The sequence below is a fragment of the Labeo rohita genome, chromosome 9 (assembly GCF_022985175.1).
Source record: "Labeo rohita strain BAU-BD-2019 chromosome 9, IGBB_LRoh.1.0, whole genome shotgun sequence".
NCBI classification, from domain to species: Eukaryota; Metazoa; Chordata; class Actinopteri; order Cypriniformes; family Cyprinidae; genus Labeo; species Labeo rohita.
In genome coordinates, this window is record NC_066877.1 from 21,826,112 (window position 1) to 21,898,200 (window position 72,089).

At 37.3% G+C, this 72,089-nt stretch overlaps 4 protein-coding genes across 7 annotated transcripts; 1 reads left to right on the forward strand and 3 right to left on the reverse strand.

Annotated features, from left to right (window-relative positions):
* Window positions 1-1,984: 1,984 nt before the first annotated feature.
* ankrd44 (ankyrin repeat domain 44) lies at window positions 1,985-32,968 on the reverse strand. 3 transcript variants are annotated; one of them, XM_051119212.1, is made up of 28 exons: window positions 32,207-32,968; window positions 22,556-22,639; window positions 20,568-20,646; window positions 19,576-19,646; window positions 19,150-19,350; window positions 18,223-18,310; window positions 17,603-17,745; window positions 16,520-16,732; window positions 16,356-16,434; window positions 16,163-16,277; window positions 15,993-16,075; window positions 14,627-14,744; window positions 14,116-14,184; window positions 13,458-13,598; window positions 10,862-10,927; window positions 10,467-10,578; window positions 10,107-10,178; window positions 9,295-9,496; window positions 9,129-9,216; window positions 8,222-8,339; window positions 7,926-8,145; window positions 7,727-7,814; window positions 7,561-7,644; window positions 6,696-6,841; window positions 6,493-6,575; window positions 6,295-6,374; window positions 5,178-5,269; window positions 1,985-4,819 (listed from the first exon to the last, which is right to left on the reverse strand). In XM_051119212.1, the coding sequence occupies exons 1-28, from the start codon at window positions 32,231-32,233 to the stop codon at window positions 4,593-4,595; spliced, it is 3,189 nt and encodes a 1,062-aa protein (XP_050975169.1). In that variant the 5' UTR covers window positions 32,234-32,968; the 3' UTR covers window positions 1,985-4,592. The 3 variants fall into 3 exon arrangements, with proteins under 3 accessions (XP_050975169.1, XP_050975170.1, XP_050975171.1); XM_051119213.1 differs by having other exon boundaries at window positions 14,627-14,690; window positions 32,207-32,963; XM_051119214.1 differs by having other exon boundaries at window positions 1,985-4,722; window positions 32,207-32,960.
* Window positions 32,969-36,544: 3,576 nt separating this feature from the next.
* On the reverse strand, window positions 36,545-48,908 carry sf3b1 (splicing factor 3b, subunit 1). Its single transcript, XM_051118486.1, is given in 26 exon segments — window positions 36,545-37,125; window positions 37,487-37,703; window positions 37,786-38,058; window positions 38,149-38,280; window positions 38,367-38,487; window positions 40,223-40,334; window positions 40,425-40,607; window positions 40,689-40,910; window positions 41,000-41,125; window positions 41,339-41,485; window positions 41,602-41,747; window positions 41,853-42,123; window positions 42,241-42,327; window positions 42,423-42,602; window positions 42,681-42,782; window positions 43,306-43,503; window positions 43,610-43,731; window positions 43,817-44,029; window positions 44,129-44,366; window positions 44,488-44,676; window positions 44,763-44,842; window positions 46,785-46,899; window positions 47,707-47,808; window positions 47,911-48,024; window positions 48,026-48,084; window positions 48,857-48,908. Coding segments are annotated over 26 exon segments (3,936 nt in total). The 5' UTR covers window positions 48,885-48,908; the 3' UTR covers window positions 36,545-36,966.
* A 1,765-nt stretch (window positions 48,909-50,673) lies between these two features.
* coq10b (coenzyme Q10B) lies at window positions 50,674-59,909 on the forward strand. The gene is made up of 5 exons (XM_051118487.1): window positions 50,674-50,839; window positions 53,096-53,248; window positions 55,691-55,883; window positions 55,999-56,100; window positions 58,402-59,909. The coding sequence occupies exons 1-5, from the start codon at window positions 50,739-50,741 to the stop codon at window positions 58,567-58,569; spliced, it is 717 nt and encodes a 238-aa protein (XP_050974444.1). The 5' UTR covers window positions 50,674-50,738; the 3' UTR covers window positions 58,570-59,909.
* A 2,814-nt stretch (window positions 59,910-62,723) lies between these two features.
* On the reverse strand, window positions 62,724-71,717 carry hspd1 (heat shock 60 protein 1). 2 transcript variants are annotated; one of them, XM_051119572.1, is made up of 11 exons: window positions 71,562-71,717; window positions 68,791-68,966; window positions 68,359-68,694; window positions 68,175-68,270; window positions 67,994-68,087; window positions 67,743-67,911; window positions 67,330-67,429; window positions 65,729-65,974; window positions 65,474-65,648; window positions 65,211-65,389; window positions 62,724-63,579 (listed from the first exon to the last, which is right to left on the reverse strand). In XM_051119572.1, the coding sequence occupies exons 2-11, from the start codon at window positions 68,962-68,964 to the stop codon at window positions 63,421-63,423; spliced, it is 1,728 nt and encodes a 575-aa protein (XP_050975529.1). In that variant the 5' UTR covers window positions 68,965-68,966; window positions 71,562-71,717; the 3' UTR covers window positions 62,724-63,420. The 2 variants fall into 2 exon arrangements, with proteins under 2 accessions (XP_050975529.1, XP_050975530.1); XM_051119573.1 differs by having other exon boundaries at window positions 71,456-71,660.
* Window positions 71,718-72,089: the final 372 nt, after the last annotated feature.

Genomic DNA, 72,089 nt, shown 5'->3' on the forward strand with positions numbered 1-72,089 from the left:
GATGGAAACATTTTGGAAGCGTCAAACTAATCACAACCCACATACAACTATGTTACAACAACACACAAAAACCTGTTTGGCACTTTCCACAAATAGCTAACCATGCTTTTCCCACTATTTAGATAAATTAATATGATTAATCATTTTAAGCAAGATTTTGGCATAAGAATGAATGAATGTTTCAGCAAATCATATACCACAGCTTTCTAATGTAATGGTGTTTTCACAACGCGTCATCAGTCGGCCATATTGGTGGCACTGAACATAAACAATGCCACTGAACTGAACGGAACTTGCAAATTTTGCTGATTATTGCTGCTGAGGACCAGTGTTGGGGAAAGTTACTTTTAAAAGTAATGTATTACAATCTTGCATTACTCCCTGAAAAAGTAACTAATTACGTTACTTAGTTACTTTTAATGGAAAGTAATGCATTATGTTACTTTTGCGTTACTTTTTAAAATCTGGGCAGGACTTGCTTCTTTGTTTTTAATATAAAACAATTCTAATGTAAAAAATGAATTCACCTCAGGCTGAAAGAAAAGTATATTTATGCAGGAGATCACTCTTCGGCTATAAAAAAAATTAAGCACATATGTTAGTTTATCTAAAGTGATTTTTGCTTATTAGTATAGCTGAACTGCATCATAGAAAGGTCGGCAGCAAAGACACTGGTTAATAAAATGGGATTAAATACATAAAGGATATTTATTTAAAACATTTAATTTTTGCAGGGTTGAAGTTTGCATTTCACTGTTTTTATTCATCTTGAGGAATACTGAATCTGTTTTTTGTGAGTGAGATTAATTAATGCATGTTCACATTTAGTCTACAATACAGTAACATCATGTTTACTCCCAATTTCCCAACAGGAGACTTGTCAGTCAATAAAGGGGGAAAAAATAACTCAGATGTTTTCTGAGAAATTCAAAAGTAATGTGTTACTTTACTAGTTACTTGAAAAAAGTAATATTATTACATAACTTGAGTTACTTGTAATGCATTACCCCCAACACTGCTGCAAACTGTCTGAGGAAATAAGGCATTTGTGGTTGGCCAAACTAAACCAGGATTTTCTTGACAACATTTGTGTTTGCTCTTATCATTTACAGTCAGGTAGGTGAAATATTAGGCTAACTTAATTATTAGTATCTTAATTATTACTGCTTGTACGTATCTTTACCACCTATTAACTTTAGTTGTTCAAAATATTGCGCCTTTTCCTGCTTACTAAGTTCTTCTGTATATGATTTAGCAGCTTCCACACGTTTTTTTCCGTGTTTTAGACAGCATACATCAGCACAAAAACGTATTCATTACATTAACCGTGCAATCCACGCTGTTGTTGATATCCAGAATCGCCACTATGGCCGCGCATCCGGGTAACTGACCAAATCGTGACATAAGTGCAAACCCTCTATTTTAAAACCGTCAAACTCACCAAGAACTTCACGTGTTTAGGCCAAAATGTGAGCCAGAAAGTCCTCTTCCTGAAGGTACTCTTTTGTTTATTCCTCATCTTACAAAATGATGGTAAATTTGATCTGTTTTATGTATATAAACACATTTGTAAACGGTCGTCGCTTTGCAACTGGACAAGTACTACGTTTACCATATTAGCATATCGACCTGTGATTGGTCGTCATTTTCTGCATTGCGACACTTTAAATTTTTACTAGTTTCCTCTATTTAACTTACAATAATAAAATACTACAAAAATAAAATCCTTAGAATCCATTAAAAAGGTATGCAACCAGGTGGACAGGTAACAAGCTATATTCTACAAAATAAATAAATAGTTTATAAAAATGAATACATTTTTGTCTAAATAAAGCTTTTTGTCCACATACAGTATCAGTACTTAAGAGTCCATACACTAAATGAAATATTTTTTTTTTAAATCATATAATGTTAACATTATAAAGTCATGTGGAATCATGCCTGTGATTTTCAAATGGACAAGAAAACAGACTGTACACAAAACTCTGTTAAAACATTTTATATAATAGTCATACAATTTATATAAAAGAAACTTGAGCTGACAAAGAACCTTCAACATCGGAATGAAGGAGGAAACCATAATCTAGATTGTCACACATTTCAAAGCTTTTTTTTTTCTGTTATAACACTGTTTGACTCATTCCTCTGCATCCTTCCACTCACAATCCATCTAGTTTATGAAGAAAATCAACCGTGTGCTTCTGTTATAAGACAGTTGTGTGCAATTCTTGCTCTGGTGATGATAATGTCCATGAGCTGATATGTACAAAGACTGTTTTCTACTGTAAATCACACACTCATAGGCACAAACATCAGGACTTGGTTAAAAAAAACATCGGCCGGTGTGGCCCAGACTTATCTTCACATCTTCAGACTTTCATTACACTCCAATACAAACATACAAACATATACTGATGTAATCTAACAAACTCTGAAAATCCAGAACAAGGCACTGGACACGGTGGAGAAACTGGCACATTGTGGACAAAGGCAAACAGACAAACGGTGGTTTACATTTTCATTTTGAATTTGTTTTGGAAAGTTTCGAACTGGCAATATATTAAAAAACCATCTTCGCTGAAAGCTCTTTTGAAGCAAAATAGAATCAAAGCAAAGGAACACTCTTGCTAACATCCCCCAAAAGCATGTTTAGAAAACTGTTTTTTTAAAAAAAAAGAATCGATATTCAACCAGTGCAAATTATTAAAAGGATGTCACAAGGAAAGAAAAAAAGAAGACAGCCCTGGTGAGAAAAAACAGCATATGTTGTTAGGTATATTTTGATGCTGGGATACTTTGCTGGTTTATGCTGGACCATCTTAAACCAGCATCAAAACATACCTACCAGCATATGCTGTTTTTTTCACCAGGGAGGGAACGTTATTATAGTCCTAGATTAATTTTTTAAATCAATAGTTCACCCCATACTCACAATTCTGTCATTATTTACTTCCTCTCACGTTACTTCAAACCCCTATGCTGTTTTTCTGTTCATGGGACACAAAAGAAAAAGCCTTTTGAAGCAAAACAAAAGTTTTGTGTGAGGAAAAGACTAAATTATCAATATTCACTGATAAACTTCCCTTCAGTGAGCTGTTGACTGCTGGGACTGGAGTTCAGAGTTACTGAATCTGGTTCTTTTTGAAGACATTCAGTTCTAGAGTTCAAATCACTGACACAATGATTCAGAACCAACAGCTCACTAAGGGGAAAAATTAATTTAATTTTGGCCTCTATCTCATATAAAGCTTTTGTATGATTTCAGAAGGCTTGGAATACAGTATGTAGCTCTTTTAGAGGTATTTCTTTGTCATTTTTGGAGCTCGACAGAACTGTTGGTGTATGCTAAGAGCCACATAAAGATTCTTCAATAATTTACTTCTGTGTTCCACAAACATTAGTAGAATTATAATCTAGGGGTGAGCTATTGCTTTAAACACCCATTTATTCCCATACATAAGTGCATACAATTGTAGTACCATTGTTAACTAAATGTTAATAAATATCGGCTTGAGAACATCCTGGTTCACATAACATAACATGCCATGCCCTGTCACTACAATCTAAATTCAACCTGAATAGAAGTATTATTTGAACACTGTCTCTGTCTGAGAAGGAATCGAGTGAAAGCATCACTCTCCAAAAGCGTCAGATGTAAGTTTAGACCATCAAGGCCTAGAAATCTACTTATCTCAAAGGAATAAAAATGCTTGTTTTCACAATATAAATCTCCAAGTGCCTTCTATTCGAAACATGTCAAATACAAGGTGTAAAGTACAACGGATATACGATTGGGAAATGTAGAACTTGCATTGAATTTTTTATCACATTACACTGGGTTTCATGGACTTTCAGTCTAACTTGTCTTAAGGCTGAAATACAATACACAACTTTTCAAATCTGAACAGACATCATACACTTGCTAATGCTTACAGAGCAAAACTGGGCATCATACAGTACATTAAACGACTGAGGATCACACACTATTAGACTTTCAAGTCGTTACGAACACAACAAATGTTTGAGTTGCTGCTAGAGGATGCACAACAATACGTAAAATCTGTCAACTCATATCAAAAGTACAGCTCTAGCTTTTGGCAACTATGTTCACTTGTCCAGAATGTAAGTCTGGGAGAAAGTTGTGTAGTGTACTCCAGCCTTTACTTACTAAAATAAATACTGGGGTTGGTAACAGTAACGCCAATTCCCCTTTTGGTCGAACAATGTGATTTCTTGTTTCCTGATTGGTCTAACAGTGACAGCATGGGTGAAATGAGGGCGATTTCCACAGGTTTTTTGCTTTCAAAAGACACACCACACTGCACATCATCCTTCAAGTGTGAGAACTTAAGTCAGTCAACATTTGGCAATCTATCATCAATCAACCTGTGTTAAAGTGATTAAAATGGCTTTCGAAAAAATCTCCTGTGCAAACAAGTGTGGCAGAACAAAAGCGTACCAAGTGTGCTATATGTCATAATCTCTTGTTATAGAGGCTGTGCTCCATAATCAAAAATCTGTACAACTTCTGTAAGTTTTATGACAATATGTGCTTTGAAAACTATGACCGGCACCTCTAAAGAAAGCCGGGGTCAAAATGTCTCTGAGTCCGAGTCGTTTTCTGTGGTCGTGCCCTCGCTGGAGGGGTCCCTTGGACTTCGGGGACTCTTGGCCTGGCGGGGCAGAGATTTCAGCAGGGCGCCTGGGGAAGGGGCTCCAGAGCTGCAAGGGGAGGAGAAAGGCATCATGGTAGCCAGAATGAGAGCCAGGCAGTCAGCCACTTCCCTGCTGGGAGCGCAAGCCAGAGCAGGGGTGAGACCTGCGGGGAAAGACAGCCAAAGAGCGAGAGAGACAGGAAAAGGGGACAGGAAAGCAGAAAGAGGTAAAAGGAGGGACGGAGCAGTTGAAGAAAAGGACAGAGATGGGGAGGTGATGGACGAAAAGCGGCATTCCATTAGTGCCCCGCTAGATACGCAGCCAAACACGCGGTTGGGGGCAAAAGGGGACACGCATGACACTGTCAAAGCTTTGAACACACAGCCACTGCTTTGGCAAAAGCCTCTATGCCACTAACAAAAGAAGAATGATATAGAGACAGATAGATAGAGAGATGCACATACACTGACAATCTATGCGTAAATCGAATCTGCAAAGATTTTAGTTACAGGAAGACGCACCATTCTCATCTAGTACTTGAACACTGGCCCCACGAGAGAGCAGCTCTTGCACTGTCTGCTTCATCCCGCTGCGAGCAGCCAAATGGAGAGGTCTGAGGAAGTGAAGGAGAAACAAGTGAGCATCAGTTGCTTGTTAAATAATGTACAAGAGCACAGCGCTAGCAAAGTCAAGGTCATAGGTTCAAATCCCAGGGAATCCCACTTCCAGAACGAAAATTTTCGGATAATTTACTGACCCCCATGTCATCCAATATGTCCATGTCTTTCTTCGGTTGCAAAGAAATTAAGTTTTCTGAGGAAAACATTCCAGGATTTTTCTCTATATAATGGACTTCAATGGTGAAGGTAGAAGATCCAAATTTCAGTTTCAATGCAGCTTCAAAGGCCTCTACACGATTCCTGCCAAGGAATAAGGGTCTTATCTAACAAACCGATTGGTAATTTTCTTTAAAAAATACAAATTTCTATACTTTTTTAACCACAAATGCTCATCTTGCACTAGCTCTACAATGCACATGCGCATCTGTACGCATTGCGTAATCACGTTGGGAAAAGTCACACGCGGTTAGTTTTTTCCTCCACATTCAAAATCATCCAACATTGTTGTTTTACCTTTTTTTGTAAAGGGTGTTTGACATTCTTTGCATGTTCCCTTTGTAAACACTGGGTCGTTACTTCCGTCTACAACACACGTGCGTGATTACATAAAGCGTGAGATCAAGCTAGTGCAAGACAAGCATTTGTGGTTAAAAGGTGTATTTGTTTTTTTCTTAGAAATGACTGACTGTTTTGCTTGATAAGACTCTTATTCCTCAACTGGGATCATGTAGAGCCCTTTGAAGCTGCATTGGAACTGCAGTTTGGACCTTCAACCCACTGAAGTCCACTGTATGGAGAAAAATCCTGGAATGTTTTCCTCAAATACCTTAATTTCGTTTTAAAGAAATAAAGACATGAACATCTTAGAGGACATGGGGGTGAATAAATCAGAATCAGAAAATTTTAATTCTGGAAGTAAACTACTCCTTTAAATGCAGTGCAATGCAGTTTTTTTTATAAAAGCATCTGCTAAATGGATAAATGCAATACATATACTGTAATGTGAAGGGGAACTCACGTTTGCAGTGCAGCGTTTGTAGCGACGACGGCAGAGTCTGGAAGTTTTCCAAGAATAAGCAATGCACATTCCTCCATTCCCTGAATAGAGAGCAAGCAGTCTTTAGAAGACTTCAGGTAACAGATTAATAATGCATTCAAAAGTACTTTTTGCAATTATCGAGACTGATGACCATGGCATGCAATTGGCTATACTTACATTACTGCAGGCTAGATGCAGTGCTGTATTGCCCTTCTGGTCAGTCAGACTAAGGTTCACATTGGCACTAGTAAGTAGAGCTTCTGTTTAAAACACATGCCACATTTTGCATAAGTGCATTTAGTTGAGTCTTTTTTCATACTTCAATTATACAAATGAGTATGGGCATAATGCAAAAGGGATGAAAAAATGTAAATACTTACCTACAACCTCGACTTTTCCTTTCTCTGCTGCCATAATCAAAGCACTGCGCCCTGATAGGTCAACCTCATCCACAGATGCATTATGGGACAGGAGTAGCTGAACACAGTCAACATGGCCAGTGAATGCAGCTGCATGGAGAGGTGTCCTGATAAATAGAGACAGCATTTTTTTAATAAATTGTTTTACTGATAACTCTGAAAACAATGCTATTGTTGAACACTAAAGAAAACTGAATTCAGTTGTCTGTTTCTTTGGACTATCTTAATCTTTCCTAGACAAATCTATAATGCCAAGGTGTATTTTAATGGATGTATGAAGTCGATTCCTCTCAAGTTCTCAAATGTGTCTGTGTAGTTTGACAACCAGAAAGTGTCCAAATATTTTTATCTTATATATTTTTAACAGTGTATACAGTTGAAGTCAAAAGTCTACATACACCTTGCAGAATCTGCTAAATGTTTATTATTTTACCAAAATTTTACCCACAAATTATTTGGTTTTTCAGCATTTTTGTGTATTTGAACCCTGTCCAACAATTACTGTATAATTTTGAGATCAGTCTTTTCACACTTCTTTTCAAACACTCACTCATGCTTCACAAGAAAACACGATGCATTAAGAGCCAGTGGGTGAAAACTTTTTAAATTTGAACAAGGGTTATTTAACTAAAATTTAACTAAAATAAGAAGAATGTATGCATTATCATTCTGTTCAAAAGTTTACACCCCCGGCTCGTAATGCATCATGTTTCCTTCACAGTTTAAAATGTGTTTTATTTTTTCATATTTTTACTTCAGGTAAAAATCTGTTATATTATATTACATCTAATACTGTCTTGTCTCTCTTCACATATGCCAAACTAACCTGTCCTTGGAGTCTTTGCAGGTTACAATCTTTGATCCCATGGCTTCTAATAAAAGGTTGGCACAGGTCTCATGATCATTGACCCTGCAGAAAAGAGGATTCAAAAACAGACAAGTTGAAAATACAGAAAAAAATGTTAAAGAAGAGATAAAGAAAGCAGACATACACAGCACAATGCAGTGGGGTGAAGGGGTTCCCATCAAAGTGACGAAAGTCTCTTTGTTCCAGTAGGACCTCCACACAACCCTCGTGACCTATAACATACACACACAATGCTAGTCCACTACACTTCACAAAAGCTACATTCAGTTTACTGATAAATAAAAGCATTTTTTAAGCTCATAATGGAGACTGTTAAAACACACCATAGTAACAAGCCCAGTGTAAGGGAGTGTATCCCTGGTTGTCTCGCAGTGCGGGTATCGGGGGTTCGGAACACGCAATATTGAGCAATTCGCTCAACCAGGACGCGTGACCCCTCGCCGCAGCCAGGTGAATGGCCGTCCGACCCCTGGAGTCCCCCTGCAGCACGGATGCCTCCAGCTCCAACAGGGACTGAACACATTCCTCCTGTCCACACAAGAGCTGAGAGACAAAGACAGAATTTTTAAAAAAATGTCCTTGTACTTGCACTTGAATGCGGTTGACAAGACTAACTCACCCCCAGGTGCAGAGCAGTCAGACCATGATGATCAGCCAAGTCCACACTTGCCTCACGCTCCAACAGAAGAGACACAGCATCCACATGACCCCCCATTACTGCCAGCATTAGAGGGGTTCTGCAAACACAAACGCACATAGAACAAATACTATCCATTAAAGAGATAGTCATGATACTCTTGTGAAAGCATGCCAAAGACTGACACAGAAGAGAAGAAATTGTTGAATAAAGTCTTTTTTTGCGCACAAAAGGTATTCTTGTGGCATCGTAAAATTACGGTTGAATCACTGATGTCACATGGACTATTTTAACTATTTCCTAACTATTTTCTGGGCCTTGAACATGTCAGTTGCGTTGCTATCTACGCAGGGTCAAAAAGCTCTTGGATTTCTTCAAAGACATCTTAATTTGTGCTCTAATCATGAACGAAGGTCTTACGGATTTGAGCAACATTGATGACAGAATTTTTATTTTTGGGTGAACTATGCCTTTAATGCACTCTCAAGTGCAAGAATCTTATTAATTGAGTTTAGATGGTTTCAATTAACTTTCAATCAATCAATAATGTTTCCATATGTCCATTTTTCTCTTAGTTTGGGCAAAATTATTTGGGTATAATACTGCTTTTAAATAATGTACTGTATAAGAATTAGTATATTAGTATGCTCTCTTTCAGCTTGCTCCCTTGATCAGGGGTGGCCACAGCGGAGTGATCAGTGTGTTAGTATGCTATGTGTTCAAAATTTGACTTTTGCAAATTTAATTCTTTATTTAAGCTTGCCGAGCTACAACACCCATAAATGACAGTATCAAAACTGTTGAGACGTGACGGCACACTCATTCCACTCCAAAAATCACTGCGACATTATAATGAAAGACTGTGTCAGTTATTAAATGAAATACTCACTGTCCCTGAGAGTCCGCTGTGTCTACCAAATCTGCATTATCAGAGTCTTCCAGCAGGAGGCGCACACACGATGTATGACCATTCATTACTGAACACAAACAGAGTGTATTATATACTGCATAAAAATGCACAACTGTATAATTTCCACTGCACGGACATGTAATACCTGCAAGGTGGATAGGTGTACGTCCTCGGACAGTATCTTTGCTTCTCGGTGAGGCTCCGTGGTTCAGAAGTGTGAGAGCACAGTCAGTGTGGCCCCTGAGGGCAGCAAGCGCCAGCGGAGTCCGACCCACCTCATCTCCCTGATCCACCTCACAGTGACCCTCCAAGAGCACTTCTAGAGCCTGTGCGTGACCATGGTACGCCTGGACTCAAACATATACATATATACAGTTGTAAGACCAACTGTCTGAAAATGAATTTCACATATGTGACCCTGAACTGCAAAACCAGTCATAAGGTAAATGTCATAATTTTTTTTTAATTGGCAGAGATACAACTACTAGAAAATCTGGAATCTGAAGATGCAAAAAAATCTAAGCATTGAGAAAATCACCTTTAAAGTTGTCCAAATGAAGTTCTTAGCAATGCATATTACTAATCAAAAATTAAGTTTTGATAAATTTACGGTAGGAAATTTACAAAATATCTTTATGTAACATGATCTTTACTTAATATCCTAATGATTTTTGGCATAAAAGAAAAACACAGTGTATTTTTGGCTATTGCTACAAATATACCTGTGATTTTGTGATCACATATTTCAGTGATGTTACGGCCTGTCTTTAGCAATTAAACCTTGTAAGATTTTCAAAAAAACATGCAAGCTGCTTTCCTATGCAAAAGCTAAGGTAAGGATGAGGTGAAGATAAGGTGCCCTCAATCGTAGCTAAGGTGTTATGACTTGTTTTTAGCATGTGGTTATGTGGCTGTTAGGGTGTGGTTGTAAGTTGTTAGGTGTAAGCTCAGACTCACGGCGAGATGCAACGGGCTTCTGGTTTGATCGTTCTCCATCTCATCTTGATGGTTCTCATCTCTGTCCAAAAGCTGAATCAGAACAAACAGCTGTTCTCATTAACAAGCTATCCTGAATTAAACTGGAACACATTCATTCTTGCACTACAGACATATGCACTGCACCAACAGGTGGCGTACAACAGATTCAACCGACTGCAGTCATTAGCAAGCATTTCATTTTACAACACATGAAACCACAAACTGTACTAAATTCATTTGCATGTTAGGTTACACATTTAAATCTATAGTTGTGACTGTAGAGTACAGATGGAGGAAGAAATGCCTTGATGCACACACTGAACATGTTTGTATCCTCACCAGTTTCAAACAATGTCTGTGGCCGTACGCTGCAGCATAATGAACGGCACTGTAGCCTTGTTTATCTTTAAGTGACGGGGCAGCACCGTGCTGCAACAGGAACTCAAGACACCTGCACACACATATTTTCATACAATAAAAAATTAAACCATAACAAGTACAAAAAATGATGTATGTGCACTACTGTGAAAGTGGAGATAGGGAAAATACATTTAGGTTATTCAGACATGAAAATGATGAGGTTACAGATGCACACAGACATAAACACCTAATGTTTTGGCATCAGAGCAGCACACATGGAAACAGTATGAGTGACGGTGAGACATGGACGGGGGACACAGAGATGAAGTTGAGCAAACGTGGGTCGTTCTGCTCTTTAACTCCAGAGAACTCACAGAGCTGCCTCCTTCTCCCTTTCAGCTTGAACTCCGTCACTCTCTGGTTCCAGGACCACACGCCGCCTACAGAGAAATCACACACACCTCACAAATCCTATACAAAGATACTTTTTATTCAACCATAAATGTAACTTCTTTTTTTTTTAAAGAATTAAAAAGAAAAAACATTGTCATTAATTAAATGTATAATATAATAATGAGCAAATATACACTACCAGTCAAATGTTTTTGAACAGTAAGGTTTTTAAAGTTTTTTTTTTTTTTTTATAGAAGTCTCTTCTGCTCACCAAGCCTGCATTTATTTGACCCAAAGTACAGCAAAACAGTAACATTTTGAAATATTTTTACTATTTAAAATAACTTTTCTATTTGAATATATTTTAAAATGTAATTTATTCCTGTGATTTCAAAGCTGAATTTTAGTCACAGTCACATGATCCTTCAGAAAACATTCTAATATTCTGGTTTGCTGCTCAAAAAACATTTTTAATCATTATTATTATTATTATTATTATTATTATGTTGAAAACAGCTGAGTATAATTTTTTCAGGCTTCTTTGATGAATACAAAGTTCAGAAGAACAGCATCCATTTATCTAAAATAGAAACATATAACAACATAATTACTTTTGATCAATCTAAAGCATCCTTGCTAAATAAAAGTATTAATTTCTATAAAAAAATATATACTCAAAGCCTTTGAATGGTCATCAAATGATTCATCAAAGAATCCTGAAAAAAACATACTCAACTCATGTACTCAATAATAATAATGTTTATTGAACAGCTAATCAACATATTAGAATGATTGCTGAAGGATCATGTGACACTGAAGACTGGAGTAATAGTGCTGAAAATTTAGCATTGATCACAGGGCTGAATTACACTTTAAAATATATTCAAATAAATGCAGGCTTAGTGAGCAGAAGAGGCTTTTTTAAAACATTAAAAATACCTGGTAGTGTATAAAAAAAACATTAATATGTTTGTGCAGTAAGTCTGTAGTATTTCTGTATTAAAAAAGAAATTATTTAAAATGTCACTATAGTACTATGACAGAAACTATGGTTACCAACTCATTTATAAAATTAGTGAAGTAAGGTGTTTCTGTATGCCATTTCAAGCTGACGTCAAACCCCTGTCTTTGCACATAAACTACCCCAATGTCATGAGACTTAAAAATAGCCTGTGGTTTCCATGGTAACAGATATATGTGTTAGTGTAGCTGCTAGCAGTCTCTGGAGATGGGGACTGGCACTGCACTCGATTTCACCTGCTGTAGGACTACAGCTGCTCTTGTCTAAATCGCTTAATCGGGTTAAACGTGCATTTACAATGGTCAATTTCATGTTGTTTGGCCACAACTAGCTCCATTTCTGCACAGTAAACTATTCATGTGACGGTATTTTGACCTCCCAGAGTTTTTTAACTAAAGTATTCTGCAAAATACTTTAGTTAAAAATTCCTCAACTGTCATGTAAAACATGACCTTTTTACCTTGTCAAAAACAGGTCTGTTCACACAGTGACCCGTTTCAGTGCATGTCTCTTTAAATGATAATGAGCTGCTGCTCGCCCCGCCCCTCTCTTCCACTTTTGTGTATTCGGTGGCGTATTACCATCAAAAACAAAACTAATCCACTGTTCTCAGTCAATCTGATGTCAGGAGAAAATGAAGGATCTTGTGTTCACTTTTACATCCAACTACAAAACACCTGCACTGCTTACGAGACATTGTTGTCGCTACGCGGAGAATATGACAGACAGTGTACAACTGTCTGTGGGCTGAAATATGCTAATACAGGACAGTCTGTCAGTGGTCGTGGGTGGGGCCTGAGCAGTATGATGTCATATTGCTCAGAAAATCAAAACGGTTTGATACTTGAGACCCTTTAGGTTTTTAGGGGATTAAAAACAAGGACTGAATATATTTTCATCATTGTAGGGCAGTTGTGTCCACACGTTGCTAAGACATATTTACAGAATAAGCACCATGTAAAGGCAAATTTGGCTTCCAATGTCCCCTTTAAGCTTCACAAAGAATGGAGGAGGAAATCACATTATTTTACAAAAGCGCAACATTTCGTTGTTATTGTGAGTGCACACAATTAAACGTCGAGTCTTTACAGATTCAAAAGATGTATCCTTCTTATCTGTATGACCGAAAATGATGGGGTATTTTAAGAGCAAGTGCCGCACCGGCGCCTTTATCTGTCACGCAGTGAGCACACTACTATTCAGCTTCCACACTCTGCACACACACTCCAATAGAGCATATTTTTCTGGGTTAACATTAGATTGAGCAACCAAATAAAGTTGCTACTACATACATCTTTCAGATGAAAAGCTATATTTGAGGTCATTGAATGATAGGTGAGCGTTTGGATGTCCTGTCCTATGTACTATATTACCACATAGACTAGCCGTTAACAATCTGTCCATCACTGTCACTTCCTGTTGATTTTTTTTCTGCGACTAAGCGACTAATACATTTTTGGTCAACCAAGCCTCTTCTCGTGGACTAACAGTTAGTTGACTTTTAGGGGGCAGCCCTAAAAATAACAGATGTTGCTGTTTGTGTAAATGCTGTATACCTCCTGTCAAGGTCAGAAGCAGCAGCGTAGTGCACAGCAGAGCGCCCCCACTGGTCAGTGGCATTAATGCAGGTACCGCAGGACACCAAAGTTTCCAGGCACTGAAAGTGTCGACTAGCTGCCGCATAGTGGAGAGGGGTCCTGCCACCACACAAAACAAACAAAAAGAGGGGGAAAAATAAATTGACAAAACTTAAAAAGTTTCAGAGTACAAACAAATGAATACAGTAGGAATGGTTTCAATTAGGGTTTGAGTTAAGTTTAGCACAAAATACTAATTTTCATGAAAATTTACTTCATGCAAACTTGTGAAACTAGTAAAAACTAGTGAGTAGTGAGATTACTGATAAAGAAATGTATAATATATGAAAATTAAATGTATTATATATTTGCAAATTTACCATCCTGCAAAAGGGTGACATATCGTTTTCTATTAAGCTAATATTTTAAAAGCTTAAAAATTAAACGCAAAATTAAAACATTATTTTGTCTAAATGCTTAAAAAAATCACTTATTAACTGAATGCACTGAACAACACAGATATGTATGTTGTCTATGCAAACGATTCAGTACTGAATGTTTATTTGCACAAATCCAGCTGAGGATCACAGGCATGAAAAGGAAATGAGGAGTTATCCTGCTTTCACCAAGAACTCACCTTCCATGTTTGTCCCTGCGGTTATGATCGGCTCCACTGCTGAGCAACAGCTTCACACATTCCACATTACTGACAGAAACAAAGAGAATTAGCTTTGCCATGAGCTGGTATGCAGATAAACAACATGTCAGACAATACCGGTATTTATCTGAACAATGGATTATGTGGTATGGGATACATAATTGGCTATGTATTTGGGTAAATATAACTTAATGACTTGCCAAATTTGGATCACACTGCATGCAATATAACTGCAGTTATAATGGTCCAATCAGAAAAAGACTTTACATCATATCATTTCTCTACAATGTGTATGCACACATAAAAGATATGGTTCGATTAAAGGCTGACTTTAGCTAAGGTAAATTTATTATATGATTTTATAGGATGTTTTGAAATATGTTTTTGAAAAGTATGCTTAGTCAACACCAGCACAAAACTATCTGATCAGACACATTTTTTTCCACAGTCAAACAGGCAAAATCTATTTCTGCAAAACAGACAGACTCACCCGCCTGCAGCCGCGGCATGCAGACATGTCCTCCCCAGGTTGTCTGGCGTATCGATTTGAAAGCCTGCAGACAGGACCGAGTCATTACTGAGAGGGCACATTATGCTATACCTCCGTCCTGTAGAGGGATGGAAGCATTGGGAGGAAGGATGCAGTGCATGGAAGAGGAAAGTGCCCCCACACCCAAACGCAGACAGCCACAGTGTCAGACACGGGAGGAAAAGAAGTCCAAAAAAGAGAGAGTGTGAGAGAAAGAGAGACAGAGAGAAAGGATGTTAGTGCAGGAAAAACAAAGACAGTGCACACAGGAAAGACAACCACACATCAAAGACAAACACACATCGCTCACAGAGGTGAGAATACAAATGTGTGTATTCAAGAAAATTTTTCAAAAGTACAGATATAGCATCTACAGTCTAATACAACAAACCCACAATCAAGAGACAGAGTTAAGAAAACACACATATATGGGCATGCCAAACTTAAGCATAAAGACATGAGGAAAATTCATGCCCGTCAATTCAGAGACAAAAGATCAGAGTTAACATAATAAACCTAATTACAGAAGGAATAGTTGTGAAACATTCCCTCTACGTAAACAGCCATTTATGAAACTGGTTGTCTGAGTCATATCAATATGAAGGATATCTCATGATTCAGTACTTTTCCCCTCCTCATCTCAGTATACACAACAACCAAAAGTATGTGGACCATACCAAATGCTTACTTAATATTTAATTTCAAAACCATGGGCATCAATAGGGAGTTTGTTTTTCCTTTGTTATGGTAATACCTTCCAGATTTCTGAGAAGGTTTTTCACTAGATGATGGCTGCAGGGATTTTCTGCCATTTAGACACAAGAGAATCAGTAAGGTCGAGAACTGTTGATTTACAAAACAAGTAAATCACTCAGTGTGGATATGAAACAAAGTCATTATTTTTGTTTTCTACAAAAAGTATTCTCATAGCTTCATAAAATGACTGATGAACCACTGATGTCACATGGACTATTTTATCAATGTCCTTACTACCTTTCTGAGCCTTAAACGTGTCAGTTGCGTTGCTGTCTATGCAGGGTCAGAAAGCTCTAAGATTTCATCAAAAATATCTTAATTTGTGTTCCGAAGATGAACAAAGGTCTTTCAGGTTTGGAACAATGTGAGGGTGAGTAATTACTGACAGAATTTTTGGATGAACTATTCCTTTAATGAGGAGAAGTAAAAGAAATGAGATCATGAAACATCCAGAGCCATATTCAATGAGCGCCATGTCATAATTTTTTTGTATTTAGCAAAAAATAGTTTTAAATGCCAGGTTTTTTTCAGGTAGTGCAACCGTAGCTTGATTGGGTGGTTTAGTTGATACCTGAGGAGAGAAGCTTCCGGCAGCAGTCGGCATGAGCATTCAGAGCGGCCAGATGCAAAGGAAACATGCCATGAACTCCTCTTCTGCAAAGAAAGAAAGAGCATATCAGAGACAACAAGCAATGATGGTTTACCAAGATTTTTAATAAAAATCCAAAAACGGAGTCAAACCTGGTGCAGTCAGCTCCACTTGTAATTAGAGTGTTTATTAAAAGTTCATGGCCGTATCGAGCAGCGACATGCAGCGGAGTATTTCCATCCTTATCGACACAGTCGATCTCTCCACCTGTATCAGAAACACACACTTGTACTCTCAGTGTACATGCAAATCAGTTGCTGGCTAGCTGGCTACAAACAGCTTTACCGTTTTGGATAAGCGTCTGGGAGCGTGTGAATCGTCCATGAACTGCCGTCAGGTGAAGAGGGCTTTTCCCATCACGACTCTGCGGAAACATCAGGAAATGTTTACTAGCAAAAAGCACACAGGATTTGGACTCTCCGACCATATTTGGTCCTAGATGGACATACCTGGACGTTGACGTCAGCTCCGCTGTTAACCAGAAACTCCAGACACAGGGCACCATGAGTGGACGCAGCAGCAAAGTGCAGAGGTGTGAAGCCCTTGTTATTCGGCTGACTGACATTAGCACCGTAGTCGATCAGCTCGCTGACCACTGCATCTTGTCCATTAAAACAGGCCACATGCAGCGCTGTGTTCCCAAAGGCATTGGCTTCATCTATCTATGAGTAATGCATGCAATATAATAGTCAGCTCAAACTACATGTTCTTCCCATGACCCAATGCTCAAAAGTTTACATACACCTTGCAGAATCTGATTTAGTACTGACCTGAATAAGATATTTCACGTGAAAGATGTTTACATATAATCCACAAGAGAAAATTATAGTTGAATTTATAAAAATGACCTCGTTCAAAAGTTTCTTTATACAGTGTTATTACCTGAATGATCCACAGCTGTGTTTTTTTGTTTATTGATAGTTGTTCATGAGTCCCTGAACAGTTAAACTGCCAGCTGTTCTTCTGAAAAATCCTTCAGGCCCCAAAAATGTGTTGTTTTTCAGCATTTTTATGTATTTGAAGCCATGTTCAATGGTATGATTTTGAGATCCATCTTTTCACACTGCAACTACTACAGAAGGTTCAAACGCTTACTTATACTTCACAAGGAATCACGATGCATTAAGAGCCAGGGGTGAAAACTTTTGAACCGAATGAAGATGTGTATATCAGGGTAAATTTGACTTATTTTGTCTTCTGGGAAACATGAAAGTATCTTCTGTAGCTTCTGAGGGGCATTGCTAAATGAAAAAAATATGATATTTAAACAAAATAAGAAAATTGTACTCAGCTTCATTCTGTTCAAAAGTTTACACCTCTCACATTTTTACAAATTCAACTATTATTTTCTCTTGTGAACTATATGTAAACGTCTTCTATGTGAAATATCTTATTCAGGTCAGTACTAAATAAAAAATAACATGCATTTTGTATGATCCCTCTTATTTTGGTAAAATAATTAACATTTTTCAGATTCTGCAAGGTGTATGTACACTTTTGACCTCAACTCAATCTATTTGCATTCCAGATACCTCTACAGCCAGGCTGAGCAGGTGTTTCACTACAGCGATCTGACCGTTGGAAGCAGCAGCGTGTAGAGGAGTGTATCCTCTCTTGTCCTTGCAGCTGATCTCAGCCCCTTGACTCACCAGTAAACATACTACATCTAAGTGACCTGCAGGAGCATAGAGAGAAGCTCAGGAACACATAAACACAGATATAGAAGATTAAATGAATAGTTCACCTAAAAATGTTACAAAACCCATATGAATGGCTTCTGTAGAACACAACAGATGTTTTCCAGAATGTTGAATCTTGTCCATAAAACAAAATCACCAATCAAATGAAACTAGTATTACCAAAACTAAAAAGAGATGACGTAGAAGCTGTTTCTGAGGGTGGCATTTAGATATCAGTGATATTCATAGACATTCATTAAAAAGATTCATTCAAAACAGCTGATTCATTCTAAATGGCTGATTCATTCAGAAACAAAGCATATGAGGTATTCACTCAAATGATTCATTGATAACAATTACATTTTTTTTTTGCATTAAAATGGAAGACAACAGTGTGAACAACAGTTTTTTTGTGTTCTACTGATAAAGACAGAGAGCATACACGTCACAGTTTTATAGCATCATTCCCTCACCCATATATGCTGCCCAGTGCAGTGCACGACAGTCTTTCTTGTCAAAGGCATTGATGTTGGCACCCTTGGCCAGGAGAAGGCTAACCATCTGAAGAGAGAAAGGGGAAAGTGAGTAACAGTGATAAGCAAGAGGTAGAGAAATGAAGGAGAGAACGCTTGTGTTAGTCTCAATAGGCAGTAAAGCATGAGTCAATAATGCGTCAGTAATTATGGGTCTCCTGAAGCTCTTATTGTGTGCTGCGTGTTTGTGTCACAGTTTATATAATGACGTTCTAAACCATTCTGCATTGTTGAGAGCACAAGAAATTTCGAGCTGTGTTGGCGATGCAATGCAGCAAAATTAAGTCTGTATCAGTGGGCATGTGAATGTGTATCTAATAGCTCAACAGTCTCAATCTTTCAGCTTACAACACTTATTGCACTAAAATGCAGTGAAATAAAATATAACTAGAGCTCTGTACATCACATGCAAGCAAAAATATACTTATTGTATATGACTTAAAACGAATTAAAAATTTGTTCCTGTTTATTAATTTGCTCCCCTATTTTAGTTCAATTGTGGTCAAAATTTATTATTCGTACCCCTTTTTATTCAAATCATGATCATGAATAAAAAACCAAAAATCTAATTTTATTAAAACATGGTTATTTTTTACCAGTTTCTTCGCTAATTTTGATTTCATGAATGAATTAGTATAACAAGGCCACGATTTCATAAAATAAAGGAGCAAATTAGTAAAACATACTGAAACAAGAGTTTGAGTTATTAATTTGTGGCCACGATTTTAGCTAAAACAGTGCAACGAATTAAAAAGTCGTGGGAACAAATTTTCCATTAATGGTCACAATATCTATTTTTTCCCCTCATGTCATCTCTGTAACTCTGTATTATTGATAGGAAAAAATTTTGGTTTCAACTTGCAGTACCTCTGTGTGCCCATTAAGGGCGGCATGGTGCAGGGCGGTGCGTCCTCCGCGATCTGAAACGTTAACGCTGCTCAGTAGCGGGATGATCACCTCAGCGCAGCGCAGGGCCTTGTTGGCGGCAGCGACATGCAGTGGCGTCTGCCAGTTCTTATCCCGTGCGTTAACATCAGCAGAATGACGGATCAACACGCGAACGGCCTCCTAGGTGTGTGAAAAACACAACAACAGCTATGTCACTATATTGCACAGTTCAGGCCAGCTGGAATACGACTGACCAATCAGCAACCAAGGTTGTAAAAACCCATTAATAGACACAGGAGCTGCTGCATATAATTAGCATTGTTTTACAGGCATCCTGCTGCGTGACAGCATTACACAACATCTGTCTTATTCAAACATGAATGCTTGTTTAACAACTAATCCTACCTCACTACGTGATGCCACTGCCCTGTGGAGTGGAGTCAACCACATGTTGTCTTTGGCATTGACCCGTGCCCCTACAATTAAACAGTACAAGAAACATCAAACAATAATAAACTTTAAAAAAATAAAGAGATAGTTCACCCAAACAATGACAATTTTATCATTAATTACTCACTGTCATGCCGTTCCAAACCTGTAAGACCTTTGTTCAACTTCAAAACACAAATTATTATAATTTTTGATAATAAAAATAAAATAATAAAATCCGGCCCAGAAAGATAGTAAGGACATTGATAAAATAGTCCATGTGACATCAGAGGTTCAACCTTAATCTAATGAAGCTACAAGAACACTTTTTGTGCACAAAGAAAACAAAAATAACAACTTTATTCAACAATTTCTTCTTGTGAATCTCATGTGCTGTTGTACTCTCATGAACATCTGTCGAAGACTAACACGGAACAAAAGAAATAGTTGATTTTTTGTACCCAAAATGTATTCTTGTTGCTTCATAAAATTAAGGTTGAACCTCTGATGTCACATCGACTATTTTAACGATGTCCTTACTACCTTTCTGGGACTTGAACGTGGTAGTTGCGTTGCTGTCTATGCAGGGTCAGAAAGCTCTTAGATTTTATCAAATATCTTAATTTGTGTTCCCGAAGATGAACAAAAGTCTTATGGGTTTGGATTGAGTAATTAATTTTCATTTTTTGGTGAACTATCCCTTTAAGGCTCTATATACTTATTTATAAAGGGATAGTTCACCTAAAAATGAAAATTCTGTCATCATTTACTCACCCTCGTGTCATACAAAACCAATCTTTTATGTTCCACAACAAAGGGGTTTGGAATGACATGAGTAAATGATGACAGAATATTTATTTTTGGGCAAACTATACCTTCAATGGACTTTATATGAGATGCTGTAAAGGTACTATGGAAGGGTGGTGGGAAAGGAGTGGAGAAAAAAAAAAAAAAGAGCGCAGCTCTACCTGACACAATGAGGAGCTCTGTGATCTCAGCATCTCCGAGGAAGGCTGCTGCATGAAGGGGTGCTCGCTTCTCAGCATCCTGAGAGAGAATGAAAAAGACAGCTGGAGAGTCAGACACATAGACAGAGAGGATGGAAATAGTATGTTCAAAAAAATGAAATTAAAACAAGGCTTTTACTCCAAGTCTATTAGCTTTGAACCCATCTATATGCTAGTGTACTCTTAAAAGTTGATACACATTCAGAATGTAATTAATTCCTGTGTTGGCAAATCTAAATTTTCAGTAGCCATTACTCTTCAGTGTCCTCAGTCACATGATCCTTCAGAAATCATTCTAATATGCTGATTTGGTCCTCAAGAAACACTTTTTATTACAAGCGATGTTGAAAAATGTTGTGATGCTTAAAGGATTACTCCACTTCCAAAATAAAACTTACTCACCCCCATGTCATCCAAGATGTTCATGTCTTTCGTTTTTCAGTCGCAAAAACAATATATTTTTTGAGGAAAACATTCCAGGATTTTTCTCCATATAGTGGACTTCAATGGTGCTCAACGGATTGAAGGTTTAAAATGCAGTTTTAATGCAGCTTCAAAGGGCTCTACATGATCCCAGCCAATGAATAAAGGTCTTAACTTGCAAAACGATCGCTTATTTTCTGAAAATAAAAAAAGGACAATTTATATACCTTTTAACCTCAAATGCTCGTCTTGTCTAGCTCTGTGATGCACATGCGTACTCTGTGTACTCCGGTTAAAGACTGTCCCTAACTGCATTTGTGGTTAAAAAGTGTAGAAATATAATTTTTTTTAAGATAATGACCGATCGTTTCACTAAATAAGACCCTTATTCCTCGGCTGGGATCGTGTAGAGCCCTTTGAAGCTGCACTGAAACTGCATTATTAACCTTCAATCTGTTGAACACCACTGAAGTCCACTATATAGAGAAAAATCCTGGAATGTTTTTCCCAAAAAAACATATTTAAATTTTTTTTTTCTGGAAGTGGAGTAATCCTTTAATATTTTTGTAGAATACTTTGATACAATTTTAAAAGAGCAGCATTTATTTTAAATAGAAACATTTTGTGATATTATACATGTCTCTACTGTAACTTTTGATAATTTTAATGCATCCTTAATGAATAAAAGCATTCATTTCTTTAATATAAATTTTTAAAAAAAACTTTTTAATAGTAGTGTTTCTTGGACACAGAGGTTAGCCAAAAATTGACTTCTACAACAACCTAACAAGAGCAAGTAACAAATCATATTTGCCAACTGTGGCATAAACAAAAGACTGCTGGCTAATTATAAAAAAAAAGATGAGCCCTTCAATACATTTCAAGCCCAACTTCCTGTTTAAAGAGGAAATAAGCTACATCAACATTAGAAAGACAGCTGTGTCTGTCAAACCATTTAATGTGGTCCTTCCAGTACATTTCATTATTTCCCAACTCCAAAACCTTTAAAATTTTCTACAGTCCAATTGTGAACTACAAAGTTTTGACACAGAATTGTTCACAGACAAGGTCACTTCTGAACGCAATATGCTGATTGCCCGTCATTACTAGTGATCCACAACAAAGAAGCATTGACTGGCTCTTTACAATCACTGAAGAAGATGTCAGTGTGTACTAATGTGCTCTCACACTTGCGGTGGTGACATCTCAACGTGTCCATTGTCCGAACCTGTTTGCACATGCAGCCTGAAATCACGACTTTGACCAGTGACTCTTTATAAAACATTCGGACAGCGAGTGAGCTAATTCTAGCTGAAGCCATTAGGGCGGACACTGAGAGACAAGCAGAATAAATAAATATTCTGGAAGAAGAATGGCCCTAAAAACTGTTTTGTGTCCTGTTGTCTTTACTGAGACAAATAAATCTCTGGCTGTAGTCCATGGGATTCCTCAACTATTGTGCTGAAAGAAACAAAGAGATGAGATATAGTCATGTGTGAAGAAGAATAAAAGAAACTGAGCCATACCAGTGCATTGACATCTTCTGATTTACATATGAGCACACGAATCTCATCGGGGTCTCCGTTAAAGATGGCTTGGACGAGGGGTGGCTGTAAAAAACAAGAGACTGTTTAAACATGATATTCAGAAATAAAAGCATGAAGCATCACTGTTGCTATTTCTCATATTAAAAGCAACGGAATGTAAGTTTTAGGGATGTCAGTCGATTAAAATGTTTAATTTAATTAATTACATGATGTGTCGATTTATTAATCTAATCTGACTGTGGAAATACCCACAAAAGATTATTTAAAGCTATTTTTGTGTTAAATGAGAAAGTATCAAATAGATATTACAAACTGTAGCTTTAGAAAGAAATATTTTATTTGATTAAACATAAAATGTATTACTAAAATAAAAAAATGTATTAATTTATTATTATGGAACGTAAAATAAGAGCATTTTTGTTCATATAATGAAAGTCATGGTAACCAAAACAGCTTTGTTACCAACAATCTTCAAATTGCTTTCTTTTATGTTCCACAAAAGAAATGCTGAACTATCCCTTAATGTTTTTATTTTTATTATTATTTTTTTTTTAGTGAAATGATACTCTAAATAAGAAACTAAATCTGCCAGCAGGTGGCGGTAAATGTCTTTATGAGTCATTCACTCATTTGATTTGTTCAAACGGCTGATTCACTCAGGAATTAAGTAAATGGCTCTTTATTAATGGGTCTTTGATTCATTAATTCACACGATTCGTTCAAAACGCAGATTCATTCATGAACTAAACACCACTGTGTTGGTCAGAGACGCGCAACAAGTCTCTGCCATGTCTTCAAAATTAATATGTTCTCTGCAAAACTGAGCAAAAACATTTTAAAATAAATTGCATTTAAAATATAACACAATATCAACTTCTTATTTACTGAACTGTTGTATAAATTCACATTTAAGCTCGTAATAGATCGGGACAAAATCAGCACTCGTGTCATACTGCTTTTGTTGCCTGTGTGATGTGGTGTAATATGTGACATATACAAATATGAGACAAAACACATACAGGGGCATTTTTTGCACCAATATCCTGAATTTTAGGGCATAACTGCATTTATGGAGTTGTTGCCCTGCATCATATTTGTCAACAGTAAACTACATGAAATATAAGATGATGTACAGGTCTGGGAGCAGGGCTAGTGCCTTAACTGTGTTAAAATTTTTTAAATCACATTATTTTTTCAATAACTAATTAATTAAGTTAATGCGTTAAACTGACAGCCCTAGCAAGTTCATAACCGTGGAATATCAGTTTCAAAATCGAATGTGGAACGCACACGCATGTGCTGTGGTATTCTCATGAAGAGAAGAAAATATTAATTAAAGTCGCTATTTTTATTTTCTTTGCACACAAAAAGTATTGCCGTACCTTCATATTTACGACTGAACTACTGATGTCACATAGACTATTTTAAGGATTTCCTTGTTACGTTTCTGGGTCTTGAACATGGTAGTTGCATTGCCGTCTATGCAGGGTCACAAGCTCTTGGATTTCATCCAAAATATTTTAATTTGTGTTCCGAAGATGAACAAAGGTCTTACGAGTTTGGAATGACATGAGGGTAAGTATTTAATGACAGAATTTTCTTTTTGGGGTGAACCATCATTTTAAGGTTCAGCGAATATTCATGGACAAAATCGCAATTTCTGTAGAAATTCTAGAATTCTAGAATTAAAGTTGGTAAAGTAACTTCTGTGTGAGCTGTTTCATACATTGTTTCATACACTATAGACAACAAACCTTTCTCGGCCCAAAAATTTCACAGTAATTATTTAATGTTACGGCTCCTTTAAGGTTACAGATTTAAACAAATCCCAAATGCTAACAACACCCACCCTGAACACCCAAGGAACCACCTATTAACACCCTAGCCACCACACAGGAACATACTAAAACCGCTCAGAACACTATTACAATCATACAACAACGTCCTGGCAACCACCGTAACACTGTGGGGGCAAATTATGCAAAAGGCTAGCATTACATTTGCGTCAGAATGCATACAAAGCAACAAAAACTTAAATGATCCTTGTGCTGATTACATAAACATTGTTTTTATCTTTGGAATAACTTTGTCAAATTATCAGTTCTTGAATCAGTTTCTCAGCACAAATCGCTAGCACAACCAGACAACTAGGCTGCAAAACCACAAAGCCTTCACCATTTCCATGAAATGGCGTCATTGCAGGGAGGCCAAATCGAGACCCAAAGAGCCCCAAGGAAGCTTTGCACCACACACTGTGGTCATTAAAGTCATGTTTCCTCTATGTAATTATCATCTTAAGTCCTTTTTTATGGAGCAACCAAAGAGTAAACTAATGCCAAATATATTTATAAACTGTATTTTGCCAGCTATTTTCCTAAATTCAAGTGCCAAGCTTCATATTTTTACATGGCAGCGCATTGAAAACCATGATAATCTGACACATGCGTGGGATTAGAGAAGCATAACAACACTGAGGTGGTTAGAGCCAAACTTGGCTGCATCTAAACTTCCAGTGTCTCTATCTGCAATAACCCCCACATCTCACTTCCTGTTGCTCTTTTTCACCTTCTCAGAAGCGACACAGAGGAAGCGTGGAAAGCATTTTCACTTCCGCTATACAACAGAACACATGCAGGCAGGCCAACATGCAAATGAACACACAGGATACTTTAGGGCTCAACACTGAGAATGGGGACTGCAAAGACAGGGATGGACTTTGAACTGTAACGGAGTTACATTTTGGCTTTTTTGTGAAGAAAAGTTCATGTTAGTGAAAGATATGAATTTATTTTTCTGCCACTTCAAAATTAGTTTCTAAGAATAGCTTCTTTCACTGTGACTTTTTCTTTAATATGCACACATACACACAAACAAACTCTCTGTGTAGAGACAACAGGAGATGTGTTGTTGAGATCTGCTCTATTTTCAGCTGCAGAAACAGGCCATCTCACACCCACTCACTTCAAACTCATTTCATCATCCATAAAAAACGATCTCTGCTGTGCTATGCCAATTCGCCACAAGCCATCATTCATTTTTCTTAGTCATTTCAAGTTACTCAGCTCTGAACAATATCATGAATTTTTCCTTTTCATGCACCTTACCATATATATCCACATATATCATATCATAAATGAGACCTCTTTACTATCTCAATCATTTCTTCTATACAGCAATGTACATAAAGGATAACTCCACTTTCAGAACAACAATTAACAAATAATTTACTCACCCCCTTGTCATCCAAGATGTTCATGTCTTTCTTTCTTCAGTCGTAAAGAAAACATTTCAGCATTTTTCTCCATATAATGGACTGCTATGGTATTGAACTCATAAAACGCAGTTTGAATGTGGCTTCAAACGATCCCAAATGCATATGCATAACGTTCGGACAGAATACATACACAGAATTCAGGGAGATAAAGGCAAGACGAGTGTTTAAAATTAAAAAGTATTTAATGTCGCAAACTGCTCAAATTTGACAGATATTTCAATATAACCTCAAAAATTTTACTAAATTATCTTAGCAATGTGAAATATAAATCTTTTAGCTCTGTTTTCTTCAGGTGTGTTCACATTAGTGAGAGTTTGGTGACATTTTGCGCCCAAAAAACGGTTTTTAATAGTATAGTGCTGTATGAAGCACAGCTCAAATAGAAATCGCTTTCAAAACAAGCAGCTTTCTGTTGGTCAACGCAACAAATTTGCATGACCAACTTGAACTTGCTGCGAAATCTGCATTGGGAAACCTTTCGCCTTCACGCAAAATTACAGAATGTGAGAATTCCTACTGAAATGACTGAATTTTGTCTAGAAATTACCTAATTGTGTGAATTACTAAAGGGATAGTTCAATCAAAGATGAAATTCTGTCATTAATTTCTCACTCTCATGTCGTTCCAAAACTGATAAGATCTACATTCATCTTCGGAAAACAAGGTCTTATGGGTTTGAAATGATATGAGGGTGAGCAATTATTTTTTGGGTGAACTATCCGTTTTACAAATGGCCCAGATTCCACCCATAAAAATGACTGAACAACTGTAAATTTGGCCGGCCATTTACGGCATGTGACCCAAAAACAATGTACTTGTTTCCATTTATTCCTCTCAAGACATTTCATAAGAAACAAGCATTTTGCCCATGTCGAGTAATCTGCAAAATACCAGAGGTGCGCATTCCACATATTAAACCAAAGGCAAATGCTTTTAGGAATTCACAAACGCTACGATTCAAATAAATATATGCAATGCAGGTTTAATATATGCGCTTTAATTATTAACATGCATGCAGGTTACCTATGCTTGTCACAGCGTGTTCACAGTAAATGCTGCTAAACAAACTGTTATTATTTACATGTGTGCACCGTCTCAAACTCCATCTCTGCATGTTGTTGTGAGTTTGAGTTTATTATAAGGTTCATCTGGGAATGCAAAGTGCACTATTTAATCAGATTTGTAAGGTAAATTGTTTATAAATCTAGGCAAACACAGGAGAATACTTCATTATTTTTTCAATATGCTAACTGTTCATTGCGATTTCAAAATAAAAGTTTAAACCCTAACTCAGAGTTTACACGTTTTGATGTCCACAAATTCAATAAATAACAGTGGCAATAGCATTTCTGTAGAAAAGAAATGGCCAAATATTAAAGTGGACATTTGAATAAAATGTTGAGTCAATATTAAACACGGATTCGTCGCGCAGTAAAGTGTACAAACAATCGTCAGGCCGTTGGCACCCTCCGCAGGCATTTGTTATAATGCGTAATGTACATTAGCTCTATTGTTTATAATACATTATGTATTTTAACCATTTAGTTCAATAAAACCATATGATTACTGGATTTTGATACTTTATTTATCAAAATTAACTAATTATTATTGCCTCATTCTTATTATATGTGTATTTTAAGTCAATTTATTGTTCACTTAGGTCTATTTTTATTACTGCGAAACAAAAATGAAAATTTTCCGATTACTCAATTAATAATCAACAGATTACGCGATTACCAAAATTATTGTTAGTGCCAGCCCTATTCTGAACAATTACACTTTACTAACTATACAAAATTATTTTCAATAATTAGCTCACCAGTGAACCCCCAGGATTCCTACTCTTGGTGACAAGAGAATCAGCAGAATTCTCAACAAAAACATACAATAAATTCAAGAAAACCGCATGTTTACATTTGCAAGCCATAAAAACGTGCAAGGGATCAGGAATGTAAAATTTATAACACAAAACTGGCCCTAACCACTCTCACACTGGCACTGGGCCACCGGGCCATCCTCATTGAGCTCTTTTATGAGCGCATTGAATCTTTGAGGACACAATGTTGAATTCTCTCGACTGTGAGATGCTGCCTCTGTCTTGACCGCATGCACAAGCACACAGCTCTTCTCTCACTGGAAAGAGAACACAACAGCTGGTGACAACAGTGCTGTCTGTGTTATGGCACTGCAAAGCTTGGGGACGAGATTGCTGAGCGCTGGCACAAGCAGGGATCTGGACGCAGCTCATCACAAATGAGGACATTCCCCGACCTCCCAGCGCCGCTCCATGCCAAAGCCAAACTCTCAAACACTGAAGCCATTGTTGACATGCATTAGGCTACACGACCTACTCCCACAATCTCCCCGTCTCTTGTCTATCACTACACCCAATAGAAGTGAGCCAAACTTCCTTTATAGCCAATGAGGACTGGGGTTTCTTCACTTTTGACAACTGGAGCACTGCAGGCTCTTCTTCAAAACAAAGAAGGCTGACTCTTTAAGTACCATGGGTTTAAAATGAGGAACTGCTGATGTCGCACAATAAGTGAACTGCGAAATTGAAATCTAGCTCCTTGTGACTGCATTTTTTTTACCCTGATGTTTAAACTCAGCATTAAATGGAAATTTGTCCATGCATAGGATTTATAGGATTTATTTTTTTGAAAAATGTAAATCAAAATCATAACTTGATCTTCTGGTGAAACAACAAACTTCTCTCTGCTGACATACAACGGACTTCTCCAAATATTTAGTCCACTTAAACATTCCCTTTCGTACATCTGACTGCAAATTCACATTCACATCTGCCTCCATCAAAAACACAAACCAATGGATAGAACCAAAACATTATTCTTTTTGAAAATCACTCAGATGTCCATAACAATATTGAAGAAAAGATCTTGCTTTTTTTATACATTGCAACTTACATTCTGCAAATCTGCAGTTCTCTGAAAGGTGAAAATGCATGTATATTGAAAGAATTTTTAAAGGGTAAAACTAAAAAAAAAAAAAAAAGTGTAAAAAACAAAAACCGAAGTGCATAACAGAACTAACTGTATAAGCTGTAAACACAATATCCACTATTTCCTCCCTCTCGGGCTCTCTGAACTTGTGTCATGTAACCCTCTGAGACTGAAAAAAAAGCATGAGAGGGGAATGTTGAGATTCAACAACTTCCTGTTCTTTTCCTCTTTGGGGCAAAGTATGGAAATCAAACTGTACACAAGACCAAAACGACCGTAAACATTACTGACGCTTAGAACACTTAGTGTGCCATATTAACTTTTTACTAAATAAATGTTCTGGTTTTAATGCAAGTGAAGCTTTCTGGGACATTATGTTAAATGCCACGGCAAAAATAATTTCAGCTTGTGTCTAAGTTTGTAAAAACAAACAAGACATGTGTTTACATTAATGCATTTTATGGAAATCTAAAGGCCGAGACATTGCTCTAGGATAAATGTTAAAAAACAAACTGTTTTAATTGCCATAAGACTTTACAACAATATATACTTGTGATGTTTCTCATACGTAGGCCGCTTTGGATAGAAGTGTCTGCAAAATGAATGAATTAAGTATTATCCAATCTTTTAACTCCTGCCATGACAGATACATATCCACTCACTGTAATAAATTATTTCAGTATACCTAAAGCATAAATGTACTTACACCAAAGTATATCCACTTAAAGCAGTAGTCCCACCATTAAAGATTGATTTTGACCAAGGGTACAAACTTTCTGATGCTAAAGACTCCTAAATGGGATGGTCCTCTTGTGAGGGACCCCACTAATAAATCTAAAGGCTGTGTGTATACACTACCAGTCAAACGTTTTTTATGTTTTTTTAAATAAGTCTCATCTGCTCACCAAGCCTGCATTTATTTGATCTGCAAATACAACAAAAACAGTGCAATTTTGAAATATTTGTACTACTGTTCACTTCCAGAACAAAAATGTACAGATAATTTACTCACCCCCTTGTCATCCAAGATGTTCATGTCTTTCTTTCTTTAGTTGTAAAAAAAATTGTTTTTTGAGGAAAACATTTTAGGATTTCTCTCCATGTAGCGGACTTTTATAGTGCTTGTGAGTTTGAACTTCCAAAAGCCGATCCCAGCTGAGAAATAAGGGTCTTATCTAGCTAAATGATTGGTTATTTTCTAAAAAATATATATGTAATTTACATACTTTTTAACCTTAAATGCTCGTCTTGTCTAGCTCTGTATGTACTCTGTGTATTTCGGTTCATCACAGATAGGGTAGGTTGAAAAACTCCCATCTCATTTTCTTCTCCAACTTTAAAATCATCCTACATCGCTGTTTTAGCTTTTTTTGTAAAGGGCGTTTGATCTTCTTTGGATGTTCACATTGTAAACACTGGGTCGGTACTTGTGCAGCGATGAGATGGGAGTTTTTCAACCTACCCTAACTGTATTTAACCGGAATACAAAGAGTTAACGCTGAGCTAGACAAGACGAGCATTTGAGGTTAAAAAGTATATAAATTGTCAATTTTCTTAGAAAATAATTGATTGTTTCACTAGATAAGACCCTTCTTCCTTGGCTGGGATTGTTTAGAGCCCTTTAAAGCTGTATTTAAACTGCATTTTGGAAGTTTAAATTCACGGGCACCATAGAAGTCCACTATATGGAGAGAAATCCTGAAATGTTTTCCACAAAAAACATAATTTCTTTACAACTGAAAAAAGAAAGACATGAACATCTTGGATGACAAGGGGGTGAGCAAATCATCTGTAAATTTTTGCTCTGGAAGTGAACTTCTCCTTTAATATCATTAAGACAGCAAGTTTCCTTTTTCATATTTCAAGTGCATTTGTATACACGCATTTTGTATGAACAACTGAATTTATGCACTCTATTAAACACATGAGCTGCACACTTCTTCTTTTAAGCCCTCTGGAATCTCCTGCCCTTTTTGCAAATGCATAACTGTACACAAAATCTTTGTTATTACAAATTTAGAGATGAGTTGGCATTTTCTCTGGCAGTGAACAACACGAAGCTGTTGATGGTTGCACTTGTTTGAATCTGAAACATTGCTTCAACCACACTGTGTGCAAAGATTTAGTACAGACTTTTTAGTTTCTACAGTCTCACAGCTGATAAATCTTCTCAACCCTGACATCAAGTCCATGGGTCCCCTGATAGACATCGAGTTACTTGTTGCAAGGACAACTTCCTAGAACATTTGCAATAGCGTCTAGATATGAAGGCATCACATGACCGGTAGGGAAATACAGATCTACTCTAGTGAAAAACTAAAAGCTCTCACGTTGTGCCCACCAAATTACACATGAAAAGTAATAATTAGTGGAGGAGACTAATATTAAAAGATATAACGTGTCATTTTAAGTTTGTTAAATATAGTAGTGACATACAATATATCACCAATGAAAATTAGATTACAATGAATTCAGTCATGAAGTCAATAAATTTTACTAACTACAACTACATTGCTACACTGTATACTACGTACTACACTGTAAACACAATCTTAGTTTGAAACTAAATAATTGCTACTGACAACAAACGTCCCAAATAAGTGAACAACAGTGATGTTTGTGAGAAAAGGAACTTAACTGGGTGGAGCACAACCATATACAACCAAATGTAACCATATGCAGCTTGTACTAGTTAGTAAAATCAAAAATCTGACTAGGTGTGCTGATAATGATATCATAATATTGTGAGGTTTTCTTCTAAAAGTTGCAACGGTGTGCAGATTACATTTAGAAGCTATATCAACATCAGCATCATGCACACTCCAGCAGACAGCAGGAAGTTTGTTCTCTCTAGATGAAAGCAGATAATTTTCCTGACACAAATTATGTAATAAATTAGAACAGCACTCACTTTGCTACTTTACCACTATTTTATCTCACTTAAACTCAAATATAAGACATCCTTACACTGCTGTTGGTAAAACACATATTAATCATACACTAAAACTTGTAAGGCAGAGCACCAACTAGAATCAGATTCACGACTTGCACAAATTGCTCAAGCAGCTGTTTTTGACTTTCAGCAAGATGATAATTTTCCAACAAGAACTATGATGTCGTTTGTGCAAAATGACTGACAGCAGAAACATACATGAGGATATTAAACACAGTTTTGTGCTGTCATGCATTTAAATATGCAGTGCACATGTTGTATTATACATCATGCAGTTTCATCTGCAAGCGTAAATGAAGCACCACATTATGTATTCTCTGCATTAATTGAAAATGACATTTAATCGTGCAAATCCCTCAGTTTGATGTTATTCTCCAAATAAACTGATCATTTTGCAAGCAAAAACATATCGTGCGTTCAAAAAAACCTTGTGTGATTACCTGGTCGACTAGTTTTAGAACAGCCATATCATGTGAAACTGCACATCCAAACTCCTGAAAAGACCTGGAGGTGAAGATTAATAAAATCCAGAAGTGGCTGTGCGCTTTCTTTCACGGAAGGATGATGCTGCACAATGATGTGGCATCAAAAGCTTGCTTCCTGCTTTGCTCTGGATCGCACCCTCCAGGGGCCCGGGGTGATGTGACGGCCGTGGCCGGCTCTGCAGGCGCTATCTTCGGTCAGCGGGATCTGCTGTAGCCGCTGCCTCACCACCAGCGCTCCGGCGCTCCGGGAAAGAGGAAAAGGGGAGGGAGGAAAGGATGCGAGGGCTGCTGTAAACAATCCGCATTTACAGCAGTGGCACCCACAGCGATACCGATTTCAGATATTGTATTCCCTCTCGCTTATGCTCTGCGTAATATATTCATTCGTTATAAGAAAATACAGGAAGTCAGCGTTTTTTGTGTGCTTCCCCCTTCGCTAATTTCGTGAGCCTAAGTTACTATGGCGAAGGCCTGGCTTGTGAATATTAATACGGTACCCAACTTTTCCACAGATTGGCTGAAAGGCAGACTCTGTCAGAGTGGGCGCTGTTGAGATGACCAATGAACGATTCCTACTGCGGATTTATGAATTAACTACTGTTTCGTGAATATAAATTAGGATGTGTGACTGGATGCGTCGAGGAGATTGGCAAGGAACGTCATCGCGACCTAATTAATATTCATAAAGTACCGCATCACCATAGTAGGACATGTAATTTCGTTTCCCCCTCTGTATCTGATGCACAGGATTGTCAGTTCTTCCGAAGGGCCATCATCATCGCCTCACTGATGCCCTCGCTAGTCTGACGCACGAATGAATCTTTGTAACGAATCAGTTCTGTTTAACGATTCGGTCACAGCGAGATGACTCGAACTTATACGTGAATTGCTTTGTGAACCGAACTCTCCGAAAGAAATGAATCGCTCAATTGAATCGGTACCCTAGTGCTCTCTGGTTAGTCACAGAATATTTTATCTTTTGGAGTATATATACATTTCCTTCACAATTTAAATAAAGCATTAATTCTAATAATGTCAACAATTATTTTGAGGTCAGAAATTTACATGCACCTTGCAGAATCTCCAAAATCATACAAAATGCATGTTATTTTTTATTTAGTACTGACCTGAATAATATATTTCACATAAAAGACGTTTACATATAGTTGAATTTATAAAAATGACCCTGTTCAAAAGTTTATATACACCTCGATTCTTAATACTCTGTTGTTACCTGAATGATCAACAGTTAAACTGTCCACTGTTCCTCGGAAAAATCTTAGCATTTTTGTGTATTTGAACCCTTTCCAACAATGGCTGTATGATTTTGAGATCCATCTTTTCACACTGAGAGCTGAAGGACTCATATGTAACTATTACAGAAGAGTCAAACACTCACTGATGCTTCAGAAGGAAAAATTATGTACTAAAAGCAGAGGGTTAAAGACATTTTGAATTTGAAGATCAGGGTATATTTAACTTATTTTGTCCTCTGGGAAACATGTAAGTACCTTCTGTAGCTTATAAAGGGCAGTACTAAATGAAAAAAAAAAAGATATTTAGGTAAAATAAGAAAAATGTACACATTTTATGCTGATCAAAAGTTTACACCCCTGGCTCTTAATGCATAGTTTTTCTTCTGGAGCATCTGTGAGCGTTTGAACCTTCTGTAATAGTTGCATATGAGTTCCTCAGTTGTCCTCAGTGTAAAAAAGATGGATCTCAAAAGCATACAGTCATTGTTGGAAAGGGTTCAAATACACAAAAATGCTGAAACATTGTGCAGTTTATATCTGTCAAAGTTTTTTGGTCAAAGTTCATGCTAAACCTTACGATTGCCTCTATAATATGATTTTAAAACTTTCATTTTTGTTTATTTGCTGCTGTTCTATATTTGTTTCATTGTCTGTGCGGTTAATAAATGACAGCTCGACATTCTTAAAGAATGGAAAGCAGGAACTTGCCCACAATGTCCCTGGAAGCAATATCAGTGTGTGTTTGTCTTGTTTGGCTGGATGACATCATCTAACATACTGCGTGTGTGTTTGTGTGTGTGTGTATGTCTGATTGATACAGAGGCTATATTTAAATAGGCATGAGAGTTTGGGCTGATGGGTCAGAAGGAGACCTCAGGAAGTAGCTGTTGCATATGTACTGTTTTTACACAGGAGAATATACTATAAAGTATGTATTTTAATATTTAATGAAAACTGAGAGGTTCAAGTCAGGTCAAACACATTCCAGGACTTAATCCAAAATGTCCACAGCTTTCTAGGCAAAAGGCTTTAGCTCTTTATCCAAATAATTATTTCACTTAAACTTCCCAGCCAAGGATCACTGACAAAGGAAATGTTCAAGAGAATATTTTTTTAGACAAGATCAGCACAAGCATATAGTGCAGCCCACCATAAAGCACCCCTTTGTTTACAACCTCATGGAAAAGAGCAGATGTTATCAAAAGGGGTGGATGTAAAAATGATAAATTATGTCTGAAATTCTTTAAAGTACAGCCTCACGTTGTTTCAGACTGAGAAACTCCAGGTCCCTCATGTTTGCGTTAAACCACAAATAACTTGCGTAAAACCATAAATATCTTCCCTTTACATCTGCTGTGTTGTGTCTAAGCAGAATGTGGGAAATAAGCAAACAACATCTCATATAATGAATGCATTTAACCCAAGATTCTTACACAAGAAAATATGTATATATGGGCCATTCTACACAATTGGTCCAAACTGCTGTCCCCCAACCAAAAAAAAACATACTTCAAAAGTATTCAAATCTTAGAGGTCCTTTTATTATTTATTGAAACTCACATTAATATTTAAAATTTCAGTTAGTTTAATGTCATTTAGTGGGTACTTTCAGTTGGGAGGTGGCTGTCCCGAGCCCTAACCCCTAAATTTCAACTTATGAAAATAATATTCAAATAATTTTTGCATTTTATTCCATTGTTGTTGTTTTTTCCATATTTATCTTTGTCACTACCGAAACAGTGTATGTTTTATTCCATATGATAAGGAATATTCCTGTGTCCCTCTTTCTCATAGCTACATGGTAAGTAGACAGGCCCCATCATTTTGAGGTAAATGTGTTCAAAAGTCTAAAAAATCTGTCTGTAAATTTAAAGAATGTCACTACCAAACACCATTTTTCTGCAATAAGCACAATTTTTTTGAGAGTTATTCCAATACACTTAGTTTTGTGTATATGTGTACCTGTTCAGAACTGTGCTAGCTAACCATGTGCTGATTAGCATCTTTGAGTTAGGTTCAAAAGTATCTAAAATTGTCACTAATGAAACATTTGGTGGTGTTTCGGTAGTGACATCTTTGCCTTTTTTTGGTGTTATCCCATAGAATTGTCACTACCGTAATAGTCACGATCAAAAGGTGTCATTGTTGTTTCATTAGGGACAAAAGGGAACACATAATCCTTTATTTGGGGGAAATAAACAAAATTTTGGTAGTTATGCAAATTTTGTGTATTTTAGATTTATTTAGTAGCGTTTTAGCATGATAAAATTCTGTAATGTGGTCGCTAACAAAACGTTGCTGTCACTACCGAAAATGTGCACGAATGTGTTACGACCGAAACATGGGATGTTTTGTCAAAAATAAAGTATACTGAATTTCCAACTAAGATGTTATGATAGTGTTTCAATGTGTATTCAAACTAATGAATCCTTAACTTTGAAATCAGCACAATCAACTTTATGCCTACTACAAAGAAAAACTGAATTAAAAATGCAATCTCACAAATCATTTGAAATATTGTTAAAATTGAAATTCTTATTGATGTACCTCTGAAAGCTTTTTAATACAATACAAAAATATATATTTATAAGGAAGATGTAAGGAAAATCTTAATAGGTCAGTATTACCCTTATTAAATTACGTATTGTGTTTCAGAAGTGACACACTTGGGAAGAGGACAAATATTCCTAAACTTTCTAAAAATACAATATGAGAATTAACTGCACAATTATTAGAAAGGTATACCTTGGATATTACAAAATTTGCATACATACAAAGTTTGTGAAAATATGTCCCCCCCCCCAGAAAAATTCTGTATCAGTTCTGTAGAATGGCCCATATAGGTTTTAACATGCATTAACATGTTAACTACAGGTATAAGATATCTTGGTTCACACTGCAACCCAATCTGATTTGATTTTCATATTAAAAAGTTATGACTGCCTTTCCAGTCAATTTAGCAAATTATGAAACTTAGTTTATTCAGGACTTCTTGCGGTTTTGCTAAACAAATAAAACAAGAGACAGAGGAGACCAATGACTTTTAATACACAAATGTTTATTCAGCCAAACTAAGCAACATTATAATAAGAACAGATGTGTGACTGAGCAAGAGAGCGAGCTTGACAGACCAGAACACAAGTCTCTAGTTAAAAAGATTTACTGAAGATAAGTCACATTCCTCAGACACTCCGCTACGATCTTTACCGTCACCGTGCATGGTGCCACGCCGTAAAAACAGAAAAGTCTAATCCAAAGACCTAAAAGTGTCACGTTCGACAGATTCTTTTTCGACAGTTTTCTGTTCTTTAATAAGAAATGAATTTTAGACCACAGAATCTGTGGTACCGGTTGTAATCTACCAGAGAACATAAAAAAATGGACCAAGTCCTATAAACCATGAATTAGACACAGATAGAGGATAAGAGAGAGAGAGTGCACATGTAAGGGTAGGTGTATTCACAGGAAGTACTCCAGCTCATAGCGAACATATGAGTTCTTCTCATCATTGAAGATAAGAGGATAATGTGCGATCAGTGCATCCTGGGAGCCGATGTAGATGGAGTTGTAGATCTTCCAGTACACGTCACGCACTTTGCGTGCAGGATGGAACAAACCCTATTGAAGGAGAAAAAAAACAACATTTGGCTATTAGATAAGTATTTTCTTTAATGAATCTGGCTTCTAGTTTCAGCCACATCCAGCTATTTTTAGCTGTACAAAACAACTAGTTTTGCTGCTTGGTATTGCAAACTGTTGCGTCTTGTATTATTTTTATATATTATCTTGATTATGAACACACTGGTTTGTAGTGTAAACAGGTTTATTGTTTACTTCACGTTGTTATTCTTTTCATTATTTCCCTATAGCGGATAATGAACCGGACATCTCACCCATAGGCTTACTTCTACGTTGAAGAAAAAGGTGGATATAAATGCCAAAAGAAGTGTACAGATTCCACACTGGGAGTGAAATGTACCTGCAAGCAATACTGCAGCATGCGGCAGGGTCCAATTGCTACCCGCAGACCCTCGAGGGCCCCCATGACAGCTTGGATGACATGTGGAGATGTTTCGAAGACATTTGGCCAAACATAGTTGAGCAAATGATTGAGAGAATCTTCACAGCCAAAGCCATAAACTCCCAGAGACATGTGTTGCACCACAGCGCTGGCTGTCTGCCTGTGTACAAGATCCCTGTGGTGGACAGGAAATACAGGAAGTTATAGACTCCTAGTGAAAACACTCTGCATGTTTTAAGTGGTATTTCTCAGTTTACCTGTCCATCAGAGCATCCTCCAAAAGAGGTGTGACAGCATAGATATAATCTTTGCCCATTTCACCGATATACTCGAACAGGAAGGACAGAGACTTTAGGACACCGTTCTGGACGTTAAGCTCAGGGACACGGTACTCGTTCATCAACGCAGGAAGCACGGTAAAGGGCGAACACGTCTCAGCCACGATAGCGATGGCTACCGTTGTGCACACACGGTTCTGACGCTCTTGCACCTTCAGATTGTTGAGCAGCGTGGCCAGCACATCATGAGGTCTAGAGAATTAAGAACGTGACATTAATAATCAACATTTTAAAACCTCAAATAAGAGATTTTGCATTACTGAGAAGGATTTTGTGCTTTACCCAATGGCCTTGGCAATGTAGCCAAAAGTATTGACGGTAGCTCTGCGGATGGCCTTCTTGTGGGCTTTCAACAACTCCAGCAATTCAAAACAGATGCGCATCCATTCCCTGGCAGACACATACTCTGCACCCCTACGAAGAAAACAATGTGTTTAGAAGGCTTTCAGAATATTTCAAATGTTAAAAGCACAAATCCTGCAGGAAACTGTAGGACTGACCTGTCTGCAATTCTGCCCACTAGATCAATGCAGTTCTCCTGCACCTTCTCATGTCTGTTCTTCAAGATGGGAGTCAAACGTGGAAGCAAGTCTTTGATTGGTGGTGTCATCTTGTGCATTCCTGTCAACGGGACATTTACACACTTATTCACATTCGAAAGAAAGCTAAGCAGCAGACATAACTCAAATTTATTTTACAGAATCTAAAATAGTTTTAAAAAAAGACTATTTAGCACAAAACTAAAATCAAAATAAAGTTATAATTAAAGGCACAATATGTACATTTTTGCTGCTAGGGGGCACATATTCAAAACAAACAAAGAAACTAAGGCGTACTTTGATGACGCTGGGATTGTGTGTGGAATCTTGTTTGATTGTGTGGGACTCAGGCAATGTAATAAATGTATTAAAGAATTAAGGTCACTGTAGTATGAAGCATGGTGGGGTTAAAAGAAACAAGGCTGCTGGAGTGATTGCTAATGAAGGACAAGCACGATACATGGCTCGAAAGAAGTGGAGCTTTTATTATGCCACAGTCGACTGCTTCCGCTTGTTCCAGTCATGTGTATGTAGGAAAAAAACAGCAGTGTTTTATCATTTTAGATACATTTGAGTGTGTTGAAAGCACTGTTATAATGCTACTCTGTGCCTTCATCACTTGTCTAATAAAATGCATAATACATTAAAGTGTCTTTGGGGTTTCCATGTTTACTACAAAATAAAAACAGAAAATCAAGCGTGTATGACATCATTGGCAGGTGACGCAATGACACGGTCCACTACACTAGTTAATATTGCTTATTTCACTGGATTTAAACATTCTTCAAAACATTTGGGATAACGTAAAAACACAATTCTAGTGTTTTTTTTTTTTTGATATTTTAATTTAAAAAAAAAAAAGTGTTCCATATTGTGCCTGTAAGTTCAGGTAATTTTAAGGGATAGGTTACCCAAAAATGAAAATTATCCCATGATTTACTCACCTTCCAGGTTTTTTTTTTTAAGTGTATATGACTTTATTTTTTCAGACTAGCACAATTAGAGTTATATTAAAAATGTTTTGGCTCTTCCAAGCCTTATAATGATAGTGAATGGGTGTTGAGATTTTAAATCCAAAATAGTGCATCCATCTATCAAAAGTGTTTTACGCAGCTCTGGGGGGTTGCTAAAGGCCTTTTGAAGTGAATCGAGGCATTTGTATCAGAAAAATAACCATATTTAATACTTTATAAACCGTAATCTCACTAACTTTTGTACACAAGTTCACTAGAGAGTGTCGTTCCAGCAGAAGACGTAAGTGTAACGTAAGCTCTAGTTTCGCAGGAACCAAGTTATGTTTGCAGCAAAGACAAACCAGTCTCATCTTGACATTTTTCTTTACAAATCCTCATTTTGTAGCTTATAAAGTTTTAAATATGGATATTTTTCTTACACAAGCGCATCAATTCGCTTCAGAAAGCCTTTATTAACCTCCCGGAGCTGTGTGGAGTACTTTATGATGGATGGATTGATGCACTTTATTGGACTTCAAAACCTCAACACCCATTCACTGCCATTACAAAGCTTGGAAGAGCCAGAGCACTTTTTATAACAACTCAAACTGTATTCTTTTGAAAGATGAAAGTCATATACACCTAGGATGACTTGAGGGTGAGAATCATGGGGCAATTTTTATTTTTGGGTGAAGTATTCCTTTAGAAAGTAAAAACAAACTTCAATCTAAAAAAACACGTTAGTTTGTAGAAATTTCAATGTATCATTACAAACAACCAGGGGGAAAATGCACACAAAATTTTAATACTTAGGGCTTAGATGCTAGGAAACACCAATACTGAAGCACTTTGATCAACACTCACCAATAACATTGACAATGGCTTTAAGGGCTCCAAGAATGCTACCCAGCACTTCTGGGTATTCTTCACCCAGATACTCATACAACACCACACCCAAATGGCCCATCAGTTTTTCCTACACAGAAATGTCAGAGAAAAATATATTAGTCAGAATATCAGTATTTTAGTTTAAACAGTCCATAAATATTTATATGGTGCCCCTCACCTCTTGGCAGGTCTTCATGACCACCGCTGTGCGTGAAATCAGGTCAGCAGCCTGTTGACGGACTTTGGCGGATTTGTTGTTGAGACGCCAAAGCACTGTACCGCAGATCTGTGGCAAGTACGGTTTAACTCTCTTACCCAGAGCATTTACCACCGTACCGAAGCCATTTAGCATCACAGAGTCCTAGGGATACAGATGAGATTATGACGTAAAATGAGAACATAACAGCAGGATATTTTAGATGCGGCAAAGACCGTAACTCACCTCAGTGGTCTGTTCCTGGAAGGCGTACAGGATACCGTCAATAAGCTGCTCCTCCAGTTTGTGATCGATGTCAGCGGCACCAAGGTTGCCCATAATTTTCTCAATGGTCTCCATCACCATTTTTCTGTACTGCTCAGCTTCATCCTTCAAGTCATCCACGATACGGGAGATAATCTCAGCTGCCCCTACCTTATTGGCCAGCTCCACTGTAGTGTCCACTAACTGTTAAGAAAGTGAAAAAACAAATTATATTAAATGCGCGTTGCTAACAGTTAACGTTATTTTGAATTACATTATGATCTCACACACACCTGTCTGTAGTTGCGTCTATCCAACGCCATTCTGTGCTGCCAGAAATGTTTAAAGAAGGGGGGCAAAATCTCTGTTTTAATGTAATTGGCTTCCACACCATCTGTGCCACAGCACTGCTTCACCACCTGAAATGTACAAGAAAAGAAGTTTAACCTAAAATGTTTTAGAAGACTATATTTTTAATGCTTCTGAATAGTGTTTTTATGACACGCCACCAATTGGCCATATTAGCGGCAATGAATGTAAACAACGGCACTTAAATGAACAAAACTCGCACATCCGGGTAACTAAGCAAATCGTGATGTAAGTGCAAGCCCTCTATAGTTTTCTTAACGCACCTTGAGGACAATCTTCTTCATTTCCTCATCAGGAGACTGGAACTCTCGAATAAGGATAAGCATCACTTCTCTGGTATAATAGTTGGCATATTCGGCGTCCATAAGAGGAATCAAATATCCAATGGCTTTTAAGAAGGCAGCAAGACCCTAAGAACACACAAAAATACTGTTAATAACATATTTACTAAAACTCAGAATCTTTGGGTTACATTCCAAAACGTAAGTAAATACTTCAATTTTCCATTGACCAAACACATTCTCACCTTGCCTCTGTGTTGCCTGATACCTTTCCAAAGAGGTTTCAGCACAGAATCAAAGGACTCGATACCGTATGGTGTAGCAGCTTCAGCCAGGGCAGCAATAGCCAGAGCACTGATGGTTCGCACTTTTTGCTGCTCATCCACGAGACCTGAAGGAATAAAGCAACAGCTTGAGACTTTCCCCATACAGCAATGTAAAAGACTTTTTAATACACCCACATACAGAAAGATGGAAGCTACAATGCCATACTAACCATGCTCGATAATCTCCACCAAGCTGCGGAGATGGGGCAGGATAGCACAGCCCATGAGAATAGCGATCTGCTGTACAATCTTGATACCCGTGTGACGAGCCTGCCAAGATTTCTTGCTCTTACAAACAGCCTTGAGGAAAGGCAGCAGAGATGGAATGCCCAGGGCAGACGCCACAACGGCGAAAGCACGAGCTGTCGTGTTTCTCACATACTCATCCATGTTGTCAATGTCAGGCCTCATGGTGGAAATCATAGTGGCCAGACCTGCAGCCTGTGAAAGAAGAAATGCAATTCAATTAAGGTATACAAAATTTCAAAATGAATTAGACAACTGTAGCGATACTGTTATCCACCGAAGTTATTTAGTATTAACAGTCAACCATCTTACCTTTGCCAAGTTGGAGATGATCTCTCTGCCCTCTACTCTAGCATAGTAATCTTCATCAATCAGCAAGGGCTCAATCACCACAAGAATCTGTAGGTACAAATAGGAACATCAGAAAATAAACATGGCAACCAATTTCTCCACCCAATTATTAAAATTAATGCTCACATGCTATGCGGACTTACCTTGTGAACGTATGGTCGAACCAAGTCATCAAGTTTGTAGAGGATACGATCAATGACTTTAACCAACAGATGACGTTCCTGGTCCTCCAGTGTAGGAGACATCAGCAGGGGCAGGATCTGGTTAAAGAGGGGCCCCGCACCAAACTCTCTGGCTTTATCTGTGATTTGACGAAGAGCAGCCTGAAAGGAGAGAGCTAGTTAGAGATCTTCTTTCAAAGATTGTGTTATAGTCCATCAAGTGTGAGAGAGGATACTAACCTTTCTCATGGGAGGGGTTCCATTCTTGATCTTCAGGAGCAGCTTCATGATTTTGCGCTCCTTCTGTTCTTCTGGACTGAGGGTGGACTCATCAACTTCAACCTGCAAACAGATTGGATAAATCGGTTACAAATTAAATTTAGGATTTATATACTTAAAACACTGTTAATGACAATTTTGATAATATTACAAGTGCTGTTATTACTACTAATGATAATTAGTTGTGCTTGTAAAGCATCAGTTATAGCACCATAGGAACCACCCCATAGACTTTAACTGGAAAAGAATGAGATGGATATCTCTGGAAGAGAAAATTGTATAGACACTGGGATGGGCTCTTTGGACTCAAACTGCCAAGAACTCTTTAGATATCACCCTGGGAAAATGTCCAACCCTAGTAACCATATAATATATTCAATTACCCATATCTCTGAACCAGAACAACTGAGACATGAAAGTGGACTCATTTTACTCAAATTTATTTATATTACTATAAAATGTATAACCTTTAATAATAACAACAACAAATATTAATATTTAACCTATTACATCTTAAAATTTCAAAAGACTAATCATTATTTTTAAAAAGCATTCATATATTCCCAGGTTTTCCACCAGGACTCACCAGCAGTTTATCAAAGTACTGGATGTCATCTGGCTTGAGGAAGGGCAGGTTTCCAGAGGGCTGATCGTTGACTTGTTTCATAGATCTATCCTCTGTTTGCATGTGGAAGCCAGTCATACCTCCAATGGGAGTGGGGGTAGCAGCTAACTTACGGGCTGGGGTGCGGATGGGCACATAGCCTGCTGGTGGAGGAAGCACCTACGGAAATTGGCAGATGAAAAACAGTTAACAACAGCAAAATATCAATAAATTAATTTCCAGACAGAAAAAAAGGTATTCTGTAAATAATAATATGGTTATGTACTTTGTATCCTTCTGGAAACATGGCATCAAGTTCCTCATCAGTCAATGGGCGATTCCTCTCATCAATCTCTCGCTCCCAACGCCAAGCCTGCAGCTGTTCTGGAGTCATGCTCATCAGGTGACCTGTAAACATTGAAAACGTTAGCGCATCGCCCAAAAAAACAACTGCATTTTATAACTGTAACAACCAACAGTATTGCTCCAGTACCTGGAGTGGGCGTGGCCATATTCATAGCAGGTGTGCCCAGAGGGGTTTTTCCAGGGGTGAGAAGAGGAGTTGAAGAGCCCATCTGACTGGCTGGTGTTTCATCCCATCTTGACTTCCTCTTGCTTGCACCTGGGGTGGGCGTCTCACCCACTGACTCATCTCCTCTGTCTGTACGTGGAGTCTCAGCCCAGCCACTGCCATGACCAGGTGTCTCTGAAACACAAAATAAAATTATTTAAAATCCCTGTGCTTTAAATATCTGCTATGAGTAAGTACAACACAAACTGGATAGAAAATATAACGTAAATATACCTCTTTCTGTCTTGGGGGTTTCATCCCAACGGTTCTTGCGCACACTGGAAGAGGCGCCTCCATGGCCGGGAGTGGCGTGTCCAGGGGTGTCTCGGCCTGGTGTGGCAGCTCCAGCTGGGGTGTGGCTTGGTGTGGGCTCCCACATACGTGTGCTCGGAGTGGCTCCCGGGGTCTCGCTACCTTTGGGACGGCCAGGTGTCTCATCCCAGCGACTGTTGGAAGGTGTGTGTCCTGGTGTCTGGGTAAAGAGAAAAACAGGATTAGCAATGCAACACGTATCTGGCTTTTTATTCAATTTAAATTAAAGAAATAACTGAATTAAACTGCACCCCTAAGGCAGTTAAAGGAAATTTACTCACTTCAGAACCTCCATCTGCCTGGTCCCAACTGGACACTTTTCTGGGTGTGGAGTTGCTGGGGGTTTGGTCAGCTGTCTGGTCCCAGCGTCGTTTGCGTTTGGCCCCAGCAGCTTGAGCCGCAGCAGAGCCGTTCACTGCTTTCAGCTCTCCAGATTTTGCTTTCTCTACCATCTGCAGCCTGATCTCTCTCTGGAAAAACACATAAAATGTTTTAGTCAAACTTTTTTTTTTTTAATCTACACCTTACAGCTTCACTAAAAGCTAATGTTATTTACCTCTTCTTTGGACAGATGCTGCTCCTTCATAACATCCATGTACGTCCTGACCTGCATCTTTGGGTCCGGCGTTTTGCCCCCTATGCGAAAGAGCACCAACAAGATGCGAGGCGGTCAGCCAAGTAGGTCTCAAAACCAGCGTTTTCACACACAAAGCACTACAGTCAACTGTCCCTGAATAGATGGCCTTAAATGTTTAAATTTACTATCCTCTCATGACACAAAACAACCCTAGACAATAAAAGCTAAGCACTCTTAGTATACAGTCATACATTAAGAACAGGCAGGTACAAAGAGGTTTCTGTTGCTTTTAAGAGGAGATAAGGAGAGGATATAGCCATCACTGATGCAGGGTCCTGGGCTGCGCTCTCCAGAATACGTACACTTTCAGTGCCAAGGGTCCCTCTGCAGTCAGACTTCAACCGGCAGAAAAGAAGCCTAGAAAATTTCTCTTTACCATTAGTAACACTTTGGAAAAGGGTTTGAACTCACACACACAATAGCATACCACCTGTTCTGCTCTTGTAACTCATTTAAAAAAAAAAAAAAGTGAAAAAACGACTTTGCAAAATTGTAAAATAACTTATTGTACTATATGTGTTGCAGCCAGAGACACTGAACACTTTGGGGAATTCTAATAAAATCATTAAAAAAAATAAATTTAAATCAAATTAAGTACTTAAAACGCACATTTGTGCATACTTGTGCATCTAGTTTCATCAAAAAAATATATATCTACGATGAATTGGCATGAAAAGTTAAAATGAGAAGGGAGGACATGAAGTTGAGAAGAGAAAATTGTCCTTGATGAGGTTTTAAAAACAACACATGACTTCATAAAAAAAAATAATAAAGTTTTGTGAAACCATTGTGGATTCCCCTGAAAGACTCTCTGGCCTCACACCAGAGCAAAACTAGCAACTACGGTCTTGAATTATCTGATAAACACGCTGCTTTTTGTTGACCATAACCTACACAGGACGAGTTGCTGCACCCTTAAGAGAGTGCAGACAGGACTGGCATAGCAGTACTGCTGTAGGAGAGAAATTAAGGACAGTTAGTATGGGCCTGTGGAATCTTGGTACACAGATTCTTCAATAGATATATCTCTATTTTATGAGAATAAAATAGAAATATATTTACACAACAGTTTTGTAAAGCTTCCTCTGTCTGGGACTACATGCAAGATGTTTTGCCTGATCCAGAATCAATTTCCTCCCATAACCTGACCCCGACTGATGCAGTCTGAGTGTGTGCAGCCTGTTGTAACATGTTTTGAAGTTTCTAAACTCCTTGCTAATTTGTACCGGTATAAGCACCACAGGCCATAGGTTTAAAGATAGTAAAATGGCTGGGAAACATTTTATTAGATGTTCAATTTGACTTCACAAGGCTTTGTAGCAAACTACAACTGGTAAGCATAGTAAATTGTAAAGTTTCTCCACAGGTGACTCAAGATTATTTAGAGTTTCACTCTTTTTGAAAACATTACTGACTTTGACACATCATGGGTGTCTAGCCAACATGCCACTGGGCAGTTATAGAGTATATTACGGAAAAAGAGAAAAGTGAAAGGAAAACTGACAGTAATTGCAAAATGAAGTACAGCCTCTGGCATTATTAAACTTAATAAAAGTGTCTGTGTTTAAAGTGTCTGACTAATGTAATGCATGTTTGACACACACACAAAAAAACACATTAACCCTTCGAACAACACACCTACCTGCAACCTATGTCTTGATGAGACAAATGACACCACCCAACCAACTGTCTCCCAAAACCTTTGCTGCCCAAACTCTCAATCAAAGATAACTCCATCACATCCTATTAAAAAAAATTATGTCTTTCTAAAAATAAAAATTATGAGACAGTCTTCCAGGTCAGTTGAGTCCAGGGAGCAAGTTGTTGGGTGGTGTTCGAAGGGTTAACAAAAATGGTCTGGACCGGAAATTCATGAACAGAGTAAATACTGATTGGCATGGACAGAAAATAAACAAGGGAGAACAGTGGTATAAAATTTACCATCAGCAAATGGGTCGTGACGCTCAGGGGAGATGATCATCTTTTGTCTGCGTTTCTTGTACTCGTCCTCACGGTCTGAAATCTTCTGTGGTCTGTGTTCAGCAAAGGGATCATACTGCAGGATGGGCAAAAAAATATATTGTATGTTATCAGTTATCTTTTATATCCTTCAACAAATGTATTTGGGAAACACGTACAGTTGAGGTCAAAAGTTTACATACAACTTGCAGAAATGTTAATTATTTTAACAAAATAAGAGGGATCATACAAATGTTTTTTTTATTTAGTACTTACCTGAATAAAATATTTCAACATAAAGGACATTTATATACACTTTGACCCTGTTCAAAAGTTTAAGTGTTTTTTTTGTTTGTTTTTTGTTCAGTGATAGTTGTTCATGAGTCCCTTGTTTGTCCTGAACAGTTAAACTGCCTGCTCTTCTTCAGAAAAATCCTTCAGGTCACACAAATTATTTAGTTTTTCAGCATTTTTGTGTATTTGAACCCTTTCCAACAATGACTATAGGATTTTGAGGCCCATCTTTTCATACTAAGGACAACTGAGGACTCATATGCAACTATTACAGAAGGTTCAAACATTCACTGACACTTCAGAAGAAAAAACGATGCATAAGAGACAGGGGTGTAAACTTTTGAATAGAATGTGTACATTTTAATTATTTTGCTTAAATATCATATAAATATCAAATATACAAAAATCCAAAAAAAAAAGTGTGTGACCTAAAGGATTTTTCTGAAGAACAGAGGGCAGTTTATTTTTTATATTTAAAAATATATATATATTAAAATTATTATTTTGGTAAAATAATTAACATTTTGCAGATTTTGCAAGGTGTATGTAAACTTTTGACCTCAAACATAAATTACAGATTTAACTTGAAAATGAAATATCTGTTAATTACCTGCTCGTCTGACTGAGGAATGGAGTTGAGTATTGCAACCGGTGCATGATACCCTGGTTTCTTCTGTCCAAGAAGACTTGTGGACGAATCTTCATCATCATCCTGAAATACAAAGAGTTGGCTTCAGAAACTCTTTGATGCAGTACTTACACATGCTGACATGGGCTCTTTGAAAGCTATTAGAAGTGTTATGCTATCACTTACATCTTCCTGCTCGTTGGCAGCAATTGAAGTCACATATCCGGCAAAGCGGCTGTCACTGCCTCCGTAGATCTCCTGGTCATAATATCCAGTGGAATCAAGCCCAACCCCCCTGGTCAGCTCCCTCCACCAGGGCGGCTTTCATCCCCTGGATTTCCAGGATCTGAGCCTCAATGTCTAAGAGTAAACAACAGCCAAGAATTAGTACCTTAAAATACCTATGAACAGGCGATCAGTAATTCATTTTACGCCTCATATATTGCATAAATATACACACATACTGGAGTTACACTCAGTCATACAGTGGAATACAATTCCATAAGTATAGCATGATCCTCTAAATCCATAAATAAAAAAAGAGTTCGTAAACACGCATAATATAAACACTTCGTTAAAGGCGACGAGAAAGAAGACAATGACCCACATAAACAAACGCTTACATAAGCACTGTAAACATACAGATAATGAATAAAATCTATAATTCTACAGAGAGATACAAAACAACCAAACCCAAAATTGCTTTAATGATAAACAACCGTATAAAGGGAAAGTTTTGGTTTGTGTTTGCCTGCATGTTTGCAACGCCATTTTGGTTTCAACACATAAGTGATTAACCAGCGTATTTTGTAACATACAAACTCTACGCAACAAAAACAGACAAACTGCTTATAAACGTATTTCTGCAAACGAATGTTACAAACAACTCTGCCATAAACCACAACACAAATCCGTTATTGAATATTTGTTGATATTCTCAGGTGCGCCACGGCCAGGTTTGATTCAACGATCAGACGCCATATTCTATTCACCACCTCAGACTGGCCTAATTTTGCTTTTTCTCGCTAATTTCACTTCTTAGGACTGAAGAGAACAGACAGCCCAACTGCGATGTAGACATGAACAACAAAATCCGATATATTCTTGAATAATATTTGGAAAATTAACTTACCGTCATGTGTTTTGGCGATCTGCGCCATTTTCGTGCTGTTGTGTGAGCCTCAGTACCGGAAGGCCTTTGACTGTACATCCGACTGCACTGCTCTCACGAGAACGCGCAGGCGCAGTCCCTGCGGCACAAACAATGCGCATGCGCAGATGTAAGCGTCAACACGGATGGCAAACGTCAAGACTTTAGTATACCCCCTGCTTTGCTTGAGAAATGTGGCTATTGTAGAGTAGATTTCTTTGTACGTGCATTTCTATTAAACTCCAAAATATAGGTTAACTTAAATGATTAAAATAATGAAATAGTTATTAAGACCACACTTTCTGTTACGGAATGTTACCAGGACGTACCTCTTTTCTCTTTATAAAACTGCTGTTCTAAACACGTTCCACACAGAAGGATTAGATGAAAGCATATGCTTTTTATTGTTTCAAACTGATGTGTTACAGGCATTCAATGAAGCAGAGACCCAACTGTAATGTTTGGAAAGTTTTAAAAAGCATTATGGCCAGGGTTACGTGAGTTACGTAGTCAGATTACTTTTCAAGTAACTAGTAAAGTAACGCTAGTAAAGCACTTTGTGAGTTACTTTTTCAAACAAGTAACAGCTCTCCTGTTGCCATGTTGAGAGAATTCAGGAATAAGTGCAGAGGTGTTATGTGCACTGTGTAAACATGAGGTTACTGTAGTTCTGGACTAGATTAATTTGTCTCACTAGCACAAATGCCAGTCAAATGCAAACTCAGAATATGATGCAAACCTGCAATAATTAAATATGTTAAATAACACAAATATCTGTTATGCATTTAATGCCATTTTATTAAGTAATGTCTTTGCTGCTGACCTTTGTTGACTCAATTTAACCATACTAATAAGCAAAAATTACTTTAGATAAATCAACAATTTTTTTTATTGCTGTAGAGTGTTGAACTTTCTTCTCCTGTATTCTACTGTACAGACTTGAATTTACTTTTCCTTCAGCCTGAGGTGTATTCATTTCACTTTTGGTGTAAAAGAGCTTTTACGTTTGCCAAAAGTAGAACTTTTTAAGCCCTGCACAGATTTGAAAAGTAATGCAAAAGTAATGTAACGCATTACATTCCATAAAAAGTAACTAAGTAACGTAATTAGTTACTTTTTAAGGGAGTAACGCAATATTGTAATGCATTACTTTTAAAAGTGACTTTCCCCAACACTGATTATGGCTACATAAAGAATCCCATCCATTACCACAGAAAACTTTGTTAAGTTTTGGAAAGCAATACGTTTGAAAAACTGAATAAAAGAGTGAATAACAAGCATTTACTTGACCAAATAATGTTGTTAGACCTGAAGAAAACAATGACTCTCTCTATGATTTATACATTGTTCCCGATTACTCCTAATCAAATAAAGGTCAGAAAGGAGCATTTGTTTATCAACAAGAGGGAAACCACTCACTCTGGAGAAAACATCGCTGGAAAAAATGTTCTAAACTGAATCAGAAGTCACTTCAGTTATGTAATGAAAAGCAGTCCAATTCAGTTTAGATTAGTAGTTTTTTTTTTTTTCAAAGTATTTTATATTTTTCAAACTTATTAATGCTTTTACATTGCGTCCCCAAACAAATTTAGCTGTAACCTTTACTAACTATGCACTGTAGGTCGCGCAGCCTGGGCAACCCAATCCCGCATCCCGTGACAATTCTGCGCACGCAAACCCTCTGCACAATTAAAACACTTACGTCAGTAGGCTCACTATGTGACGGGCGGAGGACAGAACCAATCAGAGGGCGAGAAAAACAACGTCAACCAATGAGATTCTAGGGCGGGTTTCCGAGAAGGTTGGTCTTCGAGACGGGAAAAGAGTTCTCGACGGGAGGAGGCGAAAGAGTGGTGAAGTGAAGATGGCGAGAGGCTCCCGGTGTTTGAGGAGAGCGGTAGCGGAGTGTATCAGAAACTTACCGTCCACAGCCAGTCGAGAAACACCGGGCAGGAATGGAGTGAGGTAATTAACGACGGTCTAATGTTTCGCACTGTCTATGTGCGCGTATGTCCAGATCGAAGTGATTAGTGAAGTAACTCGCGAACTGCTTACGCTAGTTGGACGGTTAGTTTCGTTCTTAAAAGTGGAGCGAATTTAAGGCCAACTTGACAACTTTCTGTCCGTAACGCCTTCCTTTATCGTCCAACAAAGTATTAAAACTTATGACGTTCTCAAATAAACGTGTTAAGAAAAAAACTAACTTCAGGAGTGGGTGGGAGGGAGTCACATAACTGGTTGCCAGATAATAAGTGACAGTGGCAAGGTTAAGGTATTATGTAATTGACCAGGTGTATAAGTTAAGAGCTTTTCTTATTTTTGGAATAACCTTTCATCAGCTGCATTTACATTTATTTGTTTAGTAATATCGCTTTAAACTCATATGCAACCAAGAGGGAAAAAAGTAGGACTTTAACTTTTTTTTTTTTTGGAAAAGCTGGTCACCAACTGCACACAGCTGGTGCTAATTCAGATTTATTTATTTATTTAAGATAGCTGCAGATCAGATGCAATTAAGTGATTTTTATTAGGGAAATGCCAAACAAACTTTTGCACCCATCACATATGTATATAGTGTGTATAGTGCAAATTATTTCATTAGCGATTCTTTCCAAACACCCTTGCAGGTATGAGTTTACAGGAGTCTGCGGCGTATGTGACGTCACCAGCCAAGCTGTGACGTTTGTCATCTGTAGTTGGGGACGTGGTGTACCCCTACCAAGTGCTGGGGAACCAATGCTATGACTGTTTGGCATAAGGCCATGTCAAGTGTCTGATGGTGACCGTTCCGTCACAGTCGGCTGTCACAGTTATGCCATGCTTGACAGCTCTTGGCAGCGCTTGTGCCGACGTGAATGAATTTGGCTCCCACTCTTTCCATTGAGTAGATATTGTGCCATTTATAGAATGAAGCCTCATCCCCTTGCGTTACAGATATGTGTGTGTTATTGATCCGACACACGTTGGACACGTTTTAATAGGATGGTGTGTTACTACTGCCCTTGACTTGGTTGTGGTGGTCAGTGATCACGCTCTCCTTATGATTTGTGTCTTGACAAATGGAGGACAGGTGAATGTGTCATAGGACGCCTATCCTATATTTCCTTTAACTGTGGTCCCGCCGCATGAATGCACTACTCCATAAAGTTTTGTAGTTAATGATGAACTGTGTGAATCAAGAAGTACAGGTTCTAATGCACAACAGCTTGTGTTGTGTATTGCTTGTGTGGTTAATTCGTAAGGCTGGTTGCATCACAGTTGGCTTTTTTAAGCTCCTCTTTAGCATTTCAAAAGCTTGTCATTCAGAGCCTTTGTAAATTCAATTAGCCAGCGCATAACAAAGAAGACAATACAGACAACCCTTAAATCCTACGTTTTTACACCCTTTTGCGCATATAAAATTTGCACAAAGGTGTTATATACAGCATTGTATGTAAATTCTATGCAGCTGCATCTAGGCAACACATACTTATCACATGCTGTTTGCATTTTAGAAAGGTTTCTGTTAACTCAGCTGTTGTTGACAGCTGTTATTAGCCAACTCGAATCTTCAACAAAATAACACGTCTGATAAGAATTAGAATATCATTTATTAACATTCGTTTAGTTGTATGTTAGGGATACGTCACGTTTAGTAGAGTATGTGCATATCAAAATCTTTTAGTATATACGTTGTAATTTTTTTTATTATTAAAATATCATTTTTACAGTTATGAACATAAAAATACTAATTGTTTCGCCAACACAAAATGAATTAGAATTAATTAATTGCTTAAAGTTGAAACAAACATCACTGAAAGTCATGAAAACAATGAAGGATTCAAAAAGTTTGTGAGTCTTACTGATCTGCCTCAAAAGAGTTTCTTCATGAAATAGAGTGGTTGCACTATGTGTCTGTGTGCGGCCCACAAAGGACGACTTCATAGAAACTCTGAAAATGCATGTTAATGGTTTTATTTTAAGAGTAATTTTCACTAAGCCTCTGGATAAAAGGCTTTGTCTTGATTAGGAGTCCTAATCTTGTTAATTTCACACAGCTATCTGTGTGTTTCATGGGTTGTCTCTGCTCTTATCTGACTCATTGGAGACGTCTGCTATTTTAAGACGTCAAACAAGCAAATAGGGCCTAAATCATTGAACTAATCATTACAAGTGCACAAAGTCTTGTACAGTGTCTGTGCTGGTGCTGAATGACATACTTTCTCCCTGTTTTGTCAACAGATATCTGTCTTCGTGTGGGATTTTGATGACCAGGGTGCCGCCCCTCTTCAGGGCTGTGTCAGGTCGTGCTGTGGTTGCTCCAGCCAGGAGTTTCTTCAACCTCTCTGAGTCCTTCAACAAGAGAAAGGAGTACTCGGAAAGACGTATTATTGGGTATGTTCCCAACCAAGTTGGATGCATGATCTGTTGCTATTTTTAATTTTTATTGAGGCCCATGATTAGTTTAGCCCCAGTGTCCCTGCAAGTGTTGTTTATTTTATGTAACAGGGCATGGGAATAATATCTGGTGTCAGCTTTCTAGGTATCTGGGGTTATTGGAGTATAGATCTGTACACAGATCGGTTACACACGTCATCACAAGTTACTTGGTAACCGCTTCTGAAGCCTGAACTTTTAGAGCAGAGGGTTCAGTCTACATGAGCTGTCCTGTAGGATTTAGCTTTAGCATTAATACAGCACATATGCACATACTGAATTTGTTGAACTTGTCTGTGTCTCTGTGACTCGTCTGTAAAGTATGTTCTATAGGTATGCAGGTGTGTAGCATAAATGCATTCCCGGACAAACTCAGTTGACCTATGGCATAGTAACAACAACAAAAACAACTCACTTGGGTGTTGCTAAACACGCACTTACACTTGAAACGAACCACCTAGCTTACAGTTCTCCCCCTTTATAATTCTGATTAATAATAATTAATATCTGGCCTTGGTTTCCTTGGTCTTATGGAACAGTAAAATGTCCACTTGCACACTTTGGGCCGGATTTACTAAACAGGGCAAATTAGCATTAGAGTGCAATTCCATAAAAACGCCAATGGGAGGGGAAAATTATTTGTGTGATTTACTAACAATGCGCACATTAAAAAACACAGACACAGCCAGATCATGACCAGCGTAATCTACCAAGAGCAGTACAAATTACCGCCTGCTTTAAGACATGTTTTTTACGTTAAACAATGGCACAAATACCGGTAATTTGACAAGCGGAAATGTTAGTAAAACATGTTGTGTGATTCATTTTAATACTCGCCTCCCATAAATTTTGTGTCTGAAAGGGAAACACCTACAAGTGCATATTCAACAAGGTCAGGCGCATAAATGTGTCCACACCTTTTCTGCCCTAATTCTTAATTGTGGATCTTTAGTAAATGCTGTCAGTACTGTTTTAATGCCAAAAGACGGTTAGACTCTCGACACTTGACTCTGAAAACATCCAGTATGTCTAGGTTTTTTTGCATACTGTGTCAGAGGAAAGAGCATATTCTGCTGCAGGAAAGGTCTTCAACAGCGGGATTGCAACTAGTCTTGTGTAACTTTTATTTAATTTAGCTCTGTATCCTTAACGTTTTGTGTTTTAAGCAAAACTCTTAGTATTATTAAGTGTTATTTGGAGATTTTTTTTTAAATTGAGTGATAAGTTCTTCTTCAAAAGCATTGTTGTAGCATCATTTGTAAACATAGCTTCATTTTCAGGAGAATGATGAGCCCAGACTGCCAAGAATTATGTAGAAGCCAGCTAATCAGATTAAAACGAATGGTTTTTGGACTATGATGGCCATGTTTGTGTGTGGCACGCATGAGACGGTCAGTGAGTGGATTATAGGTGGTCGGTGGTCACATTGTTTACACTCAGACTAGTTTGGAGATAGTATCTACAGGAAGGTGGATCTCCAGAGGCACAGTGTTGGTAACCAGAAGGTTGTAAAGAGTGAGCTTCATCCCCATTGTGCCCTGCATTATGTAGTGGGAACATCCTTGTAATAAATGTACCATCAGTATCTTTGGATACAGGCATGTACTGAATGACCCCTTGCATATCCAGGAAAAGAACTGAGCGCTCAGAATTTTTTTATAAGATCATATTTGATGGATTGTGGCTAACAAGCAGACAGCGAGGTACTTGAGTCATTTCTATTAATTTTTTTTTTTTTAACTTATCTGTTATCTTGAAGGTCTTAAAATGCTCTGAAATGAGCCCTTGAAACTTAAGATATGTCTGTGTTTACCTCTGTTGGACCCTGTGTACACAAAACTGACATAAACAAACATGTCTGACCTTTCTTTTGTCTTCATTGCATTCTGCAGTTACGTTCAGCAGTGAGTGATTCCCACACTGATTTAGAGTGCTGTGATATCTGACTGGTTGTCTGAATCTACCATGTTTTGGTGACTAAATCCATTCTCAACTTTAGCAACAACCTGTTTGTTTGGGTCACACCTGTACATTTATGAGATATATTTAAAGCATCCAGTGAGGTTATGAGCTGCCATGACTCCAAAGTTAGATTAATAAAAAAGGTCATTGCACTCTTCAGACTATAACTTATATATAACCTATAACAGAGTCAGTTGTGTTGCGTAATGAGTAAAGCTTAGGGCTGGTAATCAGGAAGTTTATGAGCTATCACTATGGTGCCCTTGAGGACTTGACCTGGATTACTCCAGTGTATTCAGTACACTGTAAGTCACTTTAAGTTAAAGTGTCTGCTAAATGACCACTTGCCCCCCCACCGAGAATTCTGCTCACAAAACAAAAATGAAGCAATTCGTTGTTTCTATCATTTAAGAAAGCTGTCTTTTCTGTGGCACACAGGTACTCAATGCAAGAAATGTATGAGGTTGTGGCCAAAGTAGAAGACTACCTGCTGTTCGTGCCCTGGTGCAAGCGCTCCGATGTTATATTTCGCCGCTCGGGATTTTGCAAGGCCAAGCTGACTGTGGGCTTCCCTCCAGTGGTGGAAAACTACACCTCCCTTGTTACTACAGTTCGCCCTCATTTGGTCAAGGTATGTTCATCAGTTCATTTTCTTAATTAAAGACCAATATTTTGTAATACTTATGTTGTTAATCTAGTGTATGAGCTGAAAGTTGTTTAACTGCATTGTTCTTTTGAATCTCAAGGCGTCATGCTCTGATGGAAAACTTTTCAATCACCTGGAGACGGTGTGGCGCTTCAGCCCTGGTCTTCCTGGCTATCCCCGTACATGCACCCTTGACTTTGCTGTGAGTATTACAAGTCTGGTTTGTCATCCTGGACTGCATTGTATATTTAAACTTTAAAATTAAATATTAACATTAAATATATTTAAACGGATAGTTCACCCAAAAATGAAAATTCTGTATTAATTACTCGCCCTCAGAAATCTTACTCCAAGTCTGTAAGACCTTTGTTCATCTTCGGAACACAGATTAAAATATTTTTGATTAAATCTGAGAGCTTTCTGACCCTGCATAGATGCGTTCAAACGTCCCAGAAAGGTAGTAAGGACATTGTTAAAATACTTCATGTGACATCAGTGGTTCAAAACCATAATTTTATGAAGCTGCGAGAATAGTTTTTGTGCACATAGAAAACACAAATACTGACTTTATTGAACAATTTCTTCTTTTTCACGTCAGTCTGTGCCACACGTTCACGAGAGTACTCTTGTAAACACTCTTGTGGCAGAGAACAGATTGTTGAATAAAGCCATTATTTTGGTTTTCTTTGCACATAAAAAGTATTCTCTTAGCTTCTTAAAGTTAAGGTAGAATCACTGATGTCACATGGCCTATTTTAACAATGTTCTTACTTCCTTTCTGGGGCTTTTGAACGTTTCAGCTGCACTGCTGTTTATGCAGGGTCAGAAAACTGTCAGTTTTCATCAAAAATATCTTAATTTCTGTTCCAAAGATGAAGGTCTTATGGGTTTGGAACAACATGAGGATGAGTAATTAATGCTCAAATGTTCATTTTTGGGAGAACTAATCTCTTTAAGGGTGCTTGCCAACACTTTCGCTCATATTTAAAGAGTTAGTTCACCCTAAAATTAAAGTTTTGTCATTTATTCGCTCACCATAAGACTTTTGTTCATTTTTGAAATGGTTGATTCTATGGAAATGTCCATTTTTCGGTCCCTAGCCTCTACAGAAATATTACACTTGGAAAAACACTTTAGGGTTGCAATTTCTTCATATCTTAAAATGAAACAATGTTATTTGAAGAATTACACCTTCTTGAAACATCAATGTGGCAATATTTGTTTTTTAATTCATTATATATAATTACAAGCACCACAAAACCAAACTGCTCATCCCCACAGCCACGTACAGAGGGAAAGTGCATTATTTTGAGGTCAAAAACAGTTTTTCCTACCATTTAAAATACAATCATGTATTGATAACTATCAAATATATGATGTAAATTGCATAAAAAAACAAAATGCTAAATAAGTATTATAAAATATATAATGAAAGTAGTAGTCAACTGGAGTTGTCACTGGTGTTGCCGTCTAACAAAAATGATATATTTTTAAATAAAAATCACACTGATGACATTACTCGACTTTCTTCTTCCTATTTCCTGAAGATCTATGAAGAAAGGTCCATGATAAGTCCACTGTCTATTTTCAGTTATAAGAAATTTTCTCCCTTATCTCATGATTTTATATGAAACTTTAAGTTGAGCTCACTGGTATGACCTGCTTTATTGTTAAAAAATTGTAAAAAAGAAAAAAACTAGAATACAAATGGATTAAACTACTTGATTTAGTGGTTTGATACCTTTTGTATTTTCAGCCATTTTGTATTTTTCATGAAAATTGTCACTGGTATCACCTTCCTTATGGGTAAATAAATGTACAAGAAAGATAAAATCATTAAGCTGTCATTTATATGTATAATAGTAATCTAATAATGTTCTCTAAGTTTAAATGTTAGAATAAGAAATACATTTTAAGACATCTTCCCTTACCAAAAGTGAACGTTTCTGTAGAATGACCCGAATACAAATGATATTTTTAATGGAACCTCAGAGATTTCTGTTCCTCCATTAAATATGATAAGCACATTTGAGCTCTTAAGAACCATTGAGGTTTTGGCTTTAAGATGAGCCAAAGCATTTATGAATTACAACATTTGATTCAAAGCAAAAAGATCTACTCATCCCATGAAGCATTGTGAAAACTGTAAATTAATCAGTTAGAGTTTTATCTTGATTATGCTCTACTACAAAAACACACTGCTTGGAAGATTTAATGGTAACATCGACTTTACTGCAATGCTAAAACAACATCCACCAATCAATTTCATTGCTTCTGGAGTTTGACTGTTTAAACATTTTGTGTAATTATGTTGTTTATAAGTCATCACACAAACTTTCAAGCTTGTACCACCATTTAACAACCTCAGAGCTTATGTTAGGTCTGTCTTGAAAGGTTTATGGGTTTTACTTATGGAAGCCTAGGTTTATAAATAGTCAAAGTGGATCAGTTTTTCATCAAGCCTTTTACCAAATGTTGATTCCCTGCTTCTGTCTGTTCCTAGATTTCCTTTGAGTTCCGCTCACTCCTGCATTCTCAGTTGGCCACCGTTTTCTTCGACGAGGTCGTGAAGCAGATGGTGTCGGCCTTTGAGCGGCGGGCGGGCAAGCTGTACGGCCCGGAGACGCAGATCCCACGCGAACTGATGTTCCACGAGGTCCACCACACGTAGTTCATTCCACAGCTTCAGACGGATGGGGAGGGGGTTGTCATTCAGGGAACTGGGGGTTTTATTGAAAGCATACGTTTAGAGTATTACAAAGACAGATGAGAGAGCGGGAGCTCTGTGTGCCTGAATATCATCAGTGCCTGGTCCAAACAAACCAGTTGATTTTAAACCTTTTTTTTTTATGCTTTAAAAAAAACACATGTGGCTGGATCTTTTCATGGAGGGCTTGATTGTGCCCACTGAGCCCTGCTCCACTACCTCCATGTTAATTTTTTAAAACCCGCTATCAGTATGGCACCTTGAGCCGTATTTTTTAATATGAGGACCTTGAGATGATTTTTAAAACAGCTGCCAAAAACCATGGCTTTATGAATGGCACAATAGACAAAGGTCAAGGGTTTCTTCGCAAGGAGATATTTTGAGATATTTTAAAGTGCATTATGGAAAGATTGTCATGTTACACAGTTTATATGACAAGTGAGTGATGTATTTATTGAAAAGCTTTTAGGCAATCCTTTAAGATTTCAAGAAAGGGATGAGGAGACTCAACTTGAGTGCGTGTGTCACATGCAGAAGACTGACTGTTGCTGCAGCCAAATGCACAAAGTGCTAACAGGGTATCAAGGCTACACACCGGACTCAGGTCTGTTGTATTCTTGCATACCAGCACAAAAAAGGGCTTGAAAAAGAAACTCTAAGAGGCTGTAAAAAAGCTTGTCCCTTTTACCACACTGCCTTGCGTTATACAATTTTGCGCAGTTTAGATCTGGCAGTGGTGCTCTAGTTCACTCCTCAGATTTTAAGTGTCCAGATTAAAGACTGCTTTTCTCTCCTAGAGGTGTGCAATATATTTGTATGTTGTTTTTAACAGCCAGCCTGCCCACCCATCTACGATATCCACTGCTTCTAAAAGGGCCCAAACTCTGGGAAGCGGAGCGGAGCAAACCTTTCCCAGAGCTCTCATCAGATGTAGTGAGGTATCCGTCAACACAGACCTTTAAAGATTCCAATCCATACCCTGCTCGCTTTTTTGTGCTTACTGCCTTTAAAGAGAAGGTTACATATTATTTATCGTTATCTTAAAAACATGTATGCGAGTATCCTGTATTTATTTTGGTTATGGGTTAACCACGTGTACATATCCAGTGTAAGACCACAGACTAAACTTTAGTGTACAATTGAGCTACAAAAAACAAATGGATAATCTTTTTCTTTTTTTCTTTCTTTTTGGGATCTCTTCTTTTTGTTTGTTTGTTTTAATTGAGGTGTTTTAATGAGTGTGTTGTGGGTGAATATATATCCTGCCTGCATGGTTTATAAACTATTTTTCTATGTAAAACCTAGCCTTGTGTCTGTTTGTTTGTCAACATCTGGTTCTGACTAGTTTCCACACTTAAAATAGGTTGATCATGTGAGGGATAATATTAGGCTTCCAAGTAACCTGTGTTATGACCCCTAGTGGCCAGTGACCGTGATGGCTTTAAGTTCTAATTATAACTTTTTGGCTGTATTGGAATGAAATATTAGCATTATACAGTATGCTGCCTGCTACTTTAAGCTTTAAATAGTGTGTGAAAATGGAATTATGCAGTGGTGTGAATTTCATTTAAAGGGCTAGTTCACTCCGAAATGAAAATTTTGTCATTAATTACTAACCTTCGTGTCGTTCCAAACCCTTAAGACCTTCGTTCATATTAGGACCACAAATTAATGTATTTTTTGATGAAATCCAAGAGCTCTGTGACCCTCCATAGACAAAAGGGTCCTAGCATGGTCAAGGCACCAAAACGTAGGAAGGACATTGTTAAAATAGTCCATGCGAGATCAGTGGTTCAACCTTAATTTTAGGAAGCTACGAAAACACTTTTTGTGCACAAAGAAATTTTATTTAACAATTTTTTTTGTCCACCGCCATTATTGACCTTGGTAGGACCCTTGTCTATGGAGGGTCAGAAAGCTCTCAGATTTCATAAATATCTTAATTTGTCTTCCGAAGATGAACAAAGGTCCTAAGGGTTGTGAGCGACATGAGGTTGAGTAATTAATGACAGAATTTTCATTTTTGGGTGAACTAGAGCTTTAATATTTGTCACAAGCGAGTGCTAAACAGATATTAGAAATGGTTATTTTGGATTTTTACAGAATAATTTCTGAATTTCTATTATTATTATTGCACAAAATGCATACCGCTCAGTGTACATCCTGAGAAATACTAATTAATAGTATAATTATACTAGCGTTTTATTCCAAAATAGCAATCGGAGAAGTAATTTATTAAGCAGAGAGGGGTTGTATTTTAATCTACAGGAGCACATTAATATTATTATTGGAAACTGATTACTGAAAGTTATTAAAACTGTTTTAAATGCTCCGTTATAATGCTAACAGATCATTAATGTACATTCAAATAGTAAGGTTATGAGAATAAATTTTCATAATTTAAAAAAACTTTTCTATCTTAATATATTTTACATTTAATTTAATCATGTGATGCAAAGTTGAATTTTAATGAATTTTCAATGCTTTGATAAATAGAAAGTTAAAAAAAAATCTTATTACTGTCACTTTTGTACTATATAGTGTATGTGTGTATATATACACACAGTTGAAGTCAAAAGTTTACATACACCTTGCAGAATCTGTAATTATTCTGTTAATAATAATAATTATTCTGTAGTTATTTTACCGAAATAAGAGGGATCATAAAAAATGCATGTTTTTTTATTCAGTACTGACCTGAATAAGATATTTCACATAGATGATGTTTACATATAGTCCACAAGAGAAAATAATAGTTGAATTTATAAAAATGACCCTGTTCAAAAGTTTACATACACTTGATTCATAATACTGTGTTGTTACCTGAATAATCCACAGATGTGTTGTGTTGTTTAGTGATAGCTGTTCATGAGTCCCTTGTATGTCCTGAACAGTTAAACTTCCCGCTGTTCATCAGAGAAATCCTTCAGGTCTCACAAATGCTTTGTTTTTTCAGCATTTTTGTGTATTTTAACCCTCTCCAACAATGACTGTATGATTGTGAGATCCATCTTTTAACACCGAGGACAACTGCAGGACTTCAAACACTCACTGATGCTTCAGAAATAAACAATGCATTAAGAGCCAGGGGGTGAAAACCTTTTGAATTTAAAGATCAGGGTAAACTTTAGGATTTATCGTCAAATCGTTGCAACGCGAATCGAGGAATGATTCAGAATTGATTCGACATTTTCCGAATCCGATTCTGAGCTTAGTTTTGAACAGCAGATGGCACAGTTTGCTTTAGAAACAGCTGTGCTCTGCTCGTTCAAAAATCCTTACATTTAAGTATATTCTGAAGGGTAGTACTATCTTAAAAAATATGATATTTAGGTAAAATAAGAAAAATGTACACCCTTGAGCATGAAGGTTAACATTTTGTAACCCACTTCCTTTTTATACTGTTGTTTCAAGGGGAATAGTCTGTTTTGAATACCCACGTTTCACAATCCAGTCAGTTCAAAAATCAAGTCTCGGGTTAGTTGGGAGTGCCATTTTATGCTGTATTAATGATAAAATGTGATATATGATAAATGTCATTATTCTTAGTCAGGCTCTCTCTACAGTAAGTTTATCACTACAAAGTCTTCCTGAGAAGGAAGCCACTGATTGACTAGGACATCACTGGAACAAAACTCATTTCTTTGTGAACACTGAATTTTATTAAATAAAAAATACAGAATTAATGACTATATTGTACAAAACATTGTCGAATGATCATTGTTGCACATTCATATAGAATGTGGCTTTAAAAAAAAACAAACAAACAAATAATTCTCTTCCCGAACAGCAGTTTTTCAGCACTATTCTGTACCACTACTCAAAAGTTAGATTTTTAGAATCATTTCACACTAATTGTATTCAATATATCGTTAGGCGTAAACTTGTACGGCTGTTTTAAAACTGCTATGCAACAAGTTCGCCCATCCCTCCACTCAACCTTCCTACCAAACTCTAGTCTTGACCAAAAGATGTTCAACCCTCAGATTTTAAAGGGATAGTTCACCCAAAAATGAAAATTCTGTCATCACACAAAAAAATGATAATCTCAGTGTTTAGTCCAATGTTGTTTTGGACGTCTTTGACTTTCAAAATATAATACGTAGTGTTTCACAGAAAAAAAAAAAAAAAAGTTATAGGTTTTTTAGAAAAACATGAAGGTGAGTAAACTGACATTTTTATTTTTGGGAGAACTATTCCTTTAAGAAATGAAACCAGGAACACAGGCGTGAAAAACTAAAGTAATAATTGAAGGCAAAACAAATACATGCTTTGTCACAGTTATGTAATCCTCAGATGAGGGTTTTATTTTTCTATGAAACAATGAACAGTGTACAAAAAAAAAGAACTGATCAATGAAATGGGTTTTTTTCCTTTTTAGATACATCTGGTTAAAGTTTATACTACTTTCTTGCTCACGAAGACAAACTTTAACCTGAACATCTGGCTTTTGAAGCCCCTACTGACGGTCTGATTCAAAACCAGCTATGCGCACAATGACATTCGTACAACACAATATCCAGTATGTTAAATGCACTTTCCCATTAGATGTTGATGAGCACAATGTTACAGAACAAAGGCAGACAGACTGTCTTTAACTTGTCTTTAAAGCAGTAGGGTGACGTCTTCAGCCATGAGTAGAGAGAGAGAAGACTGGACATAGCGGTGGAAGGATGGGAGACTGTAAGGTCCATTTCTTTTGCTCCATGATCAGACCACCAGCACTCAATTTCGGCAGGTTTTTCCAAGTTGAAAGGGAGGGGCAAATCATGTCCCCTGCCCACAACCCTTTCACTAAAGTCAATGCAAATCGGTTTAGAATCCCATGCCACCCATGCCTCCCATGCCTCCCATTCCACCCATTCCTCCAGCCGGCACGTCCTTCTCCTCCTTTGGAATCTCGGTGACAACGGCTTCAGCAGTAGACAGCAGAGATGCAACACCTGCAGCATCTAGCAATGCAGTCCTCACGACCTGCAGAGGGAGACAAAGACAATATACTTACTAAACATTAGGCACCTCATGTTTTTGACAGGAAAGTACCAACATTACAATTCTGATAAATCAGTAGTTCTTTTAATTTAAGTAGTTGTCTAATTCAGATTTTTTTTCCTCGCAATTGAGTTTCTCGCAAATTCTGACCTTTTCCCCTCACAATTGAGTTTCTCTTACAATTCCGACTTTTTTCCCCTCACCATTCTGACTTTTTTCTTGCAATTGTTTGTATCTCACAATTTAAACTTTTTTCTTGCAATTCTGAGTTTTCCCCCTCACAATTGAGAGTTTATATTTTGCAATTCTGACTTTTTTTCCCTTCGCAATTCTGACCTTTTTCTTGGAATTCTGACTTTTTCCCTCTCAAAATTCCGACCCCCCCTCACAATTCTCTGAATTTTCAATCGCAATTCACACTTTTTTCCCCCTCACGATTCTGACTTTCTTACAACTGTGAATTTGTATCTCGCAATTCCAACTTTTTCTCCTCGTAATTCTGACATCTCACAATTCAGATTTTTTTCCATCCAATTGAGAGCATCTCGCAACTCCGACTTCTCACAATTCTGACTTTTTTCGTGCAATTGTGTTTGTATCTCACAATTTCAACTTTTTTCTTGCAATTCAGACTTTTTCCCCTCACAATTGTAAGGTTATCTCTCGCAATTCCGACTCCCCCCTCGCAATTCTCCGACTTTTCCCCCCTCGCAATTTTCCGACTTTTTTCAAATCACAATTCGACTTTTTTTCCCCTCACAGTTGAGTTTATCTCATAATTCTGACTTTTTTTTCGTACAATTGCAAGTTTGTATCTCGCAATTCTGACTTTCTTGCAGTTCAGATTATTTTCTTGCAACTCTGACTTTCACCCCTTGTAATTTTCCAACTTTTTTCCCTGCAATTCTGACTTTTTAATCTCACTATTCTGACTTTTTTCCCCTCGCAGTTGAGTTTTACACAATTCCTACTCTTTATTAATACCTTTATTAATTTCTCAGAATTGCTAGTTTATACCTTACAATTCTGAGAAAAAAAAATTCTGAATTGCGAGATGCAAATTTGCAATTGCAAAAAAAAAAAGTCAGAATTGTAAGATGAAAAGTCGCAATTACTTGCTTAGTAATTACTTAAAATTGTTTTTTTTATTTTTATTCTGTAAAGGAAACAGACTTCCATAATTAAAAAACAATTTAAATGCTACAAAAATGTAGGTTTTACATTATCATCTATTAGGCATCTCAATAAAATATAAAAATAGTTTGAGGTCAGTAAGATTTTTGAACTTTCTGTAATTTCTTTCTTACTTTGCAATGTAATGAGGGTTTTCTTAAATGAGGCAGCCTCACAATGATGTGTGCCACTGAAATAATACATCTAATAATAATACAATACAGCTAATAAAAAATTTTTACTGTATTTTTGATATACAAACAAATGAAGTAATAAACATAAAACACGTCTTGCTAGTGTATATAATGTCGACCAATATGGTAGTGATATCTACACGTCAGATATAACACGTCAGATATTAATTAATAGAAAACACCCTGACATATTTGTTACCAATTTTAAACTGATAACTTGTAGGTTCAAAAACCACACATACACACCTTTGTGGGGTCAATGATGCCTCTTTCGACCATGTTGACATATTCTCCATTCATAGCATCATAGCCAATCTCTGGAGCGCTCTGCAAGATCTTCTCCACCACCAGAGAGCCCTCAACTCCTGCGTTCTTGGCAATAGTCATTGCAGGAATACGAAGCGCTCTGCGAATAATGTCAATACCTGCAAGAGCAAGTCAGTTTTTGGAAGTTAACACAGAGTTATTTTTTACAGGACATCTGGAGGGTGAGATCTACAAGTCCTTACCAATCTTTTGATCATCATTAGCTGGCTTGATGTTGTCCAGGGCTGGGATGCAGCGCAGCAGGGCGCATCCTCCTCCAAGAACGATTCCCTCCTCCACTGCAGCTCGAGTAGCGTTCAGCGCATCAGTGACACGGTCTTTCTTCTCATTCACTTCCACGTCACTTGTTCCTCCAACCTAATAAACGATGATTTTAAATCATGATTATGGATACATTATACTAACAAATGAAGATACAAGCTTCCTTGCTTTCATACCTTAATCACAGCCACTCCATCTGAGAGCTTGGCCAGGCGCTCGTTGAGTTTCTCCTTCTCGTAGTCACTGTTTGTGCTCTCCAGCTGTTCAGCGATTTCATTCACACGCTTCTCAATGGCTGCTGGATCACCACGGCCTTTGAGGAGCATCGTATCATCCTTCGTCACAATGACCTCGCCGACTTTGCCAAAGTCATGTGCCTGGAGATCCTCAATGGCCAGACCCATAGCCTCATCACCAAACACCTGAAAACACAATACGATATGTTAAAGCATTACATAAATGAGACATTTTAAAGGGATAGCTCAGCCAAAAATAAAAATTCTGTCTTAAATTACTGACTCTCATGTTGTTCCAAACCTGTAAGACCTTTGTTCATCTTCAGAACACAAATTAGCATATTTTCGATGAAACCTGAGAGCGATCCTGCATAGACAGCAATGCGACTGACACATTCAAGGCCCAGAAAGGTAGTAAGGACATCATTAAAATAGGGCTGTCAACGATTAATCGCGATTAATCGCATACAAAATAAAAGTTTAAGTTTGCCTAATGTATGTGTGTGTACTGTGTGTAATTATTATGTATATATAAATACAAACACATTCATGTATATATTTAAGAAATATTTACAAGCATATGGATTTATTATAATTTTTATATAATTGATATTATATATAAATAAAAACATTTTGTATATTAATAACATATTTCTCATATATATACACATTAATTTGTGTGTATTTATATATACACATGATAATAACACTCAGTACACACACATATATTAGGCAATCTTAAACTTTTATTTTGTATGCAATTAATCGCGATTAATCGTTGACAGCCCTACATTAAAATAGTCCATGTGATATCAGTGGTTCAACCGTAATTTAATGAAGCTATGAGAATACTTTTTGTGTGCAAAGAAAACTAAAAAACGACTTTATTCAATTATTTCTGCTTTTCCATGTCAGTCTTCGTTCACAAGTGCACCATCCATGTGGCGCTGCTGTTCTGATGTAGAACCTGGATGCGCTGCACCTTGTTTACAAGCAGAGGAAGATGCACACTGTACATCAAGCAGTCTTCATAAAACATGTCTGAAGATTTCGACAGAGAGGGTGACATGCAATTTTTTGACCAGCCTTACTTATTTGAACCAGAATATACAGACAATGAATTAATAGAGATGGACGCTCTACGTCGGAACGCCGGCTCCTGCATCAGCAGCATCACAAGCATGCGTCATGAACATTTCGTGAACGCGTGTCGAAGACTGACACAGGAGAGAAGAAATTGTTGCATAAAGTTATGTTCTCATTATTTTTTAGTTCTTGTAGCTTCATAAAATTAAGGTTAATCCACTGATGTCACATGGACTATTGTTTCAGTTGCATTGCTGTCTATGCAGGGTCAGAAAGCTCTCGGATTTCCTTAAAAATATCTTAATTTGTGTTCTGAAGATAAATGTCTTATGGGTTTGGAACAACATGAGGGTGAGTAATTAATGACAATTTTCATTTTTGGCTGAACTATCCCTTTAAATGAGCTATTAAATAATGTAATGTATACAGACGAAGACAAAAGCTTAGGCACATACCGTGCCTCCAGTGGAAATCGCCATATCCAGCAGCTGGTTTTTCCTGTTGTCCCCGAATCCTGGAGCCTTGACTGCAACGACCTGAAGTCCAACCTTCAACCTGTTGGTGAGTTTTAGCATGAACATTTAACCCCAAAATCTTTAAATAACAGCCTATTCTTAACCCTCAAAAGGACCATCCCTTACAAAAACGTTTGTCAAAATTACTACAGCTGTTACTTTGATATATCTGTTGCAGTTTACTGTAGTATTAGCCAATGTCATTCACAAAATAAACATAAATACATAATATTTAAGAACATTTAAAAAAAAAAAAAGAAAATCTGAAAACCAGTTTTAATAACACCTTATTCTATTTCATATTTATTTTTTGGCAAATTTCTTGTTGTGCTAAGATGTTTCAACAGACAAACCTGTTGAGGACCAGAGTGCTGAGTGCCTCTCCGTCCACATCTTCAGCGATGATGACCAGAGGCTTGCGATGCTGGTTGGCAATTTCCAGTGCTGGCACGATGCTCTGTACGCTGGAGATCTTCTTCTCGCTCAGAAGCACGTAAGCATCCTGGAACTCACACTTTTGGCCTGCGAACAGAGAATATATGCTTTTGCCATTCCAGCCTTAATTCTGATACATACACATGACATTCTAAAGCAAAATACGCACCTTTAGCTGTGTTGATGAAGTAAGGAGAAATGTAGCCACGGTCGAACTTCATGCCCTCAATGATCTCAAGCTCATCATGTAGAGTTTTACCATCCTTTAAACAAGAATTACAACCCAAGTGTAAGGTATTTTAAGGAGCAAATCATCTGTACTAAATACTACTTCTACTGTAGCAGCCTACCTTCACTGTAATAACACCCTTGCGGCCCACTTTCTTCATAGCGTTGGAGATGATGTTACCAACTTCGGCGTCTCCATTGGCAGAAATAGTAGCCACCTATACCAAAGATTAAGGAGAAAAGTTAGAAAGAAAAAGAACAAAAATAAAAACCATATTTAGTGCACGTTTTTAGGCCACTTCTTACCTGAGCAATTTCCTCTGGTGTTGTGACCGGCTTGGAGAGTTTCTTGAGTTCATTGATGACTTCTTCCACTGCCATCATGACTCCTCTACGGATCTCCACAGGGTTGGCGCCTTTGCTGATAGTGTCAAATCCCTCCTTTGCTACAGCACGGGCCAAAACTGTGGCGGTTGTGGTGCCGTCTCCAGCCTCCTCGTTAGTGTTGTTGGCCACGTCCTGTACAAGCCTGGCCCCGATGTTCTTATACCTATCCTTCAGGTCGATACTTTTGGCAACTGTGACACCATCTTTGGTGACTTTGGGGCTGCCCCAGCTCTGCTCAATGATGACAGTGCGACCCTGAGGGAGAGATTTGTGATTTAATGATTACAAATGTGACACTACGAGGAATAATGTATTTGCTGTGCCCCTGGCAACTGATTAAACTCAGCATACCTTTGGTCCCATGGTGACAGCCACAGCATCAGCCAGCAGGTCAACGCCCTGGAGCATGAGAGCACGGGCATCTGCTCCAAACTTGACGTCCTTGGCATATGCACGGGTCAGGTGTGGGGCCAGCGCCCTGCACACTGGCCTTATCTGTTTCATTACACTGGGTAAACGCAGCATTTCTATAAGAAAGAGAATAGAAGCAGAACTTTGTTATTCAAGTGATTTCTATATCATCAGAATAAAATAAGAATTAAAAGTGGTTTTCAGAAACAATCCAATCATTTAGACCAGGGGCCCCATTCTCCACAACAATTTTCAGGGGCCCTTAATCCATTTGTTTATAATTTACTGGATAAAAATTAGAAATAAGGATTTAAAAAAAAAATAAAATAAAATAAAAAAGTTTTTACTCACAACTTCAAGCTAATACAACATTTAGAGCATGGCATGACTAGGAAAAGGGAGGAAAACAAACAAACAAACAAACAAAAAACCCTATATTCTTTATAAAAAAAAGGCCAAATAATTTTATCAATTTACATGACTTTATAAAGTATAAAATCACTCTTTTAGATTCAAATGCATTTTTTCCAAGGCTAGAAGAAATCTATTTATTAGGGCTGTCAAATCGATTAATAGCATCCAAAGTAAAAGTATGCATATATATATATATATATATATATATATATATATATATATATATATATATATATATATATATATATATATATATATATATATATATATATATATATATATGTACATACATGTATATGTTTAAGAAACAAATGTAATATACATGTATATTTATACATAATATAAATCATATCTAAACATTAATACATGTGTAAATATTTCTTAAATATATACTCTACCAGTCAAAAGTTTTTGGACAGTAAGATTTTTAATGTTTTTTAAAGAAGTTTCTTCTGCTTACCAAGCTTGCATTTATTTGATCCAAAATACAGCAAAAAATACAGCAAAAAAAAAAAAAATTATGATTTTTTTTTTTTTTTTTTTACTATTTGAAATAACTGTTCTATTTTAAAATGTAATTTTAAAATGTAATTTTCAAAGCTGAACTTTTAGCATCATCACTCCAGTCACATGATCCTTCAGAAATCATTCTAATAATCAGATTTTCAGATCAAACAACAATTATTATTATTATTATTATTATTACTATATTGAAAACAGCTGAGCTCAGGTTTCTTTGATTAATAGAAAGTTCTGAAGAACTGCATTTATCTGAAATAGAAATAATTTTTAACATACATTAGAAATGTCTTTTATAATGCATGTTAAATGTCTTGCTATTTTTGATGAATTTAAACCATCCTTGCTAATTAAAGACACTAATTTCTGACAAGCTTTTGAATGGTATAACGTTAGTGTATATAATGCTGCAAAAGCTTTTTATTTCAGATAAATGCTGCTCTATTTATAGGGGTTGAAACTTTAAAAAAATAAAATAAAATAACTTGCTGTCCAAAATCGTTTGATCGGTATTGTACATGTAGGTTTGTGTGGTTGAGAACTAGACGCACAGGTAGCCCCGCCCAAAACGCATGGCATTGGCTGATGTTCGCAGAGGCTACTTCTGATTGGCTAATATTCATCGATACCGCTCTCCTGAGGTTCTTTCTTATTTGTTTACAGAACGTAGTCAAATATGAGCGTGATTTCTCACATTTTATTGATATCTGTAAAATAGTGGAGACATTTACGCATGATATTCAACCTCACCACCCCCCTTACCCCCCCAAAGCCACTGAAAAAAATTAAAGTCTTGTGTCGAGGTCACATGAGAACAAATCCGGATGCCAAAAATTAGTCTTTGCCCCCGCTGGTCCCTGAAAGCATTATACGAATGTTTGCCTGATTCATTCATTCATTAACTTAAACTCACCACCATACTTCATATTAAAAAAAACTTCACTTAAAACGTGCTTTTGAAAATATGAGGAGATTATCATCACTGGCATGGTTCACCTGGAGAGTTACTACAATGTTTCAAAAAGCCAGATTGTCAACCATAAAAAAGAAGGGGCAAGTTGTAAAAAGCAAGCATAACAGGTAATAATTACATTAAACTGAAATCTATTACTGTTCATGTAAAGTACACGGTCATTCAAAGCCTGTAGTGGTCTCTCATCTACCCCACGTGTGTTCAGGGCGTCACAAGGTCAAAATCACTCCGCGTCACGACAAAGACGGAAATGATCCATTTCATCTCCATGCGTTCAAGTTACAAAGTTCCCGGGGTGTTCCTTTTGTTTTATTAAAATTAACCATTGTAGACATGCCACTGATTAAATATTCTATACATAGCATGTGTAAAATTCTTAGGCCTCAATATCATAGAATTTGCTATAGTTAGCATGCAAGCTATAATCACCACTATTTTGCTAATAAAACAGTATTTAAGGAAGCAGATGACTCTGATGCATTATAATTACCAAGCAATGCATGTGAAGTTCATAATATATTTGTTGCTCTCATGCCAATTATTCTGATGAGCACAATCATCATCTACCATACAATTCTAAATGTTCTAGAATGCGATAGAATTAGATGACAAGTAATTACATAGTAAGCATGCATAATGTTACTTACAACTCCACAAAACCAACTGACATTTCTGACATTACGAAATGATGTTACATACCTGCCTCTTTGATCTCATTAATCTTTTTATTACCAAGCCAACAGTTGTGCAGTACAGTATGTTCATACACTTTTACAAATTGACGGTAATACTGTAACTGACTTACTGCAGAGTAATCTGGAGGTGAATGAAGGGATGCGCGTGTCCGTCAGCACAGCAGACTGAATGATATAAGAAGAGGAGCCGCTTTAGAGCTGCTGCAGTTACACTGAACTCACATGTGTTCTTCATCCGGGTAACCTCCCCCCCGCCCTGACATCAGAATAACACAATATTATCAAACAATAGATACGCATTGTGCTCTTTAAATACATGGATGCTTTCATTTGTGTTTTGTTTTAATGTCATTCAACATATTTCGTTCATACTAAAGGAACATACAAATAAAATAAGTTAAAATAGCCCATTAAATTGTGCTCATGCTCGTTCCGGGGCGTCAAGTTCGAGAATTTTCGCAGATTCTATTGGAGAAAAAAAGACGTCAGAGGTCAAGCTTGTGCAACATGAAACTGTATTGCATTTTACAAATTTCGTTGATTTTGTTAAAAGTCTTATATATTATCTATTATATAAGTCAATATACGTGTATGTATGTTGTATAATTACTGATTTAGCATTTAGACAGGGCTAATAT

Bases quoted from the DNA above. Each gene is read 5' to 3' on its own strand.
- ankrd44 (XM_051119212.1), bottom strand. From the start codon at position 32,233: ATGGCTGTTCTAAAACTAGTCGACCAG. The intron at 13,599-14,115 runs GTGAGTTCTTGG...GTGTGGTGGCAG, and splicing joins CGCAGGGACAAACATGGAAG to GACCCCTCTCCACTATGCGG. The intron at 8,340-9,128 runs GTGAGTATTTCA...TTGTGTTTGCAG, and splicing joins ACAGCGGACTCTCAGGGACA to AACCCCTCTAATGCTGGCAG.
- coq10b (XM_051118487.1), top strand. From the start codon at position 50,739: ATGGCGAGAGGCTCCCGGTGTTTGAGGAGAGCGGTAGCGGAGTGTATC. The intron at 53,249-55,690 runs GTATGTTCCCAA...TGTGGCACACAG, and splicing joins TCGGAAAGACGTATTATTGG to GTACTCAATGCAAGAAATGT. The intron at 55,884-55,998 runs GTATGTTCATCA...TTGAATCTCAAG, and splicing joins TTCGCCCTCATTTGGTCAAG to GCGTCATGCTCTGATGGAAA.
- hspd1 (XM_051119572.1), bottom strand. From the start codon at position 68,964: ATGCTGCGTTTACCCAGTGTAATGAAACAGATAAGGCCAGTGTGCAGG. The intron at 67,430-67,742 runs GTTTGTCTGTTG...ACTCACCAACAG, and splicing joins AGCACTCTGGTCCTCAACAG to GTTGAAGGTTGGACTTCAGG. The intron at 65,390-65,473 runs GTAAGGACTTGT...TTGCTCTTGCAG, and splicing joins TAATGATGATCAAAAGATTG to GTATTGACATTATTCGCAGA.